The following is a 61,961-nucleotide window of genomic DNA, read 5'->3' as shown; positions in this document are numbered from 1 at the left end:
ATTGAAGATTGATTCTTATTCTGATGAATTTGCATCAGTTCCTCACACAGCAAACCTTTAGCAGAGAAACTTGCTACAAAGATGTTTTGCCCTGCACTGATTTTTTTGCAGAGAAAGTTTTCCATTTTATATAATTAAAATTGTCTTTTTTATCTCCTTGATCTTCATCCTTTAATAACTCTTCCCCTATTCATAGCTGGAAAAAATGTATATCTTTTTATGTTCCTCTACTTTTTTCATGACATGAGCTTTTATACCTAGGTCACATATTTATTTGTAGCTTATTGTAGTGTATTTGCTGTGAGATGCTGGTCTAAACCTGTTGTGACATATTGCTAAGCTGCAAAACATGACCTAAATTCCTTTGTCTCACTTTACTGACCTTTGAAACTTCAAGCTTGGAAACTCCATTGCCTTCACCCACAATGGAAAACAAATGAAAAGTTCAGGACCAATATATGTTTCTCAGGGCTAAAAGATCCCAGCCCCTAACACCTTTTCTGCTCACACCATGGTCTCTCATCAGACTCAAGGAGTGAAGGAGTCACTTAATGCAATGAAAAGAGGCAAAGTGAAAGTATTTTAGTTCATTTGAAATCTTCCCTGTAATGTTTACTAACCTTGGGCCCAAAGTTTCCTCAGTTTCCTCATCTGTAAAATGAGGGGGAGAGTGGACTGACTAGATGGCCTCTGAGGTCTCTCCCATTTTCCAACTGTTATCTTTAAACTTCTTCACTGGCTTTTAATTGACCCTTAATTCTGATGCCACTCCAGTTTTTCATTCTTTTCTCATACTTTCTTCCCTGCAATCTACATTTTAGCAAGTTGATTTGGAAGTCAAGCTTTAAGGATCAATGTTTTTGGTAGAGAGGAAAATAAAGTTTAGCAATAATGAGAATAATTTCAAACTATGTAGATGAATTTCTAAATAGAGTATAGCTTCTACCTTCATCCAGTAAAGTCAGTAATTCAGGACCAGAGATACAAAGTACTCTGTCTTAACATAAGGCATAGCACCTACCATAGGTGCTTATAATGTGATGAATAAATATTTGTTGATTTGACTTGATTTGGTCACAAACTTATTCCCATTTGCTTATCTATTAGGATAGGAATTCATCCCTATGTGATGCATTATTCCCCTTTTGTGATATTTAATGTTCTGGCTAGCTAAGTGTCACTCCCACTGGGAAGATAAGCAATTCAGCTGTTATTTCACAGAGTAGATTTAAATAGGATGCCTTCAAATCACCTGTTGCTTCCTTGGTTCAGAGGGTCCAAGTAGCAGCAACAGCTGGGTTACCTTGAAATATGGCAACAGTGCTTACAATGGCACAGAAGGGTACTACTGAGGCCTCATGATGATTTGGCCTGGTCATTGTGGACTTTAAAAAGTGGGTGGGGGGGGCAGCTAGATGGTGCAGTGGATAAAGCACTGGCCCTGGATTCAGGAGTACCTGAGTTCAAATCCGGCCTCAGACACTTAACACTTACTAGCTGTGTGACCCTTGGCAAGTCACTTAACCCCAATTGCCTCACCAAAAACAAACAAACAAACAAACAAATAAATAATTTAAAAAAAGTGGGTGGGGGAGGGGGCAGGGAGAGTAAGGCCTCAGTCCAAGCTCTCAACCCAAATTAGTCTGCTAAATGATGCAGGAGGGAGGAACTCTTAAATAGCTGATGGGAACATTTGGGAGGAATCCAGACCTGTGATTTTATTTGCATAGGGGGTTTCTAGTGAGAAATTCAGGTCTTCAACTCTTACAGAATTCTCTAGGGACACCGAGAAAGTGAGTGATTTGTATAGGTCAAACATCCAACATAGTACCTCAGTCTATCCCTCTTTTATGACTTAGTCCTCCTTAACCCATTCTTCATTCCCACTGTCACATCTAATACTTCCATCCCTAGTACTTTCTCAAGGCATCACTCCTACTCTGACTTTACTTTTCTCCCTTCCTAATTTCGACCCCATAGTTAACTAATTCTAATCTATACTGTCCTCTACTCTTGATTCCCTTGCCCCGTGCCCTGTTACTCATACCTTGCTAAACCCTAAGTCTGGTCAATTTCCACCAATCTATCTTATTTGTTCATATACATGTTCTAAATTGGCCTGGTGAAAATAATAAAACTGTGTTGACTAGGTCTACTAACGACAGGTTCTCTAATATAAACTGTGCTCTCACTGTAGCAAAACATTTTTATAATTCCTCCCTAATTAGGTCTCTATCACACTCCCCACAGTGACTATTCCAAACTTCCTCTTTCTTCAACCCACCCACACCACCCTTATCCTCAACCTCTTAACTGAAGACTATATTTCAGAAGCCTCCTCTTGATGTCACCCAACCAGTTCACATCATCCTGGACTTCTTGCTATTCCTCACTCTTAATGGGCCATCTTCCATTTCTGTGCCTTGGTCCTGGCCTCATGACTGGAATGAACTGCCTCCCCACCTCCACCATTTAGCCTCCTAGTTTTCATCTCCAAGAACCTCCCAGATGCCATTGTCCTCCCTCCTCAAACTATTTTCTATATATCCTCTATTCTGTATATACATATCTATATGTGTTGTCTACCTTTGAGGTCAGGAACTATTTCATTTTCACTTTGAGACTCCAATGCTCAATACAGTGCCTGGCACATAGTAGATACTTCTGATTAGATTGATTGATCGGAATGCTTAAAGAAGAGCTGAAGGATCTTTTGTGAGTGATATTCCCAAGGATTCAATGGGCAAGAGCATGAGACAGAATTTTTTTAAACCTCCTCTTCCCCTCCCCCAACAAAACCACCTAAACTATATCTCTTTGAAAATGTCACAGTTGTTATTTTTAAAAAGTATTTGATCTGGAAGAGACTTAGTAGATTTTTTTTTTTTTGGCCAGGGTCACACAGCTGGTACATGTCAAGTTCCTGAGGAGAGATTTGAACTCAGGTCCTCCTAAATCCAGGGCTGGTGCTTTATCCACTGTGCCACCTAGCTGCCCTCTTGTAGATCATCTTATGAAACCATCTCATTTTTATAGAAAGGGAAATGGAGCCCCCCCCCAAACATTAAGCAACTTGTCCAAAGTCTTACAGTAGTAACTAACAGTGTCAGGGTTAGAATTTGGATCTTCTGACTATCATCTGAGTACTCTTTCTATAGTAACACATGGTATTTTCTTTCCCTGTATGCTTTAATTTAATTCATTCTTCAAGAATGTTTATATATATGTGTGTGTGTGTGTGTGTGTGTGTGTGTATCTATATATGCGTATATAGATATACATTTTAACAATAATAAGCATTTTTATTTAAAGTTTTGAGTTCCAAATTCTATCCCTCCTTCCCTCCCCCTCCTCAAGGCAATAAGCAATCAGATATAGGGTATACATGTGAAATTTTATACATATATTTTTATTGGAATCTTATAGGTACAAACTGTGCCCCCCAGTAGAATATACATTCCTTTTCAATTCAATTCAAATGGCTTTTATTAAGTGCCCACTATGTGCCAGGCATTGTGCCAGGTGCTGGGGACACAGCAACAAAAATGAATCAGTTCCTGCTTTTGGTGGGAGGGGTGGTGGTGGTGGGTATCTGTGTGTGCCTGTATATGGCAGGGACTTGAATATGACATATGCAATAATTTCCCAGGGGGGAGGCAGTCATAAGAGGTAACATTTTATCTGAGCTTTGAAATAATCCATGGATTATCTGAGGTGGAAGTGGGAGGGAGTGTGTTCTAGGCTTGGGGAATAGCTTGTGTGAGGGCTTGAAGATAAGAGATAGAATTAAATTTATGAGAAATAACAGGCAAGCCAGGTAATCCTATAATTAATTGTGAAAGAAAAACTTGGAAGGTGTGTGTCTGACAGTGAATTATGGGGGCAGCTAGGTGGCACAGTAGATAAAGCACCAGCCCTGGAGTCAGGAGGACCTGAGTTCAAATTTGACTTCCGACACTTGATACTTACTAGCTGTGTGACCCTGGCCAAAAAAAAAAAAGTGAGTTATGTGCAATATTCCTTGAAAGGTAGGTTGGAGCCAGATTCGAAGGCCTTTGAAAGCTAACTGGAGGATTTGGAGCTTATTGAGTAGGGGAGTCACATGTTCACATCTGCACAGACCATGGGCAAACCATATCGCTCTGGCTGCTGTGTGGAGGATGCATTGGATAAGAGAGAGTAGAAGCAGGGAGACCAATTTTTTCTTTCGATAATCTCAGTATCTAACATAGTGCTGGCACACAACAGGTACTTAATAAATGCTTGTGACATGAATTGAATGAATGAGTGAATGTCGATACTGTCATTGCTTTCTCTGCCTTGTCTGATTTGTGTACTTTCTTTCCTTGGATTCACTTGAATGGCTTTCCCCTTAGTCACTCCAGAAGACATGTGGACCTCCCTAGTGGCATCATTGACAAGGATAAGATAGCAGAGGTCACAGGCATTTTACTGAGAGACCTTTCCCCTCACCCCTTAGCAGAACTGAAGAAGAGAAAATTAATGAGATTCCATAATAGAGGGGAGTGTGTGGGAAATAGACAGGAAGGGACAAGGGTAAGATGGTGTCCCTTATAGGTAGAGTGGAAGGAGGCAGACATGCTGTGCCCTCTTGGTCCATGGCTTATACTTACAAACTTAAGGCTGCTGGTGTTGTCCTGTAAGCTCCACTCCCTTCCCTTTCTCTCTCCACTGGCCGCAGGCTAGTTTCTTACTAACCATTCAGTCTGTTCTGTACTCTGAAAGTCTGAGAAGGTACCTGGGTCACACACTATACTGACATCAGAGAGAGGAAGCTTGATATTAGGAATAGTATTGGGCATTTTGTGTTCTATTTTTGCCTCTACTATTAACTAGCTGTAAGGTCTTTGGGAAAGATCAGGCAGGTAGATCCTCAAGGCTGTGCTGGTTTACAAGGCTGCAGTCACAGCAGACTCTGCCACAGATTCCCCTTTGTGGACCTCTGAGGGCTCTTCCAAGATTTGGAGCTTCCAAGATTGTTTAGTCTTCTATAATCATTCGCCCATCCACTGTGCACCTACCCGCCAATTCTCTGGTCTCCTGGGGCTTCAGTTTCCTCACCTTTAAATAGCAGGGGCTGGACTAGTTCCTATAATCTCAAACAGCCTATGGTCTTGAGTCATTTCCCTTTTGCATTTAATAAGTGAATGCAAAGGAATTCTTAAGATTTACAGCTAAAAAGTGCCTTAGAGTTCATCTAGTACAATCTCTGTGGTTTATAGGTAAGGCACAGAGGGCTAGAGAAGGTGTATGACTTGCCCAAAGTCAGGCAAGTAAAGGAAGCAGCTAGCCCTAGGTTTGCAGTCAGGAAGACCTGACTCAGACATAGAATAGCTGTGTGACTCTGGGAAAGTCACTTACTGTGTCTCAGCCTTAGTTTCCTCATCTGTAAAGTGATAATAATAATAACAACTGCCTCACAGGATCATTGTGAGGATCAAAGGAGATTATATATGTTAAGTGTTTTGCAAACCTTATATAAATGTAAGTGATAATATAATGTATGTATATAAATGCTAATTATTATTAAGTGGCAGAGGTCCTCTCCTTATATATACAAAATCATTCCCTTCTCTGTAAAGTGAGGGATTTAGACTGGATGATCTATAACTTTCCTTCCAGCAGTAATATTCAATTTTCTATGATATTTTGTGATTTCCCAGTGACAGTTATGTTGGGTACTGATGAAGACTGGGAAGAGAAATCTATTTGCTCAATAGTCCTTCAATGCCAATCTAATTCAGAATCTCTAAGATCAGAAAGTCCAGGAAATAGAGTACAATTTTCCTCAGCTCTCTATTCCCCCAAAGACTCCAGGATCTGTAGGACTATTCACATCAACAAAAATAACCTCAGCCAAAGGCTAGCAACTTCATTAGAAACTGTAAGTTAAACCAACTTCCAAAGATGAGCGAGTCCTTCAGTCTTCTCTCCTAAACCAAGGCATGTTTAACAAGACATTCCACTGGAGGGCAGTGCTGTGTTACAAGTCCAGCCAAGCCAACCTAGTGCTGTACTCTGGCTACTACAATGGCTGCCTCAATACAGCTCAAGTTAGGTACAAGGTTGGGGGGGGGGGGGGAGTGATGAAAAGGAAATTTTCCCCTAGAAGGAGGTAGCATCACCCTGTCTTGCACCCATAGAATTGGAATTAGATATTTGGAAATCCCTGATTTATGTCGTTGTAAACAGGGATCCTTGCCCAGTAAAATCATTCTTGGCAGAGTTTTGGAGCAAATCATACTCATACTCTGTGCAGAGTTATTGATAATCATTCACATTTCTAAAGCCTCCAAAGCTTTCAGAGCACTTTTTTCACAACAACCACCAGGGAACAGCCGTGTAATTATTTTTATACCCATTTTCCAAGATAGGGAGCCCAAGGCTCAGAGAGGTGAAAAGACTTGTCTGTTGTCACATAGTCAGCAAAGCAGGACTCAGACTGAGGTCCTCATGTTCCATATCTGGTGCTCTTCCCACTGTGCCACACTGTGTAGACTTTCCCTTCCACTCCTCCAATAATATTTCTATCAGATGACGTCTGATTCAAGTAAACATCAAGGGCAATCATGTGGGGGAAAGAAGAGAAGAAACATTATATGAGAATGAGGGCTACTCACAGCAGGATGGGTGCCTTGTGTCAACTTGTTGATTTCGTCCTCACAGCATTATGCCTTGATGATGGTCAGAAGCCACATAAAATGGAAGAAAGAATTCTGGTTTTAAATTTAGAAGCTATGTAACCTTGGTATTTGAACTTCCTATTTTCCTCATCTTTAAAATATCAGGAATTTATACTGCAGAAGAATATAATTCTCAGAGATAGGGAAGGTCAACTGAATACTTGGCTCTAAATGATAGAAAAAGTTATGGTTTGGGGCAGCTAGGGTATGCAGTAGATAAAGCACTGGTCTTGGATTCGGGAGGACCTGAGTTCAAATCTGGCCTCAGACACTTGACGCTTACTAGTTGTGTAACCCTGGGCAAGTCACTTAACCCTCATTGCCCTGTGCCAAAAAAAAAAAAGTTATAGTCTGCAAAGCATTTTTACAAATATTATATCATTTTATCCTCAAAACAAACTGAGAGGTTTGCTATGTTTCCCATTTTCCAGATGAAGAAACTGAGGCTGAGAGAGGTTAAATGATTTGTCCTGGGTCACACAGTAGGACAGACTGAGGCAGAATTCAAACTTGAGTCTTGCTGACTCCAAGTACACTGTACTACCTAGAGCCTATAAATAGGGTCAGAATAAAAGGAAGTAGTTGGATCATCATCACCACCGCCGCCACCACCACCACCACCACTGACATTTATTTAGCACTTACCATGTGCCAGGCACTGTGCTAAATTCTTTACAATTATTATCCCATTTGATCCTCACAACAACCCTGGGAAGTAGATGCTGTTTTTAATTCTCATTTTAAAGATGAAGAAATCGAGGCAAAGAGATTAAGTGAAGTACAGACTTGCTGGAGATCACATAGATAGTAAGTATCTGAGGACAGATTTGAACTCTAAATCCAGCACTCTATCCACTGTTCTACCTACCTGAGAAGGGAGAAGCTGCTTGTTTGAGGTGAGAGATTGTTCAGAAGAAGAAAAGCTAGGAATGGTCAGTAGTCAATAATACAGCCAATAAACACTTATTAAGTACCTACAGTGTTCCAGGCATTGTGCTAAGCTCTGAGGATACAAATATAAAAGAGAAAGAAAGCCCCTTCCCTCGGGGAGTTTATAATCTAAGGGAGGAAGATGACATACAAAGGAAACTGAAAAGGGTGGCCTGGGACTGCAGAAAAAGATATCTGGTGTGGAGGGCAAAGTGGAGTCCAGTTCAATGATTAAAAGCTGGTAGGGAAAGAAGAAATGGGTGGTCTGGAAGGCCTCTTTAAATGGAAGCTTTGGGAAGAGCATTTTACTCTGCCTTCTGATCAGAGAGGTAGAAAGTACTGAGAATACTGATGAGGTGTGAGTAGCAAACCTGATGCAATCTCCTGGGATGATGAGCTTTCCCAATGAGATTTCCTCAGAGCATAGGAGAATTCAGTTCAAGAACTGAAAGCCTGTGGGTATGATGGTTCATAACTCCCTGCTGAGGGGTACTGAAGTATCTATTTGTGGACCTGATAACAACAATAGAAAGGTCTGCTATGTCCATAGTCTGTGTATCCAGGTTATGATAGAGAACCTCCCAAGAATTATCCAACCTGGTGTTTACTACCCACTCCTGGTGCTTCATTTGGCCACAGATGATAATTCCCAAAGGAATTATGAAAACGTTTCTGAAGATTATGAAGCCTTGACCAAGATAGATAGATAGGCAGAGATAGACAGATTGACAGAATATTTATTAAGCATTTATTGTGTTCCAGATACTGTGCTATGTGTTGGGCATATAAAAACAAGAAAACAAGACCATCCTTGGTCTCAAAAGAAGTGGAAAAGCAGCAAGGAAAGGGGAATACCTGGGTGGGAGTAAGGCAGCTGGTGGAGCAGACTAAGAGACTGAATAGGAAGTGAAGTGAGCAGTGTGGCTGGGCCCTCTCAAGATATGGTTGTCCCAAGAAGGGATTCACAAACCAAAAAAGATACTTCAGGGTGTAGTCATCCTTAGGTGGCAAGGATCTGAAGACTTCTGTGTCAGAGGTGGCATTTTTATCAGTGCAGGTAGAAGGGCTTCAGAAGAGAAAGGAATATTTGGGAAATGAACAGTTGATTTAAAATATGGTATCTGTGAACAGGATTTAGATTTCTGGACCATGGCTTAAAATATTATGGGACAGGTCTGTAATATAACTAACAAGGGCTGCTAAGAATATATTTGTCTTGGGGGGAAGCTAGGTGGCACAGTGGATAAAGCACCGGCCCTGGACTCAGGAGGACCTGAGTTCAAATCTGGCCTCAGACACTTGACACTTACTAGCTGTGTGACATTGGGCAAGTCACTTAACTCTCATTGCCCTGCAAAAAGAAAGAAAGAAAGAAAGAATATATTTATCTTGAATGTTGTAAATCTAAACAAAAGAAGTGAAGGCAATAAGTAAACTTCCTAAATATACCAAGCTAGATGTGAAGGAAAGTAGCTAAAATGGATAAAGAACAGCAATCCTTAATATCCAGAAATCCACAAAAAAGGTATCAACAAATCCTCCTTCATATATTTGCATTTATCATTTCTTATTTTGTGTTATCCTCCTTCGCATTTTGTTAAGATGCTATCTGCCAAGGGATAGCTAAGTGGCATAGTGGATAAAGTCCTGGGCCTGGATTTAGGAGGACCTGAGTTCAAATCCAGTCTCAGACACTTGACACTTACTTGCTGCATGACCCTGGACAAGTCACTTAACCCTAATTGCCCTGCAAAAAAACCCCCATTTTGATAGGAATAAATATTTTTTAAGGAATAAATTTAGACAGAGGGCACAGGGGGGAATTGATTATGAAGGGATGATATCTGTAAAGAATTTATTTTTTGTTTATCATTTTTTTTGTGGGGTGGTTGGGGTTGATGATATGTCCAGGGTCAAGCAATGGGTGAGGGTCTTGTGTCTGAGACCGGATTTGGGCTTGGGTCCTCCTGGGTCCAGGGTGGGTGCTTCATCCACTGTGTCACCTAGCTACCCCATGATGACATCTTTAGGGTAAAATTGAGGGGTGAGAGGATTGTACTGGGGTAGGGGGAAGGGAAGAGGTAGAATGGGGCAAAATCCTACATGAAAGAAGCAGGAAAATGCTTATGGAGTCAGGGGAGATATGGGGAGGAGCAGGGCAGTGAATGAGCCTTACACTCATCAGAATTGGCTCAAAGCCCTTCATTTCATCAGAGTTGGCTCAAGGAGGGAATAATATACACATTCAATTGGGTGGAGTAATCTATCTAACCCTGCAGGAGGGTAGGAGGGGAAGGAGATAAGGAGGGAGGGGTAAAAGAAAGGAAAGCAGATTGGGGGAGGGGGCAGTGAGAAGTAAAACACTTTTGAGGAGGGATAGGGTGAAAGAATATAGAAAATAGAGTAAATATCATAGGGGAGGAAATAGGATGGAGGGAAACAGTTAATAGTAATTGTGAAAAATTTTTTGAAGCAGAGGCAAGAGTAATATAAGAGGAAGAAGATGATGATGAAGATGAAGATTGATTGATGGCTGGATTGATGATTGGATGAAGAGGAGAATTGATTGAGGAGGATTGATTGATGATGAGGACTGATTGAGGAAGATAAAGATTGATTGATGATGATAAAAAGTATGGTACTTAATTTGCTGGGCTACTGTGAAGAAAATTCTTTGTCAGGTATATGGTACTATATAAATGTTATCTATTACTGTTGTTGCAAGAATCAACCTCATGGGTTTATTATAAGGCTATCTCTCTTTACAGTACTATATAAATGTAGTTTACTATAAAAAAAAATTCTGAGCAGGATGCTATCAGAAAAACCCGGAAAGACCTGCATGAGATGATGCAACATGAAATGTACCGTATAGAAAATAACAGCAATACTGTAAGATGATCTGCTGTGCATGACTTGGTTATTTTCAGCAATGCAATGATCCAAGACAACTCTGAAGGTCTTATGAAAAATACAGTCCATCTACAGAGAGAGAACTGATATTGTCTAAATACGGATAGAAGCATATTTTTTTTATTAGTTCCTTTATCTGAAATTTTGTTTTTGTCTGTTTTCTTTCACATTCAGGCTAATGTGAAAATGTTTTGCATGATTGCTCATGTATAGCTTGTATTGAATTGCTTGAGTTCTTGGGGGGAAAGAAAAGGAGGAAGAGAATTTGGAACACAATGTTTAAAAAATTTTTTTGATCTTAAAATTTTTACTTACATGTAATTTGGGAAAATAAAATTCTAAATTAAGAAAAAGATCCTATCCCTCCCCCCCCCCCCAAATAGACTGTACACTACAAGAAAGTAGGGACTGTATCTTATCTCTACATAGCAAGTCGTATTCTGGATCCTTCTGTATCTCTCATCTTTAATGGTATTGGTTAAAGCTCCTTTCCTCCCTGCCCCCAGCTGTGTTCTTTTCCTTTTTAGAAGCCAGTGAGTGACTGGTGCCCCAATTCCATTTAAATATTTCTCTTCTTTACCTCCCTGCAGTATTTGATCCAATTTACCATTTCCTCCTGTTTAATACTTGCTTCTTCCTGTGTTTTCATGTTATTCTTTTCTCCTGCTTTTCCTGCTACCTGTTTAGCCACGTCTTGCTCTTGTAAGTTCATCCACATAGTATGAATTACCAAAATGAGACACAGACATAATGTGTTGGAAAAATGGTGCCAATAAATTTGCTCAACACAGGATTGCCACAAGCGTTTAATTTGTACAAAACAAAAAACACAACATCTATGTTCAGGTATAGCCACATGGCTCTGTCCTGGCTCATCTTTTCTTGTCTCCATATTCTGTTCATTCTCATTCTCATCAATTCTCATGGGTTCAATTATAATTTCTTTGCTGCTAGGCATATTTACACAGTCTGTATCACCAGAAGACTGTTGAACATCTCCAACTGAATGGTCTACAAGCATCTCAAATTCAACATGTCCAAAATAGATTTTATTTCCCCCCAAGAATCTGCCCTTCTTTCCAGCTTCTCTATTCTTGTTGAGGGCACAGATTTTCAGAAACTGAAGTTTCAGTGATTAGCTCTTCCCTTTACCTCACTTGTCATAACCAATAAAGTCAAGTTTGGAAGATTCTACCTCTACAATATCTCTCACATCCATCCCTTTCTTTTTGTGTACATGGCCACCAATGTAATTCAGAGCCCCATAAATTCTCTTTTAGAATACTGCCAAAGTCTTTGAATCCAGTCTCTCCTGTCCTTAATCTATCATCTGCATTGTTGCCATGATAAATTTAATAAAAATGAGGCTATGTATTCTACTCAACAACCTTTAATACCTTCTTAATACCTGGAGAACAAAATAAAAACTCTTCAGCTTGGCCTTTAAAGCCCAGCCTTATCTTTATAACCTTATTAAATATTAGTCCTCTTAATATACTCTTTTTCCAAATTAGCTAAACCACTCTGCTTGCTATTCCTGAAATCTTGCATTCTATCTCTCACCATCTTTATCCAGGCTCTCCTCAATCTTTGAATGCTTTTCCTCCTTCCCACTACTTCTTAGAATCATTAGTTTCCATCAAGGCTCAATGTATGTGGCTTCTCCTAAGGGAAGATATACTTGTTCCCCTTACTCTTCTCTCTCTTTAAATCATTATGCAGACCTACTTTGTTTTATTGTGCCTTTCTTTATGGCATTTCTCAGAAGTTGAGGGGCCTTTTTGTTTGTTTCTGGATTTTTTTTTTTTTTTTTACAAATTAAAGGTTTGTGACAACCCTGTGTTGAGCAAAATTTATTGGCACCACTTTTCCAACACAAAATGTGTTGTCACATTTTGGTAATTCACACAATAGTTCAAATTTTTCATTATTATTATATCTGTCATGATCTGTGAGTAGTGGTCTTTGATGTTGCTATTGTAATTATTTTGGGGCACCACAAAAGACATCAAAGAAAGATGAAAAACTTAATGAATAAATGTTGTGTATGTTCTGACTACTCTACCTATAAGTCGTTCCTCCAGCTCTCTTCCTCTCCTTGGGCATTCCTATTCCCCAAGAAACAACAATATTGAAGAATATAACATAAACTTAGTTGATAGAGCCACTGTGGCAGGGTTTGAGAGGATAGAATCCATTTTGAAAGAAGTTCTGCTATGGGTAAAATTCTATCAAACATTGCTTAGTACAGAGAAATCCTTCATGAAAGGAAGAGTCAACAGATGTAGCAAACTTCATTTGTTGTCTTATTTTAAGAAATTGCTGAAGCCACTCCAACCTTCAGCAATCACCAGTCAGTAACCATCAATATTGAGCCAAATCGCTCCAGCAGCAAAAAGATTACTACTCACTGAAGACTCATGTAATGGCTAGCATTTTTAGCAATAGGTTATTTTAAAATTAAGGAATGTACATTTTTTTTAGGCATAATACTATAGCACACTAATTGGACTATAGTATAATGTAAACCTAACTTTTATATGCACTGGGAAAACAAAAAAAATGTGACTCACTTTATCGAGATATTTACTTTATTGCAGTGGTGTGGAGTCAAATATGTCTGTATTTATATGTTGTATCCCTCCAATGGAACACAAGCTGCTTAAGAGCAAGGATTCTTTTTTCCTTTTCTTTGTATCCTCAGTGCTTAACACAGAACCTTGAATGTAATGGGAATTTAATAAATATTTGCTAGATGGGATTAAATTAGAAACTATCAATTGACCCAAAATGCTGAATCCTTTCCTTTTCTTGGGGAATTACTTTACCCTGCCTTAGCCCAATTGAGGTAGCTTCCACCCTCTTGTTCCATGTGCAAAATTTCTTAGTTACAGGTTTGTAATGGGTATAATTCACTCCTTTTACAGACGAAGAAAATGAATTCCAGAAAGGTTGCTTATGTCTGTGACTACTTAGTGTTACTGTTACTGTTTACTTACTCACTAAACATGTTGTCTCAACCTGTCCTCTTTGTCAACACAGATTTTTTTTGTCGTTGTATCCCTAGAGCCTAGCATAGTACTTGGTACATAGTAGGCACTCAAAAAAATGCTTGTTGAATGATGTTGATCTCCACTAATACATCACCATGATACCATGGGTCATCTGGGATAGTGGGGGAAAACAATGCATTTTTCAAAAGACCATTTGAACTAAATGAACTCTAGTTTCTTTCCAACTTGAGATCTTATCATCATAAGTAGGAGAATCAAGATTTGAGCCCAGTTGTTCTTAACATCTAGTATTGTTTCCACTACACTCTTATTTATGACCTACAGAATGGGTTTGGTCAAGTTCTAATTGGAAGATCCTTTGACTGCCTATGGGGGGAGGCAAATCCTAGTGGTGTTACCAAACATCATGGCGAATGACACATGAAAGAGACTTCTTGTTTCAACAGGTCATTTAAATTACTAGCCTTGCTATAGTGCAAACATATTGAAATTGCCCTTGAAGAAACAAAACAAAACAAAACAAACAAACAAATTATCCTCTCAGAAAAGCTAAAGGCAAGTATCCCAGGGAAATTTTTTAGAATAGATGTTATAATCTAACTTCTTGGAATTTTGTTTTTATTAACTGCATAAAATTCTGTATTTAATCAACAACAAATAAGATGAGCAGTTCCACATGCAAAGTAGACCAGAAAAGTAGGATTGTTCATGAAGCAGTGAAAATGTTTTGCGACCGTTTGGTTTTGTTTATAAGATATTAATAAATTCAGTATTTTTTCAAAGCTATCTTGTTTGTTTCCTACTGACCTTCTATGCATTTTTTTTTTTAGTGAGGCAATTGGGGTTAAGTGACTTGCCCAGGGTCACACACCTAGTAAGTGTTAAGTGTCTGAGGCCGGATTTGAACTCAGGTACTCCTGATTCCAGGGCTGGTGCTCTATCCACTGCGCCACCTAGCTGCCCCTTGGGGATAATACTTTTTTTTCCAGGGCAATGGGGGTTAAGTGACATGCCCAGGGTCACACAGCTAGTAAGTGTCAAGTGTCTGAGGCTGGATTTGAACTCAGGTCCTCCTGAATCCTGGGCTGATGCTTTATCCACTGTGCCACCTAGCTGCCCCCTCCTTCTATGCATTTTAAAAATACTTTCTTAATCTTCTTTATCCTTTTCATTTTGGTAATTTGATTTCTAGCTCACTTTACCCCATATTTTCCCTTCCCACTTCCATATTTAAAAATCAGTTAGGTATAGTGAAGCAAAACAAATTTTCCTACTGTCTATGTCAAAAAAAATATTTGTTTCCTTCTGAACCTAGAGTTCATCACCTTTCTCTCAGCAGCTGGGTAGCATGTTTCATCACTATGGAATTATGATTGGTCATTGTATTCATCAAAATTCTTAAGTTTTTAAAAGTTGTTTTTTCATTAAAATATTGTTATTATATTAATTGTCTTCAATTCTACTGACCTTACTCAGTAACCACCCCTTTTATTATTTTTATGGCACAATAATATTCTGTCATATTCATAAATTATAATTTGTTTGTCCATTTCTCACTTGCTGGTCATCCCTTTAATTTCCCTTTCTTTGTCACCACAAAAAGAACTGCTCTCAATATTTTTGTGTCCTTCACTTCTTTATTTTTTATCATTTTGTGGTATAGACCTAATACATATTAGTGACTCTGGAAGCATAGATCCAAATTGTTTTTGAGAATGACCATACCAATTCAAATCTCCACCAACAATGCATTATTGTGCCTGTTTTCTAGCAGCTCCAACCAACAATTTTCATTTCCTTTTTTGTCATTTTTGTTGATTTAACAGGAATGAGGTAGGACTTTAAAGTTGTTTTAATTTTCATGTCTTCTCTTATGTATATGAAATTTTAAAGTCAGTACTCTTGTTGGCAGAATTCTTTAAAAGAATATTGATGTTAATTTTGGTTTGTGTTTCATTTAAGAATTTCCAAATGTAATGCAGGGTTTCTGGATTTGATAAAGGAAAGAGATTTCCCCTAATTGGTAATTGTTCAAATTTCCCTGTTGATGTAAATTTACCAAAAGTTGACTGAATTAATCAAACAATTCTCTACAACAAAAGTCTACAATGAGAAGAATTTATAGGGTTTCGTAGGCTAGTAGACTTGATAGCTGGAGGGTAAGAAGGTAAGTTTGGAAGGAAGAAGGAAACACTTTTTCATATACTTTTTATGTACTCTGGTATATAAAGGAGGAATACTTAGGATCTTCATTTTCTAGTTGGAACCTACCAGCCCAATGAGAAATCTAAGACATTTTCCCTCCTCTTATTTATTTAGTTCCCAAATCAATAAAATGATTTAATTATGTGAAACATTGTTTTTCAATTCAGAAAAGTATTTCTTAGGGATAACATTTTAACAGACCCAAACTGAGCTCTGAGAAGGGGCGAGGGTGGGGTTAACCTGTACATAGGTTTGCTCATTTGCAAATAGGGCATTTGTTATATGTGATCTTCCACCTAACTTGTGGAAATATTATATATATTTTTTTTGGCCAGGGCAATGGGGGTTAAGTGGACTTGCCCAGGGTCACACAGCTAGTAAGTGTCAAGTGCCTGAGGCTGGCTTTGAACTCAGGAACTCCTGAATCCAGGGCCGGTGCTTTATCCACTGCACCACCCAGCTGCCCTGAAATATTATATTAAAATGTGTTAAAAATGGCTAGGACAAGTTGTGATTTTAATTCAACAACTAGATACTGAGGTGCAAAGTGGAATATAATTTTTATGCCCCAGAGTTCCACAGATAGAATGTTATGGAAGGAATCAGAGACGGGATGTCCTGCTCTCTTCCTTAAGGCTACATGCCAGCTGTTACTAATAATGTCTCAGCTGGTTCATTCCTTCTCCTCCCCAATATTCCTTTTCACTCACTATCCTTCTCTCTCCTCTAACTTTATCTTCACCTCTCTCAGCCCACTTATTCCCTTCCTCCAGCTCTGAAAGCTTTCCATGTCACTCACCTATTTAGTATCTAGAGCCCTTCAGCTATTTGGGTTAGAGGTTGGAAGGACATCTCTCAGCTTTTCTCAGTTTTTTCTACTGCAATTTACTTTACAGAGGTCTTTAACTGAAGATAACTATAGAGACAGGGAAGCTGAGATTTGTTGCAAGAATTTCACATTCTAAAATCCGACTTAAATAACTTGACTTTTTCCTGAAATTCCTTTTTCTAATAATTTCATTCTCTGCTCACTGTTTATTATTTTATGCTTAAGAAAAATGGTTTTCTTTTACTAGTAATAATATGTTGAGCAGAAGACTTTAGGTATAAAGAACAAAGCCCTATCCTTTTCCATTAAAGGAGAAAGGTTCAGAGGTCTCTGACTTATCTTAAGGTAGAAGCTGCACAGTCAACAAGGAAACCGGGAAATAAAGATTAATTCATCAGTATATTTATAATAAGAAAAAAATTCATCCACATTGCAGAAATGGTTTTTTTTGGGGGGGGAGATATTCTTGTTTTTCTTTTCTTTTCTTTTCTTTTTGTGGGGCAATGTGAGTTAAATGACTTGCCCAGGGTCACACAACTAGTAAGTGTCAAGTGTCTGAGGTCAAATTTGAACTCAAGTCCTCCTGAATCCAGGACTGGTGTTTTATCCACTGCACCAACTAGCTGCCCCCTGGTGTTGTTCTTATATTTTTTCCTACATCTCATGAAATATTTGGCCTCAAATGATCTTCCATCATAAGGGACTGTTTTGAAATCAGGTAATACTAAGGGCCCTGTTACATACTTCCACCTTAAATATTTGTACAGATACCCATGGGGAAAGAACTTAGATAGATATCAGAATTTAACAAATAGGATGGCAGGCCTTGTGGCATAATAGATAGAGCACATGAAACCAGTAAGACTTGGATTTGAATCCCATGTATGACATTTACCAGTTATAAGACATTAGAGAGTCATTTTACCTGTTTGAGCCTTCGTTATCTTTGTAAAATGAAGAGGTTGGGCTAGAAGAATGGCTTTTAAAGTCCCTTCCAGCTCTAACTTTGTGATGCTTAGATTATATTTACCTGATATGGCTTGATTAGATCATGTGAAATTCATCAGTTAAACAGGTATAATACTTACAGAGAGGAGCAAAAATACTGAAGAGTCTCCAAGGTCTAGTTTCTTAGTTATCTTAACTCAAGTGTAGGCACAAGGAGCCTTAGACTAGGGAAACATTTATTTGTTTGGTGCCAACACTCTAGGGTAGGATCACTTTACAAACATAGTTACAAAAATGTTAATGTAACCCAAGGCTCTAGATGACTCTCCTGGAGGGTAATCTGAGGACTCAATGAGCCTGTCAGGCATGTCCTTCTGGCACCCTGAGCTTGGCAGAGAGCCACCGGCACAAGCTGAAAATCCCGCAGGGGCTGTTTTTTAGAATAATTGCTGTAACTACTCTGCCATCCCTGGGCCTGCCCAGCTGCAGGATCACTTCAAAGGGAGTTTCAGTCAACTTCAACCTTTTTTGGGGGTAGGGGTAGTGGTGTTCAGAAAGCATCAACAATCAGAATTTTAAAAAATTATAATCTTCCAGAATCATCTAATGATCTTTCATTTGTAGAATGTCATCTAAATATGGAAAAATATTGGCAGGAAGAAATAATTCTCAACAAGTTGGATAACATAGAACTTACTAATTATCTTTTGAAAGAATGAGTGGTATGGTGAATAAAGAATTGGCTTCTAGGAGAAAGAAAGACAATGATTCAGTATGTCCCTCTGACACCTCTTAATTGCATTATCCTAAGCAAATTGCTCAGCTTCTTGGTGCCTCAGCTCTCTAAGACCATAAATGTCAGCATGATTGCTAAGCTGCTTAGGTAAAGGGTGTTCCCTACAACCATACTTGTCAAACTCAAGTAGCAACAAAACTCCTGAGTACAGACTGAACCAAACTAAAATGTAATTGGGAAACGTTTAACAAAATAAATGAAAATGCAATACAGCATAGATGATGTTAATTTGTGGTTTTCTAAGTCATTTTGTCACTGGCAGGGATTCCTTCCTTTTTCAGTTTGCCACCAGTGCCCTATAGAAATTAAACCATAGATCCAAAAATAGTTTTTTGAGCTACAAGCTTCCCTACATGGGTGCTATCTCATTACTTCAAACAAGTGAATCTAATGATTCACTTAGGCCACTTAGGTTTTAACAACAATGGCAAAGTCAAAATCAACGAGTAACGGTTCTTTTATGCAGCTCTTCAGTCCATCATGCCATGTTTGCTCACATTTTATCATAAAAGTATATAATTAAAACTGGCCCAAGTGGAAACCATATAATTAACCCCTTGTGTCTTGGCTGTGGTGAGATACAGGGGGTTTAATTCAATCAATAAACCAATCAAAAAAAATTATTAAGCACCTACTATGTTCAGGGCTGTGCTAAGTGCTGGGGATGTTGTTCCTTCCATCTTGAAGAGCACCAATGACATGAGTAGGGTGATGTCTTGATTTGTGAATGAATTGGATTTAAGTGAGACAAATCTGTGCAAAGTCATCAGCCCCATTCTCTCCTCCAGAGTCATTGGAATCCAGTGGCAAGACACATTTCGAGACAACTGGCAATGGCCCTGCATGTAATTTGAGACCTTAGCTTTTTTAAGCTAAGGTCTTTCCCAGTTCCCAGTTTGCCTGAGAACTCACAATAATTAAAAGCTAGGTAGGAATGGGAGGCAAAAGATGGAGGGCCTAGTTTGCCTTCATAAAAAATTTAATCTGGGAGGGAAGACCCTCAGAGTTTCTGGCTAGAAGAGAAACAATTTCTATTTATACTCTGAGCCATCAAAACCCAATGAGCAAGTGAGGTTTAGGACCTATAACTGGCCAATCAGTGAGAGCCAGAGTGATTTAGGTTTAAAGCATAGTCAAGTAGTTCCATTTTAATCCCAATGGGCTTTATCAGAGTTTGGGTTTTTTCAGACCTATATTTCAGTAAATAAAAAGAAAACTGTGTGAGACAAAAAGGTTAATTGTCCCATTTTTTTCAGAAAACAAAATAAAATGATGATAGAATAAAGAAGTATGAAAGAAAGCAAATATAGCACCCAAACCCCAAGATACTTTATGAAGTATAAAATAAAAATTTATAAGATCAAGGTTTATATTACTTTGGACAGACCACCCACATGTATGGGTATGACTCCTCACATGGACAGAGGGAAAAGAGCAGGGTAGAAAGAGGAGGCAGAGGAAATATCATTGCCCAACTAGAACTGGAAGGTTGGGGGGGGGGTTGTCAGCCACAGATTGCTGTTGGTCAAGACATGATCCTCCTGATGTCATTGGTCCCCTTCTAGAACAAAGCTGGAGATACAAAAAAAGGCAAAAGACAGTTCCTGCTCTATAAAGAAACTTACAATCTAATGAGACAAAATTTGATGAGTCTTGGCTCCTGAGATATCAAGGAGTAGCTTTTATGCAAATTGTTTTCCTGAGTGATACTTTTCTTCCTTGGTAAAGGAGACAAAGGCATTCTTCTGAAAATTCAAGTACATTGGATAGAGGCAATCACAAAAATTCACTGACTGTAATTAATACTTATATAGCATGGCACATTGTCTCATTTGATCCTCACAGGTACCCTAAAATGTGTGTACTGCAAATATAATTTATTATTATTTTATGTATGATTAACCAGGCCCAATTTCACACAATTCAGTGGAAGGGGCTCTGGATTTGGAGTCAAGGAGATCTAGGTTCAAATTTGCTTTAACCATCTACTAATTATGTGACAGGGGCTAAATTATTTACTCCTCTGAGCCTGTTTTCTCACCAAAAAATAAGGATAAAGATAGCTGTAGTACCTATCTCATATTATTGCTGTGAGTATCAAGTGATATAAATTACTCTATCAACCTTAAAATATTCTTAGTCATGCCTGACAAATCTAGTTTTTCTTAGGGATATATATTACCATTATGTTCAAAAACCTTTGGGTCAGATGACCCATAGAAGGTACTCACCCCAACTCATCTTTGGTCTCTAGCTTTTGGATCTTCCAAGGCTTCATAAACCCAGATTGGAAGTCCTAAGTAGTTCTAAATTCTGCTCTCTGTGATTGGAAGATCCATTTAGGATGTGATATTCAGTAACTACTGGTCTCCAAGTCATTTGGCAAAAATGACTCAAAAATCAGAATCAGGTACCTAACTGTGCTTCCTGAAGAAAGTAATCCAGCACTTTGAGTACTTCAGGGGACACTTTATGTTTGTTGTCATGGGGGAAATCAGTGGTGGTGTGGGGGTCATTAAGTATTGCTCTTTAAAGAATTACACCATCTTGGGGGCAGCTAGGTGGCGCAGTGGATAGAGCACCGGCCCTGGATTCAGGACGACCTGAGTTCAAATTCAGCCTCAGACATTTGACACTTACTGGCTGTGTGACCCTGGGCAAGTCACTTAACCCCAATTGCCTCACCAAAAAAAAAAAAAAAAAAGAATTACACCATCTCCCACACAAATCCATTTAGAATAAAATAATCTTTTATTTAAGTGGTAGAGACAGGAAAAAAGAGAGATAGACTATTGAGGGGAGAAAATGGTTTAGAGACATGATTCTCTGAAACATATTTCTCCTCTAACAGAAGAAAGTCAAAAACTTTTATAGATGGTAGATGAGGTGACCAGATGGGGTGACCACCTGACAATGGAAAGTTTCCTTTTCGGGTGGGGAAAGCTTGAGTGAAAGATGGTGGTTCAGATTTCTGGAGTTATCTCTGTTCCCTGGCACTGATCAGGCAGCAGCCATGCCTGATGGGCTTATCTCCCTTGCTTCTCAAGGTATGTCTGTCCTTTAATTTAGCTGGCCAAACTTCCTGTGCCAAGACGGCCAAGTGAGGAAGCAACTCACTGGAGAAACTGACATAAAACTGCCTCTGAATCATCCCAAGAACAGGGAAGCAGCCTACCAGCCCAGCAGGAAAGGTCTGTCTTACTTGGGTGGGAGGAAAATGAGGTCCAGGAGCAACAGCAGCAGCAGCAGCAGCAGCAGCAGCAGCAGCAGCAGCAGCAACAGCAGCTGCTCCTTGGCCTCACAGCAGGGAGCCTGAAAAAAAAAAAAGGGCTCTGAGCCTGGGGCAATCCACCAGTGAGGCTCCACCTACCTGTAAACCAGTAGCTCCCTGAGCACCTGCCAGTCAGACAGCATAGCAGGGACTCTCACCAAGTACCCCAAAGCTAGCAGAGACTACCAGGGAGGTTTTCACCCCACTGCTGACCAATAGTGAAGCCCTACCCAAGACTGATCAAAAGCAAGTTACTGCCCCTTTGACCTTCCATCAGAGAGACTGTTTCCAGGACAAACCGGCAGCAGGGGATTCCAACCCTCAGCAGATCACAACAAAATTACCCTTCCAGGGCCTGCTGGCAGAGTAGCTGGTTACCATAGAAACCCAGCAGCAGAACCTCCCCCCCAACACAGACACACACAGACACACACACACACACACACACACACACACACACCTGGGAAGATTGGAAACAAAATTACTCCTTCAGGGCCTGCTAACAGAGAGGCCTTGCTAACAGAGCATCCCAACAGCAGGTATTACCCCTGGGGCCGACTAACAACAAGATCACTCTTCCAGGGCCAGCTACCAGAAATATTTTGTTAACTTTAGCAGCCCAGAAAAAGCAAGCAGATAAGCCCTGAAGCCCAGTAAAAATCACCAGTAAGATCCAGAACCTCAGAACAAAAACTTGGGACAGTTTAGCAATAGAGCCAAACTTGAATAAAACCACCAAGGCAGAAAAAAGGCACAAAAATGAGCAAAACAACAAAAACTAAAAAAAACTTGACTATTGACAGTTATTACAATGATAAGGAAAATCACTGCATAAACATAGAGGACAAGAGTAACAAAATGGGTACAGGTGAAACTTCAAAGACAAATGCAAATTGGTCTCAGGCCCAAAAAGAATTCCTGGAAGAGATTAAAAAAGACTTTAAAAACCAAATTAGAGAAGCAGAAGAAAAATTGGGTAAAGAAATAAAAGTAATGCAAGAGAACTATGAAAAAGAAATACAAAAATTTACTGAGGAAAATAACTCCCTAAAAATAGATTTAGCCAAATGTAAAAAGAAGTACAAAAGGTCACTGAAGAAAATAATTCTTTAAAAATTAGAATTGAACAAATTGAAGCTAATGACTCTATGGGACACCAAGATACAATAAAACAAAATTTAAAAAGTAAAGAAATAGAAGACAATTTGAAATTTCTCATTGGAAAAACAACTGACCTAGAAAATAGATCCAGGAGAGATAATATAAGAATTATTGGACTACCTGAAAGCCATGACCAAAAAAGCCTGGGCAATATCTTTCAAGAAATTATCAAAGAAAACTGCCCTGAAATATTAGAACCAGAGGGCAAAATAGAAATTGAAAGAATCCACTGATCACCCCCTGAAAAAGATTTCAAAATGAAAACTTCCCGAACATTATAGCCAAATTTTAAAGCCCACAGATCAAGGAAAAAGTATTGAAAGCAGCTAAAAAGAAAGAATTCAAGTACTGTGGAAACAATTTAAATATAGTCAGAATTACACAGGATTTGGCAGCTTCCCCATTAAAGAACTGCAGGGCTTGGAATATTATATACCAGAAGGCAAAGGAGTTAGGTTTACAATCAAGAATCACCTACCCAGCAAAACTAAATATATTCTTTTGGGGAAAAATTGATATTTAATAAAATAGAGGGCTTTCAAGCATTTCTGAGTTTAGCTGGCCAGTTTAAACTTTAATAGTCCCTAGTTCCTTGATATGTCCCAACCCTAAAACAGTTCCTAGGAGAAAAAGCTATGGAGTTTAAAAGTCATATCATGATGATAGAATGATAATTCTCTTATCTATAGGTTTTTGGATGGTGCTGCCCTCCTCCTGAAAAAGAGATGATAGACTAGATATGTGGAATGTGTTTTTCTTGACTATGCATATATTTTACAGATGTTTTATTTTTCAACTGCCCCCTGTACCCCTTCTCCAAGGAGTGGGGGAAGATGGAAGAAAGAGAAGACTGAAGCTTGTGAATGGAAAAAATAATATAAAAATATATTGTCTATTGATTTCTCTTGAGAAAGTACTTTAACTTACTACATCAACTAATGTGCTAAGTTCAGGATAGGAAGACAGAAGTGGAATGGGCCCTACTTTTAAAAAGGTTACATTCTAAAGGGTGAGACAATATGGACATATAAAAATGTTTTACTCATACAGGAGGTTGATACTTAAAACTATTAAAATAGAAAGCATTTTATAGGATTGCTAAATTTGCATTTTATCTTTTACCTTGCTTCTGTACTACACAAAGAACCCCCTCCAGGTCTATGTCTTCTGCTAGGACAGGTGGGTCTTGGGGCTTCTCTCCCTTATTTGCAATTCAGAAAAACTTTCTGTTGCCAGTCAACTCTCGCCAAAGGGCCCAGGATCTTTGGACTCTCAAACTCATAAGTTTTCCTCCAAGATTAGTTTTTTTTCATCTCTGGGCAGCTATTTAGTCTCCTATGATCAGGGCAGAAACATAAAGCAAAAAAGGCAGGCAGAGGTTGAAGACCCAGAATCTACTTCCTAGCTGATCCCTATTCTAGCTACCATGTTGCTGTAGCTGCCTTGCAAGAGGGGTATGGGGAAGGGCATTGCCCTCCCTCACCTCCTCATAGTAATTCTACCAAGTGTATGCCATGTTCTATAGACAGAAAGGAAGAGAAAGAACCGGAAACCATCATTCCTTTCAAATAATCCCTTTCCTTGCTGTTATCAGGAGGCTAAGGTACCTGTAAGGAAATTACTTTCTTATTACCAGATATCTAAAGACTTGTAACTGTTGAATGATTTATCAGGAAGTAGCCAAGGTCAGGATCAACCCTTCTTGGGGGGTGTACTTTAATCCAAACCCCTCTACATAAGTATATAAAAAAATATACCAAATGAATACATGGTAACTTTGGGGGAAAGGTAATAATGAAACTGGGGGAGATCAGAGAAAGTTTAATGCACACAAGTTAAATCCTGAAGGAAATCAGACGTTTCAAAAGGCAATGGTGAGGAGAAGGAGACAGATACAGAGAGACACAGAGAGAGACAGAGACAGAGATACAGAGAGAAAAAGACAGAAAGACAGAGACAGAGACCCAGGACTTCCAATGTATAGGAATAAATACAGAAAATTGAGTAGTGTGTGCATTTTCATGTGTGCACATGTATTCAAGAACAAGTAGGCCAGTATGGCTGGCTTAATGTGTGAGTAATGTAAGAAGGTTGGAAAGATGGGAAGGAGATAGACTGTAAAGAGATTGAAATGTCAGACAAAAGTGCTTATATATGATAATAGGGGTAATAAGGAGCCACTAGAATTTATTGAATGGGAATGGGGAGGGGAAAAGAGAAAGTGGTAGTGATATAATCAGACTTATGAATAGGGAAAAAAAATCATGGTGGCTGTGTGGAGGATGGATTGGAATTAGGAGAGGCTGGAAGTACAAGCTAGAAGTGATAAGGACCTGAATTCAGTTGGCAGCTCTGTGAATATGAAAGAAGTTGTGGGGAGAGAGAGACAAGATGGCAGAGCAAAGGCAGTGACTTCCCTGACCTCTCCCCAAAATCCCTCCAAATCCCTTCAAATAATGCCATAGTGGAGCAGAAGAACCCCCAAAAAGACAGGATGAAATAATTTTCAAGGCAAAGACAGCTTAGAGGGTCAGCAGGAAAGGTCTGTTGTACCTTGGGTAAGGATAGAGCATGCTGAGCAGACACAGCCCCAGCCCCAGCCCCAGAGAATGAGGCCTTGGGAGCCTCTGACTCAACTGTGGCAGCAGCTGCTTCTGGAACTCAGTCCATGGATGGAGAGAAGGGCTTGGCATGCAGTGTGGACCCAGTCTGGAACAGACAGCACTTCTAGGGCCTCAAGGTCTTTGGTGCCAGCAATTTCTTCTGAGGCTCAGATCCTGGACCAGTGAGGGGGTTCAGTGGTTGGCCGGGATGAAGTGGCTGTGGTCTCTGCTGGAGTTGGGGTAAAGTGCCCAGGTTCTGATCCTGTGGGCTGACTCTAATGGTGGTAGTCTAGTGGGGGAAGGACACAGGCATGCCAAGCTTCAGACCATAGAGAATCAGATTTCAATCAGACATCTGCTTCCAGGTAGAGATGAGTAGACAAAGAAAGCAGCAGACTATAGAAAGCTTTTGCGGGGGCAGAGTAGACCAGAATGCAGCTTCAGAAGATAATAACAAAGTCAAAGCTCCAACATCCAAAACTTCCAAGAAAAATTTGAATTGGTCTCATGCCATGGAAGCACTCAAAAGGGACTTTGAAGGGAAAGTAGGAGACAAAGAAGGAAGATTTAGAGGAGTGGAGGAAAGAATGGAAAGAGAAATGAAAGTGATGCAGGGGAGTCATGAGAAAAAAGTCAACAGCTTGAAAAGCCAAATGACAAAGGAGATACAAAATCTCTCTGAAGAAAACAATTGCCTAAGAATTAGGATTGAACAAATGGAAGCTAGTTACTTTATGAGAAACCAAGACACAGTAAAACAAATCCAAATGAATAAAAAAAATAGAGGGCAATATGAAATATCTCCTTGGAAAAACAGCTGACCAGGAAGGGCAGATTGGGGGAGGCAGCAGTAAAAAGCAAAACACTTTTGTTATGGGGCAATGAGGGTTGAGTGACTTGCCCAGGGTGACACAGCTAGTAAGTGTCAAATGTCTGAGGCTGGATTTGAACTCAGGTCTTCCTGAATCCAGGGCCTGTGCTTTTATCTACTGCACCACCTAGCTGCTCCAAAAGCAAAACACTTTTGAGGAGGGATAGGGTGTAGGAATATAGAAAATAGAGTAAATATTAAGGGGAGGAAATAAGATGGAGGGTAATACAATTAGCAATAGTAACTGTGAAAGAAATGATGAGCAGGATGATATCAGAAGGATGTATGAAAAATGCAAACCATCAACAGAGCAAGAACTTATGGTATCCGAATACAGATTGAAGTACAGTTTTATTTCTTAGTTCATCTTTCTAAAATTATTTTGTCTATTTTCTTTCACAACCTGACTAATGTGAAGATGTTTTGCATAAATGCACATGTATGACATATTGAATTGCTTGATTTCATAGAGACGCTTGAGGAGGGAGGGAGAAAGAAAATTTAGAACATAAAGGGTTTTTTTTTGTTTGTTTTTGTTTTTCTTTTTGTTTTGTGAGGCAATTGGGGTTAAGTGACTTGCTCAGGGTCACACAGCTAGTAAGTGTTAAGTGTCTGAGGCCGGATTTGAACTCAGGTACTCCTGACTCCAGGGCCAGTGCTCTATCCACTGCGCCACCTAGCTGCCCCAGAACATAAAGTTTTTAAAAATTAATGTGAAAAAAAATTGGTTTTTATTTTTTTATATGTAACTTGGGGAAAATTCTAAATAAAATGAAAATTAAAAACTAAAAAAAAAAGGAGAGAGAATAATAATGTTTTTTTAAAGGCTATTACAGTACAGAGTGATTTTAATCAGCCTAAGTGGGAGGAATCCAGAAATCATTGATCTTTTAAATTATTAAAATACATAAAATTCTCAATAAAAAAGAAGTTGTGTTGGCAGCTGGGTGGCGCAGTGGACAGAGCACCGGCCCTGGATTCAGGAGTACCTGAGTTCAAATCCAGCCTCAGACACTTGACACTTACTAGCAGTGTGACCCTGGGCAAGTCACTTAACTCCAATTGCCTCACAAAAACAACAACAACAAAACAAAAAGAAGTTGTGGAGATAGAAAAAAATACAATTTGCTTATTTATCTTTTTATCTCACTCAGTTGAACTCACCTGTGGCCTAGCACAATCACTGGCTGTCTCGGAACCATGAGATATGGTATGATAACCTTTCCATAACATTTTCAGGTGTCATGAATACATACTAAATTTGGCTTTGATCCAGACACATGGTGGTAAAAAGTGTTACAGATTGCATAACTACCTCAACCCTCTATTAGAAGTCTAAGGATATAAAGGAGGAAATGTAATGGAATTTATTAATTTGATCATTGACAATGCTATGCTATGGTTTAGTAAAAATACAGCAATTCAAACAGTTAAAGAAGATAATCCAGCTTTCCAGACCAGAGTCCAGAATCCAGACCAGAGTCCAGAATCCAGTTTTCCAGACCAGAATCCAGTTTCCTCCTGATGACATCTTACCACTTCAAGAAGACAAGAGAACTCAGAGACTTTATATGAACTGTTTTGCTTTATTAGTTTTTACTATCTCCTTTCTGTTATTATATGCCATCTGTAACATGTACTCTATGCAGAGGCTCTCCCTTTGCAAGACTAATGTCAAAGTGTCAGTTCATGAGGAAAAAAAAAAATCGCCCCTCTGGACAAAACTTTCCTCTCTTCCTTTTCTATGTTGTTGTTCACATATTATTAGTTAGCAATAGTTATATTCTTTTTACTGTTCCGTCAAGGAAACATTTTGTTTCTTGAGGAACAAAAGGGGGGACTGTAATGATTGGAATGATGCCACCTACTGGACACTTGCTGTGGGAAAGCTCCACCATGAGGAAATGCCTCAGAGACATTGTGGCTTTTCCTTGGCGTCAGGAAATGACGTTTGCTCATGGGTGCTGTCTATCAAGGCTACCAGCCAATCAACTTGAAGAGCCTCTTATGGTCTGGGAGGAGACAGGAAGGAGGAAAGGGAGCCTGTGCAGAGAGCTCTGGGGCTTTTTGGGGGTTCCTGACTGGATGGTGGTGGCGGCAGAGGACTTCACAGAAAATTTGAGGAAAGATATGAATGCCAGGCTGTTGGAATTCTGTTCTCAATCTTTTCCTTTCTATTTTCCAATAAACCCTTAAAAACCTAAACTCATTTTATCAGTGATTTTAGTCAGTTTCCCCCAAAACTGGGGGAACAGATTAGAATCCACATTTAGAATCTTAAATTACACAGGGGTAAGGGAGAATGAAGAGCCAGGGATGACTCCAGGCCAGGAACCAGGTTGATTAGAAGGATAAGTGGTATCCTCCACGATAAAAGAGAGGCTCTGAAGGGTAGTGGATCTAGGGGAAAAGATAATGTTATCGCTAGCATTTCTTAGTACAATATTAAATAACAGAGGTGATAATGGGCATCCTTGCTTCACCCCTGATTGTATTGGGAAGGCTTCTAGCTTATCCCCATTACAGATAATGCTTGCTGATGGGTTTAGATAAATATTACTTATCATAGCAGAAAAGATAGAGTTAAATAATCTCAGAGTTTCCTGAGTCTAAGAGAACTTCAATAGTTTAACCACTCCAAAGCCAGTGGGTGTCAGAGGCTGTACCTGAACAAAGACTCTCCCAACTCATAAGACCAACACTGTCCACTATGCCAGGCTGTCTCATGACTTTTTGTTTTTGTTTTTGTTTTTTGTTTTTGTTTTAGTGAGGCAATTGGGGTTAAGTGACTTGCCCAGGGCCACACAGCTAGTAAGTGTTAAGTGTCTGAGGCCGGATTTGAACTCAGGTACTCCTGACTCCAGGGCCGGTGTTCTTTCCACTGCGCCACCTAGCTGCCCCTATGTCTCATGACTTTTTATTATTAAGCTCTAAAACTGGGTGATGTTATCCAAGTCATTTATCCCCTCAGAGACTATAAAATGGTACTATATTTGCACTAATGCTTCAGGCCTGTTAGGTATCAAGGAAAGAGTTTTGTGAAGATTTTAAAGTGCTTTATAGTTCTGGGTTATCATTCCTCAGTTGCTATGTTCAATTTATGAGACATTTATTAAGTGCTATTATATGTAGAACATTGTGCTAGGCTCTGCAGGACATATAAAAGCTAGATAAGGCATCATCTGTGCCCTCATAGCTTTGGGGGGTTTTCTTGGTAGTCTAATTCAATAAAAATTCTGCCTCAGCAATATTTCTGTACATAGCTAGTATCTTCTACATGATAAAAGCAACCTCCCCACTGTGTATTTCTCTGGATGAAGTGCTACATAGATGTCTCATCAGAAGAACGCAAGAGAAATGCCAGATAGTATTTGGCTATGGTCCTGGAATTACTACAACAATGAGAATGACTGAGGGTGGCAGGACAATAGCTTCCACTTAATGGGGTGGTAATATGGTGGAGTGCTTTGTTAACATTCCAGAAGCTTACAGAGCTATTAGTTTTGGAGCCCTTACAATGATAGGGCAAGGGGTCAGCCATACTGTATCAGCCCTTCTTGGGAATACTCATGCTGTGTGATTTTATTAAGCATGCCAACTTCCTGCCCTGCTGAGCTCTTACAAAGTGATTCCCTAGATTCACCTAGTAGCTTCCAAACATCTCCAGGCATTTCATATACATTGCTTCACTGAATTTTATGATGTTTATTTGAGAAATTCCCCAAGGGCAAATCTTAGTAGCACCACAGTTCCTGCCCCAGATATTGTATACTCTACTCTTATTTGTTGTAATGACTTGAATTAGAAATGGGAGAGATTACAATTTCTCATCACATTTTGAATCTGCTCTAAAATAGTTGTGTGACAGCAACACACAATCATTTACTCACTCAATAATCATTTATTGAGGGTCTATGAAGGGCATGGTACTTTGGAAGGAGATACAAAGAAACTTAGAATAGTCCTTGATCTCTGGAATTGGCATTTCTGTTGTTTAGTCATTTTTCAGTTGTGTCTGACTGTGAACCCTTTGGGGGTTTTCTTGGTAAAGACACTAGTGTGCTTTGCCATTTTCTTCTCCAGTTCATTTTACACATGAGAAACTGCAGATAACAGGGTTAGGTGACTTGTCTAGTGTCACACAGCTAGTAAGTGTCTGAGGCTAGAATTGAATTTGGGAAGATGAGTCTTCCTGACTCTAGGCCCAGCACTCTATCCACTGTACCACCTAGCTGCCCCTTGATAGTTTTTTTGTTTTGTTTTGTTTTGTTTTGTTTTTTTGGTGAGTCAATTGGAGTTAAGTGACTTGCCCAGGGTCACACAGCTAGTATGTGTTAAGTGTCTGAGGTCGGATCCAAACTCAGGTCCTCCTGACTCCAGGGCCGGTGCTCTATCCACTGCGCCATCTAGCTGCCCTCCTTGATAGTTCTAAGAAAATAGAAAGAATAGGCCTGTAAAAAGTAGTAAAAGGAGAGTTGTGGATTTTTGTGTTTAAAAGTACTTTACAGGGGGCAGCTAGGTGGTGCAGTGGATAGAGCACTGGCCCTGGAGTCAGGAGTACCTGAGTTCAAATCCGGCCTCAGACACTTAACACTTACTAGCTGTGTGACCCTGGGCAAGTCACTTAACCCCAATTGCCTCACCAAAAAAAAAAAAAAAAAGATTCCCTTAACATCTGTCCTTTAATCATTTCTCATTTTTTGACATGAACAGCTTACTTAATTTGGTCATATTGAAGCTGGTTTACATGCTCATTGTATCATTTCATTGTAATTTTTCTATGTAATGTTGTAGTTTTGTCCTTTGCTCTAACAAGTAAACAGTTTGACTGCACTTGTAAGACTCCAACATCATAACCAATGGTGTATTTTTCTTTCAAAATATAATTAATTTCTGTGTAATAATTCGATGCTCACCATCTCCAGCAACTCCCAACACTATATTAAAGGAAATATTTAGTCTAACAGATGTTAGGATCCTTTGAGACAATTTGAGAAGCCATAGTCTCTTTCATTCCTAACCCATGAGCAATTTATATATATATATATATATATATATTAATGTGAAAATAACCAATACAGGAGTCATTTCTAAGCTTTTTTTTTTAATTTTAAGAAATTTTTGCCAAGGTTCTTTCTACTTTCGGGTGGGGACATAATGAGTAAGAGAAATAAGAGAAGTCTGATTCATTTTATTGGAGGGGGGGAACTGCTCTCTGGAAGAATAGTATTTCTGTGATTCCAGGGTCAAAGCCCCTTTGAGACTCTCAGAACCTCAGGGCACAACTAGAAGATTTGTAAAGTACTTTTTTGGGTTTTTTTGGTGAGGCAATTGGGGTTGTGACTTGCTCAGGGTCACACAGCTAGTAAGTGTTAAGTGTCTGAGGCCGGATTTGAACTCAGGTACTCCTGACTCCAGGGCCAGTGCTCTATCCACTGCACCACCTAGCTGCCCCCTGTAAAGTACTTTTAAACACAAAAATCCACAACTCTCCTTTTACTACTTTTTACAGGCCTATTCTTTCTATTTTCTTAGAACTATCAAGGAGGGCAGCTAGATGGCGCAGTGGATAGAGCACCGGCCCTGGAGTCAGGAGGACCTGAGTTTGGATCCGACCTCAGACACTTAACACTTACTAGCTGTGTGACCCTGGGCAAGTCACTTAACTCCAATTGACTCACCAAAAAAACAAAACAGCTGCCCCAAGGGAATCTTATTTTAAAGATGTTAAAAGTTAAAATGTTAAAGGCAGGCTATCACCAGTTCCTAAGTAAGTTTATTTTATATAAATTAATTGTCTCAATATATAAATTAATATAATTAAATGTAATATAAATTTGATTTAATATAAATCAAAAGACTAAAAAACAGCCAACCACACTTGATCTTGCAAAATGGAGTGATATAGCAGTCGGGGGCTAACACTGGTTTAGAAAATTAGCTTGTCTCTTCCGCCGTATGCAGTGTCTTTTACATGATAAAAATTTTAATAAGTATTTGTTGAATTGGATTGAATTGATTTACTAACAGGGAGTTACTTTGTCATTTAGTCAAATGGTGTGTTGAAAAAGTCAAATGCGCTGGAAAAAAAAGAAATTTTTTTCAGTCATTCCCTTTGCATTGATTGTCTTGTGGAATATCCTTAGGAGGATACGTGAGTAAAAGCAGGTGGCCTGTGAAATCTGAGAAATACATTTCCTTCCCCAAAGTTATCTCCTCAGCTCTTTCACTACAAGGGCACTTTGTCATCTGTAAAATGATGGGGTGGGATTAAATGATCTCTAAGATCCCTTACAGTTCTAAGTCCATGATCCTATGATCCCAAAATCTATTTTAAGGAAACTAGAAAGCACCATACAAGGACCTGTGGGTATGTGAAAGGAGAATGACCTTGGAAGACTTAAAAAAAGCTGGTGATGCCTGCAACGAATGTATAAAGCTTTGCTTGACACATATCAACTTCTGTTTGTAGCTGGGCTGACCATATGCTATGTTCATTCACTCTTCAAGAGTCACCAGTACCCTTTAAAAGTATTAACATGTCAGCGAAAATCTACCTTCTTGTAAAGAAATCTAATCTGAGGGAACAGGGTTGCTGACACTCATAAAAATAACAGCCTGGGTTTATGGTTTCTCAGGGACACACACTATGAAGAAGGGATCATAGAGCCCAAAATAGGAACGCAGCAATATTTAGAATCTTGGGATCTCAGAACAAGAAGAGACCTTAAATTTTTGTTAGTTCTAACACCTCATATTTGTGTGTGTGTGTGTGTGTGTGTGTGTGTGTGTGTGTGTGTGTGTGAGGCAATTGGGGTTAAGTGACTTTCCCAGGGCCACACAGCTAGTAAGTGTTAAGTGTCTGAGGCTGGATTTGAACTCAGGTCCTTCTGAATACAGGGTCGGTGCTCTATCCACTGCGCCACCTCGCTGCCCCTAACACCTCATTTTATAGATGAAAAAAGTGAAACAAAGAGAAGATAAATGCCTTGCCCAAGGTCACATAGAATGTTAGTGGCAGGGTCAAGACCGAGACTTGACTTTGACTCCTTGGCTGCTATTCTTCTCACTCTAAATTTTAAATTTCCCATTGTAGGTCATGGACCCCTTGAATCTATCCATGGAAACCAGGTTAGGAATCCTTGGACTAGAAGCTTTCTGCAGGGTGACAAAAAAGCAGCATTCTACAATCTTGGCACCAGGTCTTAGCTGCAGTTGGGAGGTACCATGGTTAGAGTACTGCACCTGAAGTTAGGAAGATCTGAATTCAAATCCAGCCTCAGACACCTTGGGCAAATCATTTAACTCCTATGTGCTTCAGTCTCTTCAACTGTGAAATGCAGATAATAATAGCATCTGCTTCCAAGACTTGTTATAAGGATTAAATGAAATATTTGTAAAGCAGTTAGCATAGTGTCTTGTACACAGCATATGTTTAATATATACTTGTTTTCTTCCTTCCTTCCTTCCTTCCTTCCTTCCTTCCTTCCTTCCTTCCTTCCTTCCTTCCTTCCTTCCTTCCTTCCTTCCTTCCTTCCTTCCTTCCTTCCTTCCATGTTGCCTCTCTAATTTTAGTTTAACAACTCTGAAATATGTACATCAAGGCTAGTTTTTTTCTTGTAAAAACTTATTCTGAATTTCATCATTAAAATAAGAGAACATTTATATGTGGACAGCAGAACATAAAAGAATATCCTCTATGAAACTTTGAATTTCTATTTCATACCACTTGCTTTAAAAAATAAATTATTCAAGTTACTTTCAAAACTGTCCTTTTTCTCTGTGATTCCTTCTGAACTTAGTAGAAGATGCAGTTTTCTCCTGTGGCATTAACAACTGTTTCAATGTCCCTTTAAAAAATTATAATGGTAACATCCTCCTACTTACAATCTCCTTTGCCTTCAAATAAAAACAAAGAAAGAAAATAGGAAAGGAAGAGAGAAAGGAAGGAAGCAAACAAGAAGGAAAGAATGAAAAAAGAAAGAAAGGAAGGAAGAAAAAGAAAGAAACAAGAAACAAGGAACAAGGAGGGGAGGAAGGCAGGGAGCAAGGGGAGGGAGGAATTCTTGTAACAAATAAAAATAATTGAAGAAAACAAATGCATACATTGACCTTATTCAAATATATGTTTACTTCTTTACTTTGAATCCATCATCTCTTTTGGATGTAGGTAGCAAGACTCAACATGGAACATAGGTCCTTTGGAGACATGGTTGATCATTGCCTTGATCGAGGTATTTAACAAGTTTCAAAGTCGTTTTTCTTTATGATGTTGTCCTTGTATAAAATGTACTCCTGATTCTGAAATTGTCTTGTTATTTCTTATAGAGCAACGATGTTTTTTTATATTTATTTGCTACAATTTATTCAGTCATTTCTCAGTTGTCTAAGAAGCAATTCAAGGGACCCCCTAAGATTCTATTTCTTTGTTTTTCTCCTTCCTTTTCCACCCCCTTCAGTATCTGGAAGTTTGTTTTCCTTGTGACTGCTCCCTCCCAGTATTATACTCTCTCTTAACTCCTTCCCTCCCTCTCCATTACTGCTTGTTTTATAATGTATTTCTAGACTAAAGTTTGTGTGTGTGTGTGTGTGTGTATGTGTCTTTAACCCTCTTTTTTCCATTTCAGGAAAGAGGTTCATTTGAAGAACACTCCTTTCACCTCTTCCTCCGTGTTTATATATTATTCTTTTTTATTTTTATTTTTATTTTTTTTTTTAGTGAGGCAATTGGGGTTAAGTGACTTGCCCAGGGTCACACAGCTAGTTAAGTATTAAGTGTCTGAGGTCGGACCTGAACTCAGGTACTCCTGACTCCAGGGCCGGTGCTCTATCCACTGCGCCATCTAGCTGCCCCTTATATATTATTCTTAAGTAGCAAACTAAAAAGAAAAATGAGCAAACCTCCAGACATTATTTCTTTCTACACTAATATAATCCTTCTCCCCTTCCTTCTCCTTTCCCTTCTTCAACCCTCAGACAAGAACCATCCCAGTGCCAGTACTTTATTTTTCCTATTTAACTACCTCAATAGCCTTTAAAGATATCAAGGTTCTGAACGTATACTCATTTCTTCATTTAATAGAATGTTTTTAGTCTATCATTATATATAACCTCTTCCAAATGCTCAAATACATTTACCTTTCTGGCTTTTTCCTGACTCTTGTGCTTATACTTTAAGATTCCTATTCAGTTTTGGTCTTTTCAACTGAAAAGCTTGAAAGTCCTTCAATCCATTAAAGATTTTTTTTTTTTTTTTTGCCGAGTAAGTTTATACTCAGTTTTTCTGGGTAAATTATTCTTGGTTGTAACCCTCTATATTTTCTTTTTGGAATGTTGTATTTGAAAATCTCTTCTCATTTATAGCAGAAGCTGCTAGTTCTTGTGTTATACTGACTGCATTTTCTTGATACTTAAACTGCTCCTTTCTGGATGCTTGCAGTACTTTTTTTTTTTCATTAAGGTGGGAGCACTGGATTATGACTATCACATTCCTGGAACTTTTTCTTAAATTCTCTCTTCTTGGATGATTTTCCAGGTGACTTTTTGATATTAAATTTTTTTCAGTTTTTTGATTTTGCTCTAATATTTCTTGACATCTCATGGAATCATTTTTTTTTCTGTTTAGTTTCTTCTGGTTTTCAGGGAGTCCATTTCTTGTGTAGTATTTACCCCTTCCTCTTTTAGTGTATTTATCCTCCTTCCAATTCTTTCCTCTAGAGTTCTAATTCATTTTTAATTTCTTGCTTCATTTCTTCTCAGTATTCATGTAAGTCCTTGTGTAATACCCTTTTTTCTCCTTTGAATCTTGGTTTGTGTTAATATTGTGAGCATTCTGTTACATCCTCAGTTTCTATTATCTTGCATGGTTGATGAAAATTCTCCATGTGGAAGACAATGGGAATATGGCTCCATGATGATGTATAAGGGAAGTCTTGCCCTATAGTAACTGATATAAACCATGCAATTAGGGAGAAACTTTTCAAAAATTGGTTTATAGCCAGAACTTTTGACTTCTTCAGAAAGACTCAAATCAACTTTAGTCATCCCTTTACTTCATTTGCATCTTCATTTGCTTGTTGACTCTTTTGCTCATGGTACTGTCTGGTATTAGACTACGACCTAAAGTAAAAGACCTTGGTCATTTCTTCATCTTTGAGGACATATGGCCCTGGGTCTTTGACCTTTTTCATTTTTTTTCATTCTAGATACAGAAAAGCAGAATCTAACACCATGGGAGTGTGAGTCATGGTAATTTGGGAGTCAGAATCCATAACGGCTTTGCAGACAATGCAGCATCAATGCACCAAGAACTAAAGAATGATCTTCAAGAACAAACTTCGGGACCCCATCCCAGTGAAAGGATTTGCTTAGTAGGACCAATGATATATAGAACCTGAGCTATTTTAGGCTTATTCCCTCAAATGCCAAGGTGGTAAAGAAGAGATTATGCCCTAGAAGTATTTGCAGAAATGTTTGTACAAAAAAGGGAAAGGTTTGTATATTTGTTCTTGCCATACCTTTGAAGTAAAAATACCTTTGTGAAAACTCAACTCATATTAAGTGGCTAAATGGTAGTGGAATGCATAATAATAGAGACTGGGGAATAGCTGATGGCAGCTGGAGCTAATGACAGTAAGGGGAAAGGCATAAATCCCATAAGGTTCACTAGGATCATGAGGAAGGAGATGTAGCCTGCCTAGCTCCAAGAGAAGGGGGAGCAAAGGATACTCACTAGCTCCTGCCTTTAGGAGATCTCTAGATTTTCAATGGTGTTAAATGCTACCCTATTAGAAATTGATGTAGAGTGCAACTGTAGCAACTTCTGAATTTCCCCATGATTTTTGTCAAACCAGTCCTGATGTTTGTGAGTGTTCTGGCCCAAATAAGCAAATGTGGTGCTGTATACCAAATGTCTAAAAGCTACATACTCCTTTGATACTGTGAGGGCTTTAATCATGGCAAAATTTAGTTGTTTGAAGAAATTAGTCAGTATTGTATGGCAGTTTCATGATGACATGCTTGCACAGATTCTGGATAAAGGACAATGCTCTCACACTTTCCCATTTACCAGTGGAGTGAAGCAGGGCTGTGCGCTTGCTCCCATGTATAATGTTTTTCAGGATGCTGTCAGATGTCTTCAGCAAGGGTGAAAATAGCATCATTAGCTACTGCACTGGTGGTAAACCATTTAAATTGAAAAGGCTACAAGCAGAGACTAAAGTGGAAGGAGACTTGGTTTGTGACTTTTGGTTTTCAGATGATTGTGCACTCTATGCAGCTTCTGGGCTAAGATGCAACAGAGCATGGATTGATTCTCTACCACTTGTGCTAATGTTAGCCTGTCATTCAACATCAAGAAAACAGAGGTTCTCTACCAGCCGGCACTATGTCTACCATCCATAAGTGGAACTATTCATTAAAGCAAATGGAGAAATTTTGAATGCTATGGATAAGTTCACTGTACCTTGACCCCAACATCATGATGTCCTTGATCCTCTCCAAGTACAAAGGATGAACAACAGGATTTGCAATAATTTTTATACTGCTTAGTGTTTTCCTTGATTTACTCATCTCCAACTTTAGTTCTTGAATTAGGGTTTTTAACCAGGGTAAGGGTAGAGTGATAGGCCTTGTTTGGTTTTGACTTAGATTCTTATACTGACCTCTACTTCTTGGTAGGGGGAGGGAGGAACTTAATCTTTAAGGTCCACAGTGTTGGATCTTCATGTCTTTTTATTATATCTCAGACAAAGTGTTAGAGACTTCAGAACCGCTGGGCCTGGGGTGTCCATGTCTGAGTACTGTGGCACCAATACCATGCTGATTGCTAGTCGCTTTCCATTTCCAGTCCCTAGAACTTCCAAGGGCCCCATGTGGAGGTTTTCTGATAACCCTGGTGATTTCTCAGAGGATCTTTCTGCTTTAACTGCATCCAAACACAGAACTTTGTAAACTACATTTGTTTCTAGCCATCTCTGGTCATGCAAGGCGGTTATCCTGCACTGGGGCTGGTTTTCTTGGTGAGGCTCCCTCTTTTATCACCCTTGGGCTGCTGGATGACCTCTTGTGCACTTCTGGGGTAGAAGAAATATCTTACTGTAGTTTATGATTGAATTTGGTTTGTTTGGTTTTCCTTTTTTAATCTTTATTTGGTCTGGTGCAAATTTCAGTGATTTGTTGAAGTTAGTTATATGGGAACTAGGCAGTCTGGATCCTGATTAGGCAACTGTCTTGGCCAGTTGTCCACCTACTTATTTCTTTCAGAAGCATGGAAATATTGTCTTTTAGACTCAAAGGAAATAATAGAGACCCTTGAGTCCAACCCCTGATTACCCTGATGATGAAACTGAGGCCTAGAGTGATGAAATGGCTTTTTCAATGTTATCCAGCAATGTCTAAATACTATGGTTTCCTAAAAAACATAGATATCACTAGTTGCCATTTATGCACCTAATGGTGTACAGAATAGTAAGTACATACATGGGGAAGTATAATACACACAGAGGGATATGTACATATATTATATATGTAGATATTAAAGACAGGGCATTATTTAATACATTGGGATTCTAGAGTAGTGTTAAGCTCAAACAGAAAGAGGGATCTTTAAGAGGATCCCTGTCATCTGTATATTGACTTGGTTTTAAAATGCAATATTATCTATGTTTTATTATATTTTTATTTCTTTAAAAAATATTTCCCAATTACATTTAATCTGGTTCAGGCCATGCTTGGGAGTGTTATGTGTCACATGAAGCCTGCTAGCAATATGTTTTATACCTCTGTTCTAGTATATCTCCTCATGTTAATATGAATAGTATTTTTCTTTTTTTAGTTGAACATTTTTATGTAAAGTTTTGAGTTCCAAATTCTATTCCTTCCACCTTCCCTTTCTTCTCTCCCGTCCCTGAAGCTGTAAGCAATCAAATATAGGTTATACAGGTGTAATTATGTAAACATTACCATATTAGTCATTTTGTACAAGAAAACTCAAATAAAAGAAAAAAAGAGTGGAAAATAGCATGATTCAGTTCTTTCTTTGGAGGTGGATAGTATGCTTCATCATTAATCATTTGGGATTGTCTTGGATAATTATATTGCTGAGAATAGTTGTCAATGCATAATATTTTTAATGTACATATACATACTATAGCACTTTGTTAACATTTATTCATATAAATATATATGTAATATAATCACATTCTATTTTAAAGCCCTATCAATTTTATTTATGGTCCTTCACATCACTGGTCACAGAAACTACAACTTGTAATATCCATGTTTTTCATGAGACCATAGCATTTAGAGAAATCAGGCTTTGCTGTTGACTAGCTGAATGACCTCGAAAAAATAATTTCCTCTATTTGTGCCTGAAACATACTCGTTGTATGACCCTGGACAAGTCATTTAACCTCTTAGTGTCCTAGAAAATTTTCTAGGATCAAAAATTGCAGAAGAGTTGATCACTTACAATTGCAAAGTGTGTTTCCATATTGGTAAATCTCCATGCTGATGAAATCACATGTTACAGCCTCCTCAATCAAAAAAGAAGCACCAAACCTTTTTTGGTTTAATTTACAAAATTGTTCATTTTTAAACATAAAACAACAATGAGAACAACATAGATCCAACTGCCCATAAAGAATTACTTAGGTCTTCTTTCAAATTATCTTAAGTATAAAAAATAAAGATGTAAGGTGTCAATGTTGCAGGATTGACAGTCCCTACATGTCAATCCACAGCTATGAGATCGTAGGTTTCTAATTAGGGAAAGACCCAAGTCATAGAAATTTAGGAACCTCTGAAGAGGCTGCCAAGAACAGATATGAAGTTCAAAGTGCTAGGGAGTGAACATGTAATTAAAGTATCCAACGTCCCAGAAAGGTTTGTGATGATGGATGTGTGTCCTTGTCTATAAATATATGCCTACATTTCCAACATTTCTCATACAACAAAGCTTTAGAGTTCTGGAAAAGTGGGGGGAAAACCTATCAGTTGTGATTTCCTTTTTTCATCACAGATATATTTAAACAAGTCTGGTGCACTGATATTCATTGAGCACAGAAACCAGGGAAAGCATTTCAAAAACAAACAAGTCTATGAGGGAGTCATACTGTGCGGTTTTCTTCTCAAAGGGATTTGGACACAAGCTGAAGAGTTTAAGTTCTTCTTAGAGTGTGTTAATAAGAACTGTATTTAAGTGGCAGGAGCTGTAAATAATAAACAGGAGGACAAAATATTGAAAAGGACAATGAAGTTTGTTGCTTTCAATGTGCAAAAATATGGGCAGCATGTGGGAGGCAGAAGATTTCCGTATTTCTGTTTCTAGAGAATGTTGGATCTAAATTATTAAGGTTTTAAAATCTCTATTATTTTAGTTATTTAAAAATATTTTCTTTTTTTCCTTCTGCAAATCTATTTCTTTAAACTCCCTGAAAGAGTACAAACAGTCTTTTATTATTATCCCAAAAGATTTGTAATGTTTGACAAGGCATATTCCTTGAAAATATTTCAATTACATTTCAATTACTACTTCAATAATACTTATTAAGTGCAAAGCACTGTGTTAAGTATGACAATACAAAGACAGAACAAAACACAATAAAAAATGAAATCATCTCTGAACTCGTGGAGCTTACAGAACTCCCCTATAAAGAGAAGGGTCATGTTGGGAATGCAAACATATACATTTTAAGTGCATGGTAAATTTATACAAAATGCATAAAAATAATTTCAAGAGAGACCATGAATTACTGGTTAAGGTCAAGTAGCAATCAATCAAACAATAAACATTTATTAAGTACCTACTATGTGCCAGGAACAGTAAAAGCATCAAAGTCACCAAATTATTAAAATTATTAAATTATTAAGCACTAAGGGAAGTGCTACCTGTCTTTAGCATTCAAAAAAAGCTAAGGATTTTAAAAAGTAAAAGTGAGACTAATATGTATCCCTTACATGAGGACTGTGTATACAAAGGCATAAGAGCAGAAAATGGAATATGAGGAACAGCCTTGCAGTTCAGTTTTACTGCACTAGAACGTGAAGAACTATAAAAATAAGACTGGAAGGTAATTTAGTGGAGTGTCCAAATTTACTTAGCAAAAAAGATTTTTGCTAAGGTTAACCAAGTAAAATATGTAGAGTAACTAGATATCTGATTCAAACCCATTGTCAATGGAAGCCATAGGTCCCAGAATATTATGAGGAATACTCAGAAGAATCATCTAAAATCAGACATGTGGACATGCTATTACTCTAGGGTTTCCCCTTAGTTGTGGGAAGCTGCATCTTGCTTTCTTGGTTCATGCCTCCGATCCTCCTTCCCTAAAGAATAGAACTCTAAAATATCCATTAATTTTGAAAAAGCCCCCCAAACTCAATTTGAGGAAACAATGGTTATGATTAGGGAGAAATGTGTTAGAAAATAATGAATCACACTTCAGAAAAAGGAATTTTTAAATGATAGAATGTCAGAATATTCACATTGGTGGGGACCTTAGACTCATTTGGCCTTAAGTGAAATATTTATTTCAGAGGGAAATGTAGTCAGGGACAGCTGAAGGTCACAATGTAACAAGTGTGTCCCTGGCTTGCAGTTATGAGCTCCAGATTAAGGGGGTTTGTGTTTCATCCTAAATCCTGACCTTTATCACACATCCCTTACAGTAACATTCCTCTTCATGTTTCTGTGGCCAGAGCTTGCCTAATTGCGGTAAAGGGGCTATGAAGAACCCAAGAGAAGTAAGAAAATTCCTTCTTCTACTATTAGAGGATACATTTCATTCTTTGCTTTGATTTCTTCCCATCTATGTGCCAAATGAGCCCACATCAGACTAGTGGTACAAGAAATATAGCGGTGAAATAAGGTAGCAACCAACTCTTCTGATGCCCCTGTAGTTTAATGGAAAAGATAATGCAATATTGTTTCATTTAAGGTTATTGCCTGCTAACATGATATCCATTTATTTAAAAAGTAGCATGATGCTTATTATGCAATCGAAACAAGTGTATAATGCAAACATTAAAGTATATGTAAATGATAGCTATAATTATTACCACATGCTGTTACTAGATCATTCTGAGTTCTAAAAATCCATCTAAATTAATCAAGACAATGTCCAAATTAAGTTTGCTTTAAATATTCACTTTGAGTTAGGATATAACTGAAAGAGGATACCTTTAGCCTTTCAAACTTACAGAAAAGTGGAGAAGGAAAACAGAATATTATTAGAATAACCCTCTAACCAGTAGTCAGAAAACCAAACTTTTGCCCTATCCCTGTGATTAGTGAAGCTAACAGCTGCTTAGAGTCCACAGGAGCTATTTCAAGACTGAGACTCTACAGACAGTTTGAGTCCTGGTAGACTATCTTGAAAATAGAAATTTCAGTTATTTTCTTTCTTCAGTCCCCTGACTTGATTTTTTATTTCCTTCCAAATGAGAAAATAAAAATAACAGAACTAGTATGAGGTAAATGGGGTTTTATCCAAGGTATCAACATCCATGGAGAAGATGGGAAGAATGTTTCTTCCCTTAGAGAGTGCACTTCTTTCCCCACAGTGATAGACATCTCTGCACTTTGCCTTGGAATCCTCTCCCATCATTGAAACATAAGTGCCTTTTTGTCATTTTCCCCCTCTAAGGTGGCACCCCTTTTGCAGAGCTTGACTCCCCCTCCTAATCCCAGGAAGTTCTGAGGCTGCATTACCCACTCTTCTAGCACAACTGAACATGCAGTTATAGTACCCTCTGCCTCACTGACTTTCTTCCCTCAGCTGTTTTTATCCTGTGTTCCTATGCTGCTCGTTAAAGCTTTGAAGAGTACCGTTCATTTCCTCCTCTTCTCTTTTGCTTCAGGATCCATCTCACAGCTTTTCTGCTTCCTGCCTCTCACTCCAGCTTTAGATCCTCCACATGCTCCATACACATGACCTATAACTGAACTCATTCCATATAATTAATACCCTATTACTGCTGCTTTTTAGTCTATATTATCTCAAGACTGCTACTTTAACTCCTCCCTGTATTTTAATTGCTTTCCATTCACCAGTCAGCCCCACTACTTTTCCATTAGCAGAAGCACATTCCTCAACACTCTACATTACAGTGATATTAAACTCTGACTCTTCTAAGTCATTATGCTGTACTTTTCATCTCTATGGCAGCAGGAACTTTCTCATTTTTTCTTTTTTGTATCAACAACACCTTGAATGGCACCTTGCAAATAGTAGGCAATTAATAAATATTTGTTGAACCAAATTCACAGAAGAATAGTTTTAATGGCCATGGAGATCAACTCACTCATTTGGCAGAGGAAGAATCTGAGAAACAGTGAGATCATTTATTTGTTCAATGTAACATCGGCACTTCCTTGGTCTAACTTGGAATTCTCCTCTACACATTTAGACCCTTTTCTTTTTGTTCTGCTTCTAAAGCTTTCTCATGACGCTGTCACCTCCCATCCTTCAAGCTGGCTCCAGCTCATTGCTGAGCTTGCCTGAACTACTCAGTTTTAGCAGGGATGTCGGTGGCCAGTTTATATCTGAAAGCTACTTAGCTATTTGTCTTTAGCACGTTACCATCAAACTTTTCTGGCTGAAAGTGAAGTGAGCAGAACCAAGAGAATGTTGTACACAGTAACTGCACTATTGTATGATGAATTGTGAATAATTTAGCTCTTCTCAGCAAATAGAATGATGCAAGACAATCCACAAGAACTCATGATGAAGCATCCTATCTGCTTCCAGAGAAAGAACTGATTCTGTCTGAATACAGACATTCTGTTTTTCCACTTTCTCCTTTCATTCTTTTTTTATTTCTCTAGCCTTTATCTACAAAATGACTAATATGGAAATGTTTTACATGAATACACATGCACAAACTGTGTTGATTACTTACCATGACGGGGGGAGGGGAGAAGAGGAAGAAATAGATTTTAAAACACAAAACTTTTAAAAAATGTTTAAAATTTTGTTTTAACATGTAATCGGAGAAAAATAGTATTTTAAAAACTTTTCTAGGGCAGCTAGGTGGTGCAGTGGATAAAGCACTGGCTCTGGATTCAGGAAGACCTGAGTTCAAATCCTGCCCCAGACACTTGACACTTACTAGCTGTGTGACCCTGGGCAAGTCACTTAACCCTCATTGCCACCCCCCCCCCCAAAAAAAACCTTTTCTGACTATTTTTTAGATTCTATGCTATATAGCTTTTGTTTTGGGTTTCTTTTTTGTGGTCACTCAGCACAGCAGAGTCTCCAAAATATGTTATAGCATTTATCATGGATTAAAATATTTAGATATAGTTAGACTCTCTAGGATCATTGATTTAGGAATTTAGGAAGGAATTCTAGAATTATCCAATACAAGCCCTTCTCCTTGTCCACTTTAAAAGTTGTGTTATAAATTTAGAACTAGATGGGATTTGGGAAATCACCTGGTCTAACACCCTAGTTTTATAGAATGGAAAACTGAGATGGGTGAAAACACCTGCCTAAGGTCAAATATGTGTTAGAGCCAGGAATAGAATTCAGGTACTCTGAATTCAAATGTGATGTACATTGTACCATGTGCCCTAATGTGGGATTCATGTGTGTTTATGAAAATGCATGTGTGTATACATACATTTATACACATATGTAAATATACTGATATAAATACACACTGTTCATACAACATACATGCATATGCATAAACTCCTGTGTTGTGTTGTGTTATGTTCTGTTATGTGTATATGCATAAAGTAGGCATGTCCCAGTGAGACTAAACAAAATCTGAAGGTCTATAAAGGCAGAGGCAGTGAAAGAGAAAGGGAAAGAGAAAGAGGGGTAATATAAATATCTTAATTGCATATGAAGAGGTCAGCAAGACAATGAATGTGCTTTTAGGGCAGAAACTATATTCACCTCTTTGCATACTCATGTATATAATATTTCCAAAGATGCAGGGGAGATGAAAATGAATGAATTAAAATGTCACCCTTAGGAGACATGGAGTGACTTACTGACAGAAAAAGCTTTCGAACCACAAAGAGAGGCAATTCTTCTCCCATCTTATGACAGGAGGTAACAAATATCCTCAGAGTCTCAACTCTGAGGGACTCAAAGGAAAGAAGCTTTTGCCAAGCTCAAGCTAAGGATGATTTTAGTCTTAATTGAAAGAGTTCAGTCACTAAGTCACAATATCAACTTGTAGCAAACTTTGGCAAACTTTGTGAAAATCCTCTGGAGAGAAAAAGGACACTGAGGTCTTGTGTGACCAAAATTTTGAGTTACCTTGGTCGCATGTTTCCCTTCATGTACACATCATTAATGATATTTTTTAAGTTTATACCCACTCTTCTTCCTTCCTGGATAATGGACATATTTGTGAGAGGGTACAACCCTGGTGTTGTGAAAAATGTTTTATAATAATGATTCTTGCTATGCTCTTTGAGTAATGCCTTTGCTAAATAGCTGAGTCCCTTGGATGATCATTAAAAGGAAGCACAACAGTGGGGGCTCATGAGACAACATTTAGGAGCATAGCCATTCACAAGGCTACCATAGTGCCCTGAGAGTAATCACCGCCATCCCTCCAGGGACCCAACCTACCAGTGGGAGTGTGGGTTGGATGAATGATATCTTATGGTCATGTTACATAAGAAATATCAGTTCTTTTTCTAGATTATCATCATGATACAGAACATTGTACATATTCAGCAAAATGGCACCTTATCTGTGGTTTGTATTCCTTCTATGTATATATGCATATACCCACATATACACACATTTCCTTCACTTATAGAGTGTAAGCACTTTGAGAGAAAAGGTTTTCTAATTTTTACCTTTATATCACCCAGGACAGTGCCTGAGACCTAGCAAGTATTTAATAAATGCTTGCTGTTTGATCACATGTTCTTACATATATGTAAACTATGTAACAGTATGGCCCATAAGTATCAGTATGGTCCTGCAACTGAATCACCGTCTCTAGTGTCTTTGAGGTCTACAGTGCAACAACTTGGGAATTTACTAAGGGATCTACCAAATACCAGATAATCTTCCAGTTACACTATTTCCAGGGCCATGTGCTTAGGTCCAAAGTAGACAGATCACTGCTTAGTCTGAAGTACAATGCTATGTTACCACCAAACTGTCAATTTCTTGGGTGCCATGCTGGTCCACCTCCAACAAAGAAAAGAAAATCATCTATGGAATTTGGAGTTACTAAGTGAGATATAGTCATGTTGCAACCTTGAGAGGGCAGATAGCCATCTATCTTGCCCATTTCCCCTACAACTCTTAACTCTTCTCAATCACCCCTCCTCTACCCATTTCTCCCTTCTCAATTTTTCCCATTGTGTCACTTCTCACCTTCCATGTATTCAAGGTCTCTCCATCCTTTCTTTGCAAAACCCTTTTCATGGAAAGTAATATTTCTACCTACAATTTAATATGTAGGAAAGGCCTTTTGGATTTAGAGTCAAAACACCAAAGTTTGAATTCTGGTTCTTCTAGGTACTACCATTGTGCAAATGTGCCAATAAATGACAGTGTGACAATGTTACCTCTATCTGGGCCTCAGTTTCCTCACTTGTAAAAAAAGAGAGAGATTGTATTAGATTTATCAAGTTCATTTTAACTCTAAAACTTATGATCCTATGAATTGTTCTTTACTTAGAAGATTGTATTAACCAAATCATTCTATTTTTTATAGATATTCACTGGCTGAATGTGAACATTGGCAATTTTTTATCATTAGTCATGATACATGCACATATGTGAATGTGGGAAGAAAAACATATATATACTCATAAATAATTTGCTCTCAAAAATAAATTCTGACATAAAGCTGACCTAGTCACAATTGAAAAGAAAGAGCAAGACCTTTCACTCAGGAAACATTTGATAAATATTTGTTGAATTTGATTACAAACTGTGTAAGCATCATAATACCAACTTATCAATGAGCAAACTGAATCTCAGAGTTCCCTAATGCATCTTGGAAACAATGCATTTGGTACTAGGATCTAAGTTTACAAACTCTACCTCTGGAGCTTATTCATTTTTTTCTACTAGGATCAGGCAAAATTACAAATATACATTCAATTCTAGGCAAGGTAGCAGAAATGATGGAATTCAAGTGATGGAAACATTTCATGAATTAATTAATTTTTAAAAGTCTGCTTTTAGATAGCTCAAATTTTTAGGACATCTTTCTTTAAATTCCATAAAAATTCCTATTCTATTTATTGTTACTTCTGGGACTAAGGAGAGCAATAGGAACAGCATCTATGCCTCATTTTATAGATATGGATACTCAGACACAGAGAGATTATGTGTCACTTTCCTGAAGTCACACACCTACTAAGCAGCAGAGCTGAAATTCAAACCTATGTCCTCTGGTTCCAGATCTGTGCCCTTTCCATCATACTACCCTGCTGTCTGACAAAGATAAGTGTACAGACTAAAGTAAGCCCTTATGTACTTGCATTTGTGACTAAACTCAATAGAAATAAAACTTCAAAGGCAAATTGATCCCCTAATTTCTTTCATCTTTTGAGTTGTGAATAGAAATCATGGAAAAAAATCTCTATAACGTTTCCTATAAAGGTCTCCTTTAAAGAAAAGACTTTTGTCTGAATCATGACCTCTACAAAACTGATAGAGCCCCAGAACCCTTTAGAGCTCAGAATACGAGAGCACTTCTATGATTCTGTGGTAAAGCTGAGGGATCTTTCCACAAACTAAGCTTTGCCCTTTCCAATAAACTTTTCTTCATGAATAAGGAAATTTTCTCAAATGTTCTGAAACTATCAAGGAGGAAGCACATAGCAGTATTAATTAGTCTTGCAAAGATGGCTTCTGGCATTAACCAGATCTTTATGTATGATTGCTGCAAAGGTGAGAACATGTGAGTCAGATGCAAAAGTGTTATATATATTAGTTATTGAAAAATATTCAAACCTCTAGAATTACCAATCTCCACTCCCAACACATAGAAAATGTGGGGCCAAGAAATGATGAATAAAGTTTCAATTACCAAAATTTTTGAAGGAGCATAGCCAATCAACAACAATTGAGCTGAGTCTAAATTTCCGTAAGGTATCCCACACTGATAGCCAGTAGCACATATTAAGTGATCAGGCATGTGTCACATCATTCCTCTGGGTTATGTTTTCCACATCTTTCCCACGAGGAAATGTGTTTTGAGGAAATATTTAAAGGAACATAGAGGATTTAAGTCAGAGAAAAGGACAGAGGTCTGAATATTAGGTTGGGGAAAGCAAAGTATAACTAAATGAGCTCTGCATTCACATAGACTTGATTTTATATTTTGTAAGCTTTGCCTACATCATAAACTGGTTTGCAACTCCATTGAGGGTTTCCTCCAGGATGATCTGAATTTGACCAATTTGAGTGCCAGCAATTTGAATTAAGCCAACTTTATTCCAACATATATGAAAAATAGGAAGTGAAGTCAATAGGCATTTATTAAGTGCCTACTTCATGCCAAGGACTAAGGATTGGGGATACCATGAAAGGCAAACAACAACAAACTTAGTTCCCACTCTCAAGAAGCTTATAGTCCAATTGAAGATATAACATGCAATCAACTATGTATAAATAAGATATATGTGGGATAAATTAAAGTTAATCTTATATTGAAAGCACTCACACTAAGTGAAATTGGGAAATGCTTCTGGTAGAATGTAGGGTTTTAACTGAGACAATTTTCTCTTGGTTTTACTCATTTTCTTCTTTATTTAATAGGTCTATTCATGTTTTTCTAAGATCACTGAGGTCATCATTTCTTATAGCATATTAGTATACCATGACTTCTTTATCCATTCCTCAATTGACAAGCATCCCCATAATTTCCAGTTCTTTGTCATCTCAAAAAGAGCTGCTATAAAAATTTTAGAACATAGAGGTTCTTTTCCTTTTTTCCTGATCATCTTCAGAAATAGAGGCTATAGGCAGTTTAATAACTCTTTGGTCATAATTGAATTGCTCTCCCAAATGGTTGGATCAAGTTCACAATTCCACCAATAATGAATTAGTGTCCCAATTTTTCCACATACCCTCCAACATTTGTTGTTTTCCTCTTCATCATTTTAGCCAATATGGTAGGCATAAAATTGTATCCCAGGGTTATTTTAACTTGCATTTCTCTAATAAATAATGACAGAGTATTTTTTTCATCTGACTATAAATTGTTTTGATTTCTTTATCTAAAAACTGCCTGTTCACATCTTTGACCATTTATCAATTGGAGAATGGCCTGTATTCTTATAGATTTTTTATATTAGATTTCTTTTTGAGTGGGGCAATGAGGGTTAAGTGATTTGCCCAGGGTCACACCGCTAGTAAGTGTCAAGTGTCTGAGGCCAGATTTGAACTCAGGTCCTCCTGAATTCAGGGCCAGTGCTTTATCAACTGTGCCACCTAGATGCCCTGTATTCTTATAGATTTTACAAAGTTTTTTTATATATTCAAGATATGAGACCTTTTTCTAAGGTCTTTGTCTAAGACTGTCTAACTAAGACCTTTATCTAAGACTGTCTATAAAATTTCCCCAAATTTTCTGCTTTCCTTCTGATTTTGGCTATATTTGTTTTACTTGTACAAAACCTTTTAAACTTAATATAATAAATACTATCTATTTTATATCTCATTCTGCTCTCTATTGCTTATTTATTCATAAATTATTCATCTGTCCATACATCTGATAAGCATTATGTTCCATGTTCTTCAAATTTTCTTATAATATTTCTCTTTATATATCTAGGTTATATATCCATTTTGACCTTGGTAAATAGTATAAGATATTAGTCTAAGCCTAATTTCTTCCATACATAATGAAAATTAGATAATGAAATCCATGGGACCTAATGAGCTCACTAAGAAAAATGACAAGAGGGCCTAGGACAGAACATTGTACGACAACCAGGGTTAGTGGGTATGATCTTGTGAAGATCCAACAAAGGAGACTGAGGAGGAAAGACATAGAAAGAGGTAACATCCCCCAAAATTAGTTCACCGGATCCCTTTTCAGCAGTTCAGGTTATGGTACTTACAAAAGTTGTTGTTTGTCCTTCATTCTTCTTTTTAAATAGAATTTTATTTTCCAAAATAAATGTAAAAACAAAATTTTAACATCAATTTTTTAAAAAATTTGTGTTCCAACTTGTCTTCCCCCCTCCATTCGCACCCCCCCACCCACAAGAACTCAAGCAATTCAAAATAAGTTATACATGAGTAGTCATGGGAAAAATTCCCATATTAGCTAGTTGTGAGAGAAAACAGTCAAAAAAACCAAAACTTCAGATTAAGGAATTGTCAAAGAGGAAAAGAAAAAAATTTTTAAATGTGTTTCCCTCTGTTTTCAGACACTATCAGTTCTTTCTCTGCAATCTCCATAAGTCTTTCAGGGTTATATTGGATCATTGCCTTGCTGAAAATAACCACATGCTTCCCTGCAGATCATCCCCCACTATTGCTGTTACTTTGTATACAGTACATTTTACTCTGCTTCAGTTCATGTAGGTCTTTCCAGGTTTTTCTGATAGTATCCTGTTCATCATAACCTGTATATAATACCTTAAGCTTGACAGAAAATTTTCTTCATAAAAGCCCAGCAAAGTAGGTACCATATGTTTTGCCATTATAATCAATCATCATAACTATTCCCCTCCATCCCACTCCCTTCCCATGACATTTACTCTATCTTCTTTCTACCTATTCCTCTTCAGAAGTGTTTTACTTCTGACTATCCTCTCCCTCACTCTGCACTCTCTTTTTTCACCCTTCCTTCCTTATCCTCTTCCCCTCCTATTCTCCTCCAGGGTTAAATAGATTGCCCCTCCCAATTGGGTATGAAAGCTATTACCTCCATGAGTCCACTCCAATGAGATTAGGGTCCCTGAGCTAATTCTGTGTTCTAAATTGTTCTTTCTCCCTCCCTCCTCAACCCTCCCTATGAGATCAAGCAATTCAATATGTCATACCGGAGCAGTAATGCAGAACATCTTCATCTTCCTTGATAGTGTTTTGCTTTTTACTGTTCTCTCCCCCAATCTGCCCTTTCCTCCTTCCCTTCTTCCCCCCTCCCCTTTTCTCCCTCCCCCCTCCCCTTAAGGCAAAAATATGTTACTATATTTACTTGAGTATGTAAGTTAGTCCTTCTTTGAGCCAATTCTGATGATATTAAGGTTCACTCACTCCCCAACTCCTTCCTCCTCTTTTACTCTCCTCCATAAGCTTTTTTCTTGTTTCCTTCATGTGAAATACCTCTCCACAGACCATCTCTCCCCAGACCATCTCTCCCCTTCTCTCTCCCCCAGTTTATTCCTCCTACACCTTAACCCTATTTTAATGAGGTCATCATGGATTAGTTAGGTGGCACAGTGGACAAAACACCAGCCCTGGACCCAGGAGGCTCCAAGCCCAAAGCCAGCCCCAAACATAAGACACCCCACCCTGTTTGCCCTACAAAGAACAATAAATGCTTTACAGATATCACCCCTTCATATTCAGTTCCCTGTCTTCTGTGAATTTCTTACTGAGATAGTTTTTATGATTTCAAAGTATTATCTTCCCATATAGGAATGTAAATGGTTTGATCTTTTAATATCCCTCATGAAGTCTTTTTCCTGTTTACCTTTTTATGCTTCTCCAGGGTCGTGTATTTGAAAGTCAAAATTTTCTATTTAGTTCAGGTCTTTTCATCACAAATGCTTGAAAGACCTCTTTCTCATTGAAATCCAATTTTTGCCTCTGAAAGATTATACTCAGTTTTGCTGGGTCTGTGATTTTTGGCTGAAGTCCCAGTTCCTTTGCCCTCTGGAATATCATATTCCATGCCCTCTGGTCCTTTAATGTAGAAGCTGCTAGATCTTGCTTTATCCTTATTGGAGCTCCACAGTATTTGAATTCCTTTTTTCTAGCTGCTTGCAGTATTTTCTCCTTCACCTGGGAGTTCTGGAATTTGGCTATAATATTCCTGTAGGCTTTCCTTTTGGGATCTCTTTCATGAGGTGATAGGTGGATTCTTTCAATTTCTATTTTAGCTTCTGCTTCTAGAATATTAGGGCAATTTTCCCTCACAATCTCTTGGAGGATGGTGTCTAAGCTTTTGTTTTGGTCATGGTTTTCAGGTAGTCCAATGATTTTCAAATGATCTCTCCTAGATTTATTTTCTAGGTCAGCTGTTTTTCCAAGGAGATATTTCACATTGCCCTCTATTTTTTTATTCAATTGGATTTGCTTTACTGTGTCTTGGTTTCTCATAAGGTCACTAGCTTCCATTTGTTCCATCCTAATTCTTAGGCAGTTATTTTCATCAGACAGTTTTTTAATCTCCTTTTCCATTTGGCTTTTCAAACTGTTGACTTTTTTCTCATGGCTCTCCTGCATCACTCTCATTTCCCTTTCCATTCTTTCCTCTACATCTTCTTTCTATTTCTCCTACTTTCTCTTCAAAGTCCCTTTTGAGAGCTTCCATGGCCTGAGACCAGTTCATATTTTTCTTGGAAGATTTGGATGTTGGAGCTTTGACCCTGCTATTATCTTCTTCTGAGGTTGTATTGTGGTCTACCTTACCCCCCCAAAAAGTTTTTGATGGTCTTCTGCTTTCTCTGCCTACTCATCCTGGCTTACTATTTCTTGGCTTTTAACTCCTTCTTAAAGTGTGGTGCTGCTTCCAGGACACACTGTTCCAGCTACAGTGTGGCCTGGGGGATGGTTGGGCTTCTTCTCAGCCTGCCTGGCCTCACTTTCATTTGATTTTAAACTCTCCACTGGGGGGTCTGGGGGGGTGCGTCTCCTTGGCTCCACTCCTGTTCTCAGCTTCAGAGGGTCCCAGGTGTTTGGGGTTGAAGGGGGGCAGGTTTTAATCTCACCTGGCCTGTTCTCAGGTCCAGAGATAACCTCAGGCCTGTTTACTAAGAAACCAACCAGCAAAGCTTTCTGTGGTGTGGTTCTCAGCTTCTGATAATAAGACTGCTCCCCTGCTCCCCTCCCCCACCTGGACCTTCAGCTGCTCAGGATTTCTTCCTGGTTGCCAGCTGGGGTGGGACAGTTGAATCCTTCCCGCCCAGTCCACTGGTACCCCTGCACTTACCCCCCAGGCCAGCCGTTCAGCCCAACCGCAAAATCAGTTCCAGAAGAAGCCTGTGCTGCAGCCGATTCAGAGGCAGTGGGGCAAATTCCTTGGGCGGGTGTCTGATGTGTCAGTCCAACTGCGGGGTTAGACTTTATTCATGGCCCAGCACAGCCCCCTGAAATCTATCTATAGTTGGAAAAAACTCTCAGGCTTATTTTATTGCTATTTTGGGGGCGATTATATCAGGAGCCCTGTGCATTTAATGTCTTTCCTCCACCATCTTGGCTCCGCCCCTCCCCCCACCTTCATTCTTGAAGAGGACTATGACATTGGGAGGTGATGTCATGACTTTCACTGAATTGGAAACATGGTTACCAACCTCACTCTCTTTCTTTCTTTTTTCTGTTTTTTTTTTTTTTTTTTTTTGCAGGGCAATGAGGGTTAAGTGACTTGCCCAGGGTCACACAGCTAGTAAGTGTCAAGTGTCTGAGGCTGGATTTGAACTCAGGTCCTCCTGAATCTAGGACCAGTGCTTTATCCACTGTGCCACCCAGCTGCCCCAAGATTATTTTATTCAAATTGGATTTGTGTGTGAGAGGGTATAATTCCTTTTTTTTTGGTGGGGCAATGAGGATTAAGTGACTTGCCCAGGGTCACACAGCTAGCAAGTATCAAGTGTCCAAGGCCAGATTTGAACTCAAGTCCTCCCAAATATAGGGTCAGTGCTTTATCCACTGTACCATCTAGCTGCCCCCTCACTCTCTCCTCCAGAGCCATCTGGGTCCGGTGGCAAGATATATTATCAGAATGACTGGAGATGGTACTGGATGTTTTAAAACAATTGGAGTTAAGTGACTTGCCCAAGGTCACACAGCCACTAATTTTCTGAGGTAAGATTTGAACTCGGGTCCTCTTGACTCCAGGGCTAGCAATCTATCCACTCCTCCACCTAGCTGCCCCGTACCTTCAAAAGACTGACAATATCAACAGGCAAGGTCCCCCAAATAGAAATACATGGCTTCTGTATGTTCTACTTCCAGTTCTAAATAATTGGAGCATTACTAAGTGCTCATGGGTAAGTCAAGGCAATATAATAAAGCAACAATATTACCTAAAGTAATTTAATTGTTCAACAATATACCAGTCCAAATCCTAAAGGATTAATTTAGAGAAAATTACTAAAATAATAACAAAAAAATAATTTTGGCACTTGACTTAGCCATCAAGGAAGAAATTACTTGTCAGATTTATGGATGAGGAAAGGGTTCTAAGGGGATTACAGAAAATTAATCATTTTAAATACATAAAATTTTAAAAGATTTTGCACAAATAAAACCAATTCACATAAAATTATAAGAATATCAGGGGGGAGCTAGGTGGTTCAGTGGATAGAGCACCAGCCCTGGAGTCAGGAGTACCTGAGTTCAAATCCAGCCTCAGACACTTAACACTTACTAGCTGTGTGACCCTGGGCAAGTCACTTAATCCCAATTGCCTCACTAAAACAAAACAAAACAAAACAAAACAAAACAAAAAACAATATCAGGCAACTGGAAAATAAAAATCTTTGCAGCAGGTTTCTCTAATAAAAATACTATTTCCAAGATGTGTAGGGAACTAAATCCAATTTGTAAGAAAAAACACCGTTCTCTAATTGATAAATTATTAAAGGATATGAATAGGAAGTTTTCAAAGGAACTACCAACAGTCAGAAATAAAAATGTTTTAAATCACTAATAATTAGAGAAATGTAAATTAAAGCAACTCTGAGGTTCCACTTCATACTGTGGGGGCCAAATTTGATATAGGGAAAGTTAATTGGGTACAGAAAATAATGAGGGACCTCTAGGTCTGAAACTCCCTCCCCTCAGAACTGCCTTTTTTGGATATTTCTCCCAGGCCAATAAGAAAGGAGCTTAACAGCCTCTTTTCCACAAACAAATCAGGTTTTATTAATGGGAATAAAATACACAGCAAAATTGAAATTAATAAAGTCAAAGACAAGGGAATAGGGGAAAAGAAAAATGGATAATCCCCCTAACTATAACAAAAAAACCTATACAATCCCCAAACTCACTTCCAGCTCAGCTAATTTCAAAAAGCTGGACTTATTAACTCACTACCTAGGGTCCGTAGCTTCAATGGAAAATGGCTATTAAGTCAGGGCCTAAGGAAGAAAACTGCCAGGAAAAGCCTCTCTCTTGTCCACTCCCATCAGCTCACTTGACTGGAAAGAAAGACTCACAGCAGAAAGAGACTGAGCTCCCCTCAGTGAGTGTTTACTCTCCCTCCCCCAAAAGAGGAGGTCCTTCAAAATTGCTTGTGGAGAGTGGTTTCTCCTGCTGACATCAGCAGCTTCACTCAGGACAGGACAGGTGTGACCCATCCCAATCAGTCTGCCAAATTCCATCATTTTACCACAATACCTATCTGACTGTCAAAATTAACAAAAAGAGAAAATGGCAAATGGTGGTAGAGCTATGGGAAAATGGACATATTAATCTATGTTTGGTAAAGCTATGAATTGGTCTAGGCATTCTGGAAAGCAATTTGAACTATGCCCCAAAAGTAATGAATACTGTATACTCTTTGACACAGCAATACAACTAGTATTTCTTTAATAAAGAAATGAAGGTAAGAGGGAAAAATACCCATATATATACACTTAAATAGAAGTTATTTTGTGGTGGCAAAGAACTGGAAACTAAGGGAGATGCCAACCACATGGGTGAATATGATATATGAATGTTATGAATTATTTTTGTGTTGTCAGAAATGAGAATGGGAAAGGTTTCATAGAAAACAGAATGCTTTATTGAACTGATACATGATGAAATGAATAAGTTGTAGCTTCTTAGTTTGAATGTTTAGAAGATTTAATTAAACAAATTCAACAAACATTTATGCCTATGTTGTAGAATGCACCAAGTAGTGCTAATGAGATTGACATAATAGCTTTGACTCTTGTATTGGTATCCAGTACAAGAGAATGGTTAATTGCATATGGAGAGGTCAGAAAACTCAAAAAATAAAAAAAGACCATTCACTTTGGTGTTTAGGAAGTAACTGCTGATCACTGTACCAGCTAGATGGAACAGTAGATAGGATGCTGGACCTTGAGTCAGGAAGACTTGAGTTCCAGTATTGCCTCAGGCATTAACCCTGTAACCCTGGGCAAGTCATTTAACCTCTGCTTACCTTGGGGTTTTTTGTTTGTAAAATGGGCATAAGAATAGATCAAGATTTTGTGAAGATCAAATGAAACAGTATCTATGAAGTGTTTAGCATAATATCTGGTACATAGTAGGCACTTAATGCCTTTCTCTCCTTTTCCTCCCTCCACATTGAGAGGATAGTTTTCAAGAGAAAAGTGTGAAGTTGAAAACTAGATTCCAGGGGGTTAAGGAGAGAGTAGGTGGTGAGGAAGTAGAGGCATTGGATATGGACCATTTTAAAAAGACATTTAATAGTGAAGGGTGAAGGTATATGGGATGGGAGTCAGATGGGATAGGAAGATCAAGAACAGGGCTTTTTAAAGATATGAAACATAAACATGTTTGTGAACAGATGGGAAGTATCACTATTGAAACTAAGGTTGAAGACTCTGAGAGGTGGGTATGACTGTTACAGAAAGGTCTTGAAGGAGTTGTGAGAAAATGGAATGAGGGGCATAAGAGGAAGTATGAAATCTGAGAGTAGTGGAGATCTGTTCTGTGACAAGAGGGAAAGACAACAGGGTGATGATGCTGAGAAGTTTGGAAGAAAGGAGGATACAAGCTGAGGGAATTGACCTCAGATGACTTCAGTCTTCTTGGTGAAATGGGAGGTTAAGTCATCTACACTAAGTGTGTTGTAGGGCATATGGTTGTAGGAAATAGAATAGGAGAGAAATAGAACAGTGACTGTGAGGAATGACATAAGGAGCTGATAAAAGCAGGGTAGGAAAATTAGTGAGCAACAGTGAGGTTAAGGCCTATACATTTGTAGAAGATGAAATATGATTAATTTCTTGGTTCTCTGTAGCAATGTTTAGTATTACTAGAGCAGAAATGGAGAAATCACTTGGAGTTACTCAGGAATGAGAATTCATAGGTCATGAATAGTAGAATTCATAAACCAAGGGATTCTTGGGTTCTAGCTATTGAAACACCAGGTCAAGTGTATATTAATGTAAGCCATAGTACAAAAGATGGATTGGGTAGAAGAATAGGTGTGATGTGAACAAAAGAATGGAAAATATAGAAGGATAAGTGGTCAGTAGGTAACAATAACCAGCTTGGAAAGAAGGAAAATCACATGGTGCTATGGGAAAAGCAATGACTCTGGAGCCAGAGGACCTGGATTCAAAGCTTTCTCATTTACTATTTGTGTTACATTGGGCAAGTCATTAACTTCTCTGGGGCTCAGTTTCCTTCTCTTAAAATTACAGGTGTTATAAAATATGGCTTACTAAAGGATCTTCTAACTTTATTTATTATAAAAGTATTCAGGTACCTTGAAAGAAGAAAGGTCATCAAGGTGTGGAAATAGAAGGATAATTTGGAAGTGGCAGTGGAGAGCAAGGAATATGTCCATTCCTCCTTGGCCTATGAGTCAGAGAGTTTGGAAAGAGAGCACTCCAGGTGAGACAACTGCAAGGGATATAGAATCCTCAGAGCAGAGCCAAGTTGCAGAGACCTGAGGAAAGACCTTAGCATAAAGAGGTAGAAGGAATACTGGCTGAAAGTTTGGAAGTTCTTGTCAATTCTGTCTCCATATCTCTTCCATCTGTGCTTTTGTATCTATCTACAGAGTTCAGAACTCCATCACTTTTCCCCTGTACCATTTTAAGAGCCTCCAAATAGGACTTCTGCCTTTCAGTCTCTCTCCTCTTCAGTCTCGATTCTACACAGAAACCACACCTACCTTCCTTAAAGCACAATCCTGACCATGTTATTCTTGTGTTTAGGAATCTTCATTGCCTCCCTATTTCCTCTAGACTACAATATAAATGCCTCAGCTTGGCTTTAAAAATTCCTCCCAACTTAGTTGATTTGTCTTTATAGACTTACTTTATATAATTCCATGAAGTAGCCCCAGATTTCCTGGTAACAGAATGTTGAAAGGCAGTAAAGGTCCAATACACATCCCCTTTTTTATTCTGTGTTTAGAGGAGGCATTATGGTATGATGGAAAGCAGGGAAGTCTAGGCAATTACTCGGCACCACTTAAAATAAGTGATAAGATGATATGCCCTGATATATTATCATGTTAGAACACAGCTCAGTTGTTCATTAGGGTATGAACATGGCCTGGACACCTCTCTAGGTTCAACAGAAAGTCTCATTGAATTAACAGTGAGGTTGGTCATGCCCTCTGGCCTATATTGATTGTCAGTCATATCTGACTCTGTGACCCCATTTGGGGTTTTCTTGGCAAAGATACTGGATTGGGTTACCATTTCCTTCTCTAGTTCATTTTTGAGATGAGGAAACTGAGGCAAACAGGGTTAAGTGACTTGCCCAGGATCATACAGCTAGTAAATGCCTGAGGCCAGATTTGAGCTCTGGCCTTTATGGTTCCATGTTTGACATTCTATCCACTATGCCATCTAGCTGCCCTTGAACTACATAAAATAGTAGGGCTAATTAGAATTTATTAGGTTCCAATATGTTGAGGATCTGGCAGTGGAGAGGAAGGAGTAGGGACATCAAGAACCGAATTATAAAAAATCAGTCACACAGAAGCAACCAGCAAAATGAGAAAGAAAAAGTAGGACTAAAGTGTGGCAGAGAAGGAAGAGATCTAGGAGGTCCATCAACCCTTTGGGCACCTTGGAGCAGAAGACTCAGGATGATGCACCTACCTCCACAAGGCCTGTGGGAAATGTCAAGAAAATACCTACTCTTTTCCCTAAAATCCTCATCATGATTTCTGTCTCTCAACAAATAATGTAATATTACTTAACCATTTCTAATACCCTAAATTTTGTCTCAACCATAAAAAGGTCAACAATTAGATAAATATAAACGTAGGTACAAGAAGCAAGCCAGCTGAACTCTATAACATTTTCCCCTAAAGAGCTTTAAAATAATTCCTCAAATCAAGTTTTGGAGTGGCAGAGCCAACAGAAGGTCAAAATGAAACATTTTTTCAGCCTAAAACAACTTAGAAAATCATCAGAAGAGGTCTGTGACACCAGGGTGGGGGCCACTCCTGAACAGAAGCACCAGCAGTGAACCTTGGAGGCAACTGCAATAGCAGAAGCTTCAGGGGACCCAGAGATAGTAAGGGGGTCATATAGCTGGTAAGAAGGAGATTACAGATAACCCTTAACTGGCACTGGGTGCAGGACTTAGAACTGTTTGGAAACTCAATTCCCTATACACAGTTCTGGGTAACAATTCTAGGGCAGGGAGGATTGCTTGTCTGTCACAAGGGAGTAGGGGCCCCAGTCCCAGTTCCAGGGCAAAGAGGAGCACTAACACTTGTAACTGTAGGGGAGCAAGGGCCCTGGTCACAATTCCAGGATTAAGAAAAGCACTAACTCTTGTGGCTTCAGGGGCACAAGAGCCTTTTCCAAGTAAAGACCAGAACACAGACATGGGGAGCAATGACCATATCTGGCCCCAGATCATACTACCTTGGAAGCACCAAAAACTTACAGCCCACCAGAACTAGCTCTGAAAACAGAAGCATGAAAAAGCCTGAAATGTGGGACAGTGCCTCCCCATCTTCAAGTGAACAAAGCACAACTTTAACATAAAGTTGTATAGTCAAGAAATAGCCTGGAAGATGAGTAAATAACAACAACAACAACAACAACATAAAGAATTTCACTATAGAAAGCCACATATTTGGGGGTGGACGGATAGTGAGGTGGTGCAGTGGATAAATTGCTGGTCCTGGAATCAGGAAGATTCTTCTTCCTGAGTTCAAATCTTGCCTCAGACAGGCATATAACCTTAAACAAGTCACTTAGTCCTGTTTGCCATTTCCTTCTCTGGATCATTTTACAGATGAGGAAGCTGAGGCAAACGACTCTGGTATCTTTTCCAAGAAAACCCTAAACAGGGTCACAAAGAGTTGGATATATATGTATGTATGTATGTATGCGTATATACACATACACACATATACATATATTTGCATACATATATTCACACGCATACATATATATTTACATACATATATTCACACACATACATATATTTACATACATATATTCACACATATACATATATGTGTGTGCATGTGTGTGTGTATGCATGTATATACACTCTCAGTTGGGTATAGAAATATTTTTTTATCCTATAGGGAAATTGGAGGGGAAGGGCATAAGAAATATGAGGTGAGGGGATAATAAAAGGAAGGGCAGATAAAGGGAGACAGTGGTCAGAAGCAAAACAGATTTTTCAAGAGGGACAGGATAAAAAAAAGAGAAGGATAAACAAGAAAACAGGATGGATACAAATACACATTCATAACTGTGAATGTGAAGGGGATGAGCTCAGTCATAAAATGGAAGCAGATAGCAGAATAGATTAGAAACCAGGATATATGCTGTTTATGAGAGACACACTTGAAACAGAAACACACAGAAAGTTAAAATAAAGGGCTAGAGCAGAATATATTATGCTTCAGCTGAAGTACAAAAGACAATCATTATCTTAGATAAAGCAAAAATAAAAATAGACCTAATTAAAAGAAACAATAAGGGAAACTACAGTTTTCTGGAAAGTATCATAGACAATAAAGTAATAGTTTTGCAGAAAGTTTCTTTGATAAAGGTTACTTCTCAAATATATAGGGAACTGAGTCAAATTTATAAAAATAAGAGCTATTCCACAAGTGATAATGGTCAGAGAATATGACCTGGAAGTTTTCAGAAAAAGAAATCAAACCTATTTATAGTCATATGAAAAAATGCTCTAAATCACTAGTGATTAGAGAAATGCACATTAAAACAACTCCGAGGTACCACTTCACATATATCAGAAATGACAAATGTTGGAGGGGATGAGAGAAAATAGGTACACTAATAAACAGCTGGTCAAGTTGTGAACTGGTATAACCACTCTGGAGAACAACTTGGAACTATGTCCAAAAGGCTATAAAACTGTGACCCTTTGACCCAGTCATACTATTACTATGTCTGTACCCCAAAAAGGTCAAAGGAAAAGGACTTATATGCACAAAAATAATTATAGCAGCTCTTTCTGTGGTGGCAAAGAATTGAAATTAAGGGGATGCTCATTGAGGAATGGCTGAAGAAGTTGAAGCATATGATTGTGATGAAGTACTATTGTGCTATAAGAAATGATGAGGGGGATGGTTTCAGAAAAGACCTATATGAACAGATGCAAAATGAAGTGAGAAAAACTGGGAGATCATTGTGCACAACAACAATAGCAATATCATAATGATGATCAACTGTGAAAGACTTGGCTACTCTGATGAATACAATGATCCAAGACAATTTCAAAGGACTAATGATGAAAAATTGCTATCCACCTCCAAAGAGAGAACTAATGAACTCTGAGTGCCAATTGAAATATAATTTTCTTTCCTTTTTTCTTTCTTTCTTTTTTGGTTTTTTTGTGTGTGATGTGGCTAATTTGTAAATACATTTTGTATGATTCTGCATGTA

At 38.4% G+C, this 61,961-nt stretch overlaps 1 long non-coding RNA gene across 1 annotated transcript; it reads left to right on the top strand.

The window, feature by feature from the left end:
- Positions 1 to 32,888: 32,888 nt before the first annotated feature.
- On the top strand, positions 32,889 to 39,121 carry LOC122754403. The gene is made up of 3 exons (XR_006356364.1): positions 32,889 to 32,982; positions 34,416 to 34,479; positions 36,451 to 39,121. It is a non-coding gene; the product is annotated as an uncharacterized LOC122754403 (long non-coding RNA).
- Positions 39,122 to 61,961: the final 22,840 nt, after the last annotated feature.

Source organism: Dromiciops gliroides, chromosome 4, assembly GCF_019393635.1.
Source record: "Dromiciops gliroides isolate mDroGli1 chromosome 4, mDroGli1.pri, whole genome shotgun sequence".
Lineage (NCBI taxonomy): Eukaryota > Metazoa > Chordata > Mammalia > Microbiotheria > Microbiotheriidae > Dromiciops > Dromiciops gliroides.
The sequence above is the reverse complement of the archived record's forward strand: the minus strand, read 5'-3'. Positions and strand labels throughout refer to the sequence as shown.